At 40.7% G+C, this 72089-nt stretch overlaps 1 protein-coding gene across 2 annotated transcripts; it reads left to right on the top strand.

The window, feature by feature from the left end:
* Nucleotides 1-36564: 36564 nt before the first annotated feature.
* On the top strand, nucleotides 36565-39434 carry LOC145166745 (ferredoxin--NADP reductase, leaf-type isozyme, chloroplastic-like). Of its 2 annotated transcripts, XM_079085775.1 has the most exons (10): nucleotides 36565-36793; nucleotides 36918-37149; nucleotides 37311-37447; nucleotides 37867-37945; nucleotides 38068-38159; nucleotides 38249-38326; nucleotides 38415-38477; nucleotides 38584-38818; nucleotides 38897-39011; nucleotides 39298-39434. In XM_079085775.1, exons 1-9 carry the CDS (start codon nucleotides 36689-36691, stop codon nucleotides 38962-38964), a joined length of 1089 nt encoding a protein of 362 aa, XP_078941901.1. In that variant the 5' UTR covers nucleotides 36565-36688; the 3' UTR covers nucleotides 38965-39011; nucleotides 39298-39434. The 2 variants fall into 2 exon arrangements, with proteins under 2 accessions (XP_078941901.1, XP_078941903.1); XM_079085777.1 differs by lacking the exon at nucleotides 39298-39434 and having other exon boundaries at nucleotides 38897-39205.
* The last annotated feature ends 32655 nt before the right edge of the window (nucleotides 39435-72089 follow it).

Below are 72089 nucleotides of genomic sequence, written 5' to 3'. Positions count from 1 at the left end.
GTCTTCCTCAATGTACCCGTAGGTCGAAGTCACCAATGTCGGCCCACTAGATTATTTATCTTGGTTAGGATGATATTCTGCTAGTTTTAGCTAATTAGTAGATTTTCATGATTATCTGTATTTGTCAATTCTATGTTATGTTTACCTATTACATAAGTTGACATATTGTGTTGGGTTGAGGTTGTATTGCTTTGTGCGGTAGCCAACAAACCCGAATCACTCCAAACATATGATGATGACCTTGTAGGGGTATTCTACACATAGGCTGTGGGCTTGGGAGCAATCCAGATATGAGCTGAGGGCCCGAATGGCATGCCAGACTCATACTGTGGGCTCGGGGGTAATCCATACCTATGTTAAGGACCTTGTAGGGGTATTCCATACATAGGTTGTGGACCCAATATATGTTGTTATATGTATGTGTGTGATTGGTACTTTGGGGGAACTCACTAAGTTTTGGCTTACATTTTTAGTTTATGGTTTCAGGTACTTCAGAGGATCGTGGGAAGGTGAAGGCGTGATCGTGCACAACATCCTGTTTTATGTTACTAGGTCTTGGGAAAACTCTGATTTTGAAATAATGGTTTTGAAACAATGACACTTTTTTGTAAACAATGTTGATTAATGGTTGGTTTTGAAAATTTTAAATTTATTGAGATTTTTAGTTGGAGTGTTAAAAGTTGGTATCTGAGCCTTGGTTTGAGAGAATTGGATGAATATTTTTGTGAATCCAGACTCAAACTAGGGAATTGCAAAAGTTTTTAAACTGATTTTGAAAATTGTTTTCTAATGTAAACAAGGAAGGATGCGGTGTGTGCGATCATCCGGAGAAAGAAAGTATACCCTAAGTTACCCACACCGTTATTTGATATTATGTTTATGTTAGAACAACATGCTAGTTGTAGGATATGGATCTTCAGAAATCGCATGATAGCATTTCCTGATACATGATGCCTTATTTCCTATAGAGTTTTCTTGCTGATTGTTGTATGACTCTTTTGGGTGTTAACTAACTATTAATTAAGTACGTTAAGTCACATGCCGCATGGGCTAAATAATTTTAGGGTAAAGGATTAGGTCCCACTGCGCAACTCTTGTCTGAGTCCAGCCGTTTTAGGGTTGAATCTTTTAATCTAAGATTATTTAAGTTATGTCGCATGTGATTGTATTCATGTAGTAGTTTTCTAGAACCAATGGGGTCGTTTGGAAGTTGATGGTAGGGTGAGATGTGGATCCCAGGATAGCCTAGGGAGTATGTATTTCTCATGATACACTTTTGTTGGAAGTTCCATGGAGGGGTTATATGTAAGAAACCGACCAGTTGCGGAATGTTTAACTATTCTCTAGGGAGTGAGGATAGGATGTATGCATATTCTAGTGTGCGTTGTCAAGGTTGTTGTGATCGTAAATATATGTGGAGCCCAAGATTGTCTCTCCAAAAGAGCCCTTGTGGAGAGGAGGGGGAGTCCAACATATATAGCCACTTATATTACCGTGTCGTATCGATAAGGGATACACTAACACTCCCATCAAAGTCGAAGGCTCGATGAGGATAAATAGGGATGTCCTGAACCACGGGGGTGTGGGACGCTGGCTCTGATACCATGTAAATATACGTGGAGCCCATGATTGTCTCTCCAAAAGATCCCTTGTGGAGAAGAGGGGGACTCCAACATATATATCCACTTATATTATTGTGTCGTACCGATGTGGGATACACTAACAATGATGATCCTTCGGGACAAATACGGGTAGGTGTGGAAGGTAGTATGGGCCCATACTATTGGAAGCACAGGACCCGTACGCGTAGTAGGGAAGTTACAACCCCTAGGGTTTTGTTTTTTAGAATAACTCGTATGGTATGAAATGCGCTTGATCTGATATTATCTGGTTTATTTTCAGTATGGTGTTCACAAGGGGATCTGGATCAGGAGATGGAGCGAGTGGCCATGATAGGCCATGGTTGAATGAGGAGGAGATTAGGGCACTGATTTCTACTAAGATTATGTCTGTCATCTGGGGGAAGATACCGGAGTTGTTCGGGTCTATCATGACCGCCATGATTGAGTACTTTGATGATTGTTACATTGCACTTACTGAGGTTATTGTTGCTGCAGCCACTACGGGCATTGTGGCCACTGGGGTTCATGGAGAGCGAGCCTTCCAGTGCCGAGACTTCGACAATACGAAGCCCCTGATGTTCGATGGGGTCCAGGATCCGATCATTGCCATGAGGTGGTTGTCCAATGTTGAGGAATGTTTCTTTACTTGCTCCTGCCCAGCTGAGCAGAAGGTCAAGTGCGCCCTGAAACTTCTTAGGTTGGGGGCGAAGGATTGGTGGAGATTTGTTACTAGCTCTTATACTCCGAAGCAGAGGCTGCAGTATTATGGGAGAAGTTCTCCGAGATGTTCCGCACGAGACATGTTCCGTTGGTTGAGAGAGAGAGGTTGGAATAGAAGTATCTAGACTTGAGGCAGGGGACTGAGTCGGTGATGGAGATCACCAAGATGTTTACTGAGAGAGCACTATTTTGTCATGAGTTTGCTGCTTCTGAGCAAGCTCAGATGACCTGCTACGTGAGCATGCTCAAGACGGAGATCCTCCAGTTTGTGTCTACTCATCATTATGGTACACTTTTGGAGCTACAGGAGGCTGCTAGGAGGCGGGAGATTGAGCTGGAGCTCTAGGCGAGGGAGCGGAGGCAGGCTTCGAGGCAGATGCAACCTGCAACAAAGCGGTTCAAGGCCGCTGATGTGAGATCTGGAAGTCAGAGGGGCCGCACTTGTGGCAAGTACGACAAGGTTCACTAGGGTTCTTGTCAATTGATTTTTGGGTGCCACAAATATGGCAAAGAGGGGCATTATGCCAAGGACAATCAACAGCAGGTCCCACACCGACCACTAGGATTTGTTATCACTATGAGCAGGTTGGCCATGTGAGGGCCAACTGTCCTTTGCTCACTGCGGGACAAGTGCAGGCTCCAGCACCAGCTACTTGAAGTATCACTGATGGGCGACAAGGTAGGGCAGAGCCTCCGAGGGCTCGAGGTCGTGCTTTTCAGCTCATGACAGAGGAGGCTAGGGCGGCGCCAAACGTCCTTATTGGTATGTTTCTATTTATCATTTTCTCGATTATTTTATGGTATGCTCTTGTTTATGTTTCTAATTGGTACCTTCTTAGTGAATTCTTTTCCTGCTCTTGTGTTATTCGAGTTGGGCACGAGTCAGTTCTTTATGTCTCAGTCTTTTAGTATGGATTTTGATATGACCCTTAGCAAGTTGGAGTGTCCGTTGTGGGTTTCTATCGCCAACGAACATGGGATTTCTGCATCCAAAGCGTATCAGGGTTGTGTCTTGGAGATTTTCGGGGTGCCTTATTCGATTGATTTGATTCCTATCCCCATGGGGTATGTATGCGTGATAGTGGGGATGGATTGGCTGAGCAGGTTTTGTCCTATGATAGACTATGAGGGTCAGTGAATGGTAGTTCAAACCCCATGTGAGGGAGAACTGGTTATCTATGGAGACGGTAGCAAGATTGGGTCAGGGTTTTGTTCGGCAGCTAGGGCTCGACAGTAGATTCAACATGGTTATATGGGTTATTTTGCCTATGTGGTTGATACACGGGTTGGGGAGCAGACATCTGTTTCGGATGTGCCGGTTGTCAGGGAGTTTGTTGATGTGTTTCCAGATGAGTTACCCGGTGTGCCTCCCGAGAGGCAGGTTGAGTTTTGTAACGCCGTAAATTTTCAAACAAAATTTTCATTTAAGATCACATAATTCTCATAACACATTTCACAAAAATCCCATTTATTAAATTTACAAAAAACACAACTCCATAATTATTTAATTAACAATAAAGGATCCTCAAAGCATAACTCTTTCTCTGGTGTGTACAATCAAGTCGGCGCCTTCCCGCGATCCTAAAAAGAACCTGAAACACATATCACATAACACGGTAAGCACGAAGCTTAGTGAGTTCCCTAAAATACCACACATATCTCAGTATCCTCTCATGGCGATACTCAGATAAGACCCTCCGGTCAATGTGTCTCAGTGGGACCCTCCGGTCCCAAAACTTGGGTGGACCCTCCGGTCCTAACTCAGTAAGCTCACCTCCGATCCTAACTCAGTAAGCTCAGAATAATACACAACATAAATCACAAAGACATAATGCAGGATATCACAATACTCAATATAAGCACATAAGACCTTCCGGTCACACAAAGGTTACCGCTCTAGGTAAAGTATAATGAGAAGACTCAGCTCGGATGATGAACAGCTCCTAAAGATGTTGATGTTTCACCGGCCTCTAACACTGGACCTAAATCCACAATTAACCCATTAATATCTAAGTCCAAATCCTCACTCTTTAGGTCTAAAGGTAGTCCGCTAACTAGCCCATCAATAACCTAAGACTCATAGGGCCCATCAAGGCCCAATAAATAATGGGCTCTCCCAAGGCCCAACTCTTAAGTCCAAGTGACAAGCCCAACTCAAGGCCCAAGGCAATATAGTATTTCTCTGTTCACAGTCTCTAGTACACTAGCCCAAAGATTCAGACTCAACCCTTAAGGCCCATTATAAGATTTAGCCCAAAAGCCCACTGTAAGGTTACGCGGGGCGTACCTCCCTTGGTACGCTCAGCGTACACATGCATGCATGTATCTGATCGGGGACCCCAACCCAGTACGCGGCGCATACTGGAATTACGTTGGGCGTACGCCGAATTTTTCTTTGTCCATTCTCTTCGTCTTAACCCATTAAGACCTTAGCTCATTTCTCAGATCTAGACTCCCTAATAGCTCTTACTCCATAAAGTCAGTGACTTTAAGCCTTTGCATGGCTGATATGGTCATAAACACACAAAACACACTCTCTCTCATCTCAAAAAGCTCATTTCTCTTGCATTCCTTGATTCCAACGACCAAGGCTTGATTTTTATGACACTACACCACTAATTGCACTCAAAAGGGTTGATCATAGTCTCTGGAGCTCAATATCTCATAGAGTCTCAAACTTTTGGGACAAAAACCCTAAAATACTCTACTATAATGCACAAATCAAAAGAGTGAGAAAGGTTGAAGCTTTATACCTCAATATGAAGCTCCCAACACAGATATGCTCAAATCCAAGGGCCTGGACTCTCACTCCTTCTTCTCCAAAGCTTCTTCCTCACTCCAAAAACACATAAAGTCACTCAAAGGCTCTCAAATGCACTCACAAGCTCTATGAACGAAGGTTTAGGGTTTTGGAGGGTTTGTTGACTGAGAATGGTGGCCATGAATAAGGCCATCTCATTCTTTATAAAGGGGCACCCCCCCCCCTTATTTAGGGTTTCCTTCTGTGCCTAGTACACCTAGCGTACCCTCTGGTACGCCCATCGTACTAGGTGGCTCCGCTTAAAAGTCACGCACATGAGTACGCTAAGCGTACACACATGTACGTGCAGCGTACTCCGCTGCCACCTTTTTCAATTAAAGGACTTATCTTGCCAAATCTTCAAACTGTCATAGCTCCCTTGTTATAAGTTTGTTTCCCATGAACCTCATATGGACGGAAAGGTAACGAGAAACCCTACGCTTCAACTCGTCGAAGCCCCGATACTTCCTCATGCCCGGTTTGTAGCCCACGAATCCCTAAATCACGGACGATCCAGAACAGGATGTTACAATTCTCCCCCACTTGAATTTGATTTCTCCCTCGAAATCGATCCTTATCAACACATCGATCGAACCCAATAAAAACTCACAATCCCGAAAATGAACAGACCCTCCTGCCGCTGCGGTACTCATTCCATCTCTTCAGAACTTGAAAACGCTAGTGGTCTGTCTCCCTTCCGGACCACCCTCGCAAGATATCATCATGTTACTCGCTCTTCGAATAACAAACTCTAGGAACACTCTACCGATTATGTTTCTCTAATCGACCCCGGTCGTAACTCAAAAGGAACGGAAAGGTCACATCCCACCAAGGACCCACCGCCTGAGCAGCTATCAGAACTCTTCTGATGGAATGATCCTCAACTCCCATAATCATAAGCCCCAGTTCCACTCAAAAGTTCCTTCCGACACTAAACACCAGGTCAACTCCCGACCCAACAGTTGGACCTCCAAGGCTACTCATTTCTCGTCCAACCAGTCATTCTTTATAACTCCCTTTCACACTAGCTATATCAGCCCTTCATGTGACACGCGAAATCACGAAGTTCGCCTTACCTCAAGCGAACACTACAATCCCCTCCTGAAGTCGCCTCACTTCCGACCTCTGTCGTCTACTACTTAGTAGTTTTGTGTGTCTCGTGATCCTTCCCAAACCAACGAGCTAGCTCACTCAAGTCTAAAACATCAGACGGAAACACATCTCTCTCTCAGAATGAGATCCACCCGAAATCTCAAACTGCTCGTCCTCCACACAGATAGAACCAAACTCACCCACTAGAGTCTGGTCCGACACAGAATTGGAACCACTCGTCCCAATCTAGCACTCAACTCATGACCCATGTTCCACGGTTATACACATGCATTACACCTCGATCCATCCGATTCGTGACAGTCCCTCTCTAACTCAAAACACAACGGGTTCCGACCACTACCGAGACCCCAATCTCGCCCCTTGATTCGTGACAGTCCCTCTCTAACTCAAAACACAACGGGTTCCGACCACTACCGAGACCCCAATCTCGCCCCTTGGTTCGGCCCCCAGACCCTCACAGACTCCTCATGTAAGGCTATCCAGGCCTAAGATCCCATCTGCTTCACACCCTGACTAGTAAGGTTGCGGCTCCCCGCAGTTATACAACACTCTCTCTCACTGACTAACATGTGCTACCGCTCCCCGCAGTCCTATGGCACTCCCTCATTGCCTCGCGAATGCTACGCCCCCCCCCCCCCCCCCCCCCGCAGTCTTGTGATATTCTCTCTTTCTCTCTCGCTAGCTTACGAATGTTTTGGCTCCCTGCAGTCTCACAATACTCTCTCTGACTCGCGTATGCTATGGCTCTCCGCAGTCACTCGATACTCTCTCCCTGACTCACGTATGCTACGGCTCTCCGCGGTCACACGATACCCTTTCTATGACTCACGTATGCTACGACTCTCCGCAGTCACACGATACCTTTTCTCTGACTCACGTATGCTACGGCTCTTTGTAGCCACACAATACTCTCTCCCACCGACTCATGGATGCTACGGCTCCCCGTAGTCTTACAACACTCTCTCACTCACTGACTCGCCGTGGACTCACTCCATGGTCTTCCCTAATAATCCCAAGTGATTACCCCCACTCGGATCCAATCGCTCTCTTATCACCTCATCGTCTCATCATCAAGTCATCACTACACTGAGTTCACTAACTCATGCTCCACAACCCAACATAGATAGGTGCACACACCCACCCAACTTATGCACCACCACTCCTGATGTAAATTCTCTTAGGCAAGGCACTTTTCTCAACATAGGTACACCCTTAGACAGTCTCGCTCTGGCGACAATTAACTGATGGGTTCCCACTGGAATAATAGTCACTCGGTATTCCACTTACCATCTCACAACTCGAGTCTCAACATGACCAAAAATTAGGACATCATACTTGAATACCTTGGTACACCATCACAGCATCTCACGATGTCTTGCCTCAACCATTGATCTTCCACTCACGCAACTCGTAACCTCGAAATACTCCAATCTCACAAATTGAAACACAAAGGAATCGTCAATGACTGAAAACACGTTGACGAAAATCCGAAGCTCCATCCCCTACTGATCACAACTCATACGAAACTACTCATACCGACTCTGAAATTTGTTTCCAAATCAACTGCTGACCCTCCTGGAGTATAGATCATAATCTATACTTAAACCCGCAAATCTCAGCTATTGCACCCTGACCTCAGCGACCCAACTGCCTTGAACTCGACAATTGCAAACCCAAAAAATCCCTGGCCACAGTAAATTCTCTGACCAACGGCCACCTGCCGTCGATTCACTCCATCCTTTCTTAAGCACATACACATACAACATATCGCTTGTATCTGACCTTGTCCAACCATAACCCAAATCTTCGTGTGTCCGCACCGCAAATCTCCATAACTAGTGCTCTAACCTCCCTTGAACAGATCGCTGATCCACTCAATGGAACACCCAGCTCTCCCCCACTCATGGTTCGAACCTATAACCAATTGGCATACCATCAGTCTACTCCATAGGTTGTTCCACCAGATACATCATTCTTGACTCTTGGAATCGTACAACGTAACACTCGATGATCTTTCCGATGGAAACTAAACAACTCCAAATATCCTGTAACTCAGACAAAAATCTCAGAATCCTCCCGACGTGACTGCTTTTAGTCATCTCGAAGCCTCAGACCGACACACCGTCGGATACCCTAACTGTTCCGAATTAGTCCTGACTCTCAATCTGAAAATACTGCACTATCACGCACCTCGTCTCTGATTCCTCGACCAGCCTCCCATCGCAGGAATCATCATAAAAGCAAGAGACCTCACTCTCACATAGACAACGAGGGCCACCGCCCCAGTATACTCCTCTTGATCACTTGAAACTGCTGGTAAAAGTATGCCTGACTCGACTAAGGCATCTCCTTGTCCTCATCTCAGTCTCCACTAATAGCTCTCTCGTGGTATAAGAAATACCTCGCAGCAAACATACTGCCCAAATACTCTGGTGAAAAGGTTGCAACCCTATGCTACTCCACGAGGTTTACCTCCAAACTCTGAAACCGGAAGCTCGTTATCTCTTTGCTTCTCCCAGGAAACGGGGACAACGCAACTCTTGTCACAGAAGGTGACGTCTAATGTAACATACACGTTCAGTTATCGTGTTTTGTTTAAAAATGAATATTATTAAATAATATATGATTTTGAGTGTTAAGTTCTAACAAGATAGTTTTATGAGATTAAAGTAAAACTATGTTTAGAATCATTCGGAAAGTATTGCAAGTCTTATGCAATTCCAATAAAAACTCAATTATCAAAATTAACGAAAATATAAAGTCGGAAATAAATAAGAATAATGTTATTTAAAGTTGTAGATTATCTCGTTAGAAACATTCAGGCGAAAACCTCATCGAAATCCGAGTTATAACGAAGAAGTTATGACTCCTTAAAGATTCGCGACAGAACCGGCACAACGTCAAATGACGTAAAAAGTGAGTTTTCAATAAACTACTTTTTAGCTTTAGTGATCTAAATGAAAGTCGTAGTATTTGTTAAACCGAAAATTTTCATAAAAAGAACGTCCAAATCTGACTTCAGATGAGGAACTTATGATTTTTCTAAGAATCGGCATAGCAGTACACAACCCAAAACTCGAAATAAAGATCGAGTGATTTTTAGCCGACACAACCTAAACGAGAATCGAAAATCTCATCAATAGTAGTACAACGGTAAAAATACAGACGAAATCGGATGTCAGATGAAGAAGTTATGAATTTTTAACGGAGTTTTCCTGTCCCGGCCCGTTAAAAATATAACATTAAAAATAAAGTCAAAATTAGCCGACGGAGTCTAAACGAAAGTTGTAGAGCATAATTTCACCTACACGTACATATAATGAACGTAAAAAAAGGAGCTCGTATGCAGAAGATACGAATTTTTGAAGTTTTGGGCACAAACTTCGAGGCTGGTATGAAGGAGTACGCCCAGCGTACTCGTGTAAGAGACCCGGAGTCCGTCACCCTCCCTATTCCTTGGCATGTGTGCCACGTGTTGTAGCCTTCACGCGTCTGATCTCATCCACTTCGTACGCCCAACGTACGAAGTTACTCCCAACGTAGTAGACCGCCAAGTAGTACGCCCAGCGTACCAAGGAGTTACGCCCATCGTAATGCGAACCCTCGGACACTATAAATAGGGTGCGAGGCTGCCCGAATTTTGGTTACCATTTTGATTCTCTCTCACACCCTAAACTCTCCCAAATTGCCCTAACACCCCCTAAAGCCTAGGAAACATCCCCGAAACCCGAAGCAAGCCCCGACGCTCCGAAAGCCCGAGAAAATAATCTTTTCAAGTTGAAACTCTGCCCACGCAAGGCCCGGTTTTCAACTAAAATGCCCGGTTTCATCAAATAAAGTCGTTTTTAGAGGCGAAGTGCTGCCCAAATTAATACTTTAACCCACGGTTATTTCACGGTGAGTTCAATATAGGGACAGTTGTATGTTATGTGTTATATGTGCAATGTGCTTTCCCGTGTTATTATGATAATGAGCTATACCTTTGACCTCGAAGTGAATGACTAAGCATCACTTGGGTATTGGTATGTAGCCTTTAACCATGAAGTGAATGATTAAGCATCACTTTGGCATTGGCAGAAGGCTAGGCAGGGCTGAAAGCCTATAATTTGCTAGCCAAAATGTTAATTTAGAAATCGTGTCTTTTCTATGCCACATGGGAAAAAGTCTTATTGATGTATATCAAGTATTGAAATTGTTATGTCTCATTGATTACAAATCTTTGAATCAGATTATTCGTTGATATGAAAAGCATGTCATATAATATTCATTTGCCTTTCTTGTTCTTTTTCCCTCTTTGCTTCTGTCATATTGATATGTATATGGCATAATGTTATATTGTAACTGTTATTGAACTCACTAAGCGTCACCAGCTTATCCCTCTTGGTGTTTAATTATTGTAGGTGATAAGCATCCAATATAGCTTTGTACTGGTAGAAGATGTAGAATAGGTAATATTATAGATTTTGTATTTAGTGTATAAATTCCTGGGAAATTATGTAATATATAAAACTTTGTAAAAATCTTAATAGTCGGTTTGTATCCAGTCTTTTTTAATAAGACATATATGTAAAATATGTTTATGAATATGCATGTAGCATGTTTTTGGAGTAATAATATTGTAAAGTTTAGAAAGAGGTTCTTTCAATCATGGTATCAGAGCAGTAGTTTAAGTCAACTAAATACCACAGATTGGTATTTAGACTTAAACCGTCGGAAGTTCAATATATGAACGGATTCAATGTAAGTATATGGATACAAACCATAGGAAAGGCTTAAGTAAAGTATTAGGTAATAATAAATCCTAATATTCTAAAATATTATGTTACTCCAAATTTTCAGAACAATGGCTGAACAGGTGGGTAGCCATACACCAGAAGTAGGTATAGATCCTAAACCTGATGAAGTAAATACTCCAGTATCCCCTCGTGAGGAGCGACTCTTGGGTAAACTTACTGGTATTATTCGGCAGACTCTCGAAGATCACAAAAGAATGGTGATAAAGGCAAAGAGAAAGCCATCAGAGAATCTTCAAAAGGGGAGGCGAAATGTCCCTCATTTAAAACTTTTAAGAGTAGTGGTGCTATGGAGTTTTCAGGTTCCCTTAATCCCATTATTGCTCTTACCTGGATCCAGAACACCGAAAAAGTATTCAGTATCTCTCATGTGATAAATGAAGACAAGGTCAATTATGCCTCCGCAATGTTCACCGGAGAAGCCTTGGTCTGGTGGGAAGCAACATTTAAAGCTCTTAAAGAGTATGATCAGGAGAATTTATCTTGGGGAATGTTCAAAACTCGCTTACTAGAAAACTATTGTCCTCTAGATATGAGGAGAAGATTGGAGAAAGAGTTCCTTGAACTTAAGAAAGGAGGAATGACCATGAACGAATATGAAACTCAATTCAATCAAAAAGCACAGTTTACTACAAAGTATATTCCAACTGAAGATGATAAAATCCAGTTATTCATGGAGGGATTACGATATGAAATCCACGATTTCATGAGCAATCGGGATGTTCTATCGTTTGATAAAGCTGTTGAGTATGCCCGAAAGCACGAGCATGACTTAGAGATACGTGGGGCTACTCTTTCTGTTACGAAGCATCCACGTGTTGATCGAACTGTTCATGTTTCCTCTACTCCACCAGCTCAATCTATTCGAACTGATCCCGGTAAACAAGTTTAATCTCATAATACCTCTCGTGGCCGCGGTAGGTCACAATCTTTTTCTCTTCAATCGCCATCGTGTCGAAATTGTGGAAAGAATCATCCGGGCGAATGCAGATTAGAAAAAGGATCAGTGATATGTTTTGGATGTGGAGAAATAGGCCACATGAAGTCTGTTTGCCCGATGAAGAATGTTACATGTTTTTCTTGTGGTATTACTGGCCACAGTAAGCGCTTTTTTCCTACTCTTACTAGTCAGGTGGCAGGGAGTCAAGCTTTTGTTCAACAACCGACGAGGAGTCAAGTTTCCGTTCAACAACCAAAGAGTACTCCAACTAAAAAGGAGGAGGTTCCAAAAGCTAAAGGTTGTGCATTCCAAATTACCACGGCGGAGGCACGTGAAGACCCGACTGTTGTGACTGGTACATTTCTCGTCAACTCTAGACCTGCTCACATCTTATTTGATTATGGTGCCTCAGATTCTTTTGTGTCTGATGAATTTACACGTTCTTTTCAAATTGCTTGCTATGCACTCACTCAACCGTTTCATGTAGACACAGCAGGAAGTATATCATTACTTGCTGATAAAGTCAATAAAGATTGTGTCATAGAAATCGAAGGTTATAATTTTCTTGCTAACCTGATCCCTATCTCCTTGCCCAACTATGATATTATTCTCGGCATGGATTGGTTGTCAAAGAACCGTACATAACTCTTGTGCTATGAGAAGATAGTACGCATTCCGATTGAAGGGGAGGATCCGATTTTTGTTTACGGTGAACAAAGAATTAAAATCTTAACAATAATCTCTTTCTTAAAAGCTCGTAAGTTTATATCAAAAGGGTGTTCTACCTATCTGGCCTATACAGTTGATATCTCAAAAGAGGGGAAGAAAGCTATAAATGATGTTCCCGTTGTTAATGAATATCCTGATGTTTTCCCTGATGATTTTCCTGGACTTCCTCCGCATAGGCAAGTAGAATTCCGAATTGATCTTATACCTAGTGTTGCTCCAATTGCAAAGTCTCCTTATCGTCTTGCGCCAGCTGAGATGAAGGAAATGATGATCCAACTACGGGAATTACTGGACAAAGGCTTTATTCGGCCGAGTACCTCTCCTTGGGGTGCTCTAGTATTGTGTGTCAAGAAGAAAGACGGTTCGATGCGAATGTGTATTGATTACCGTGAGCTAAATAAGGTAACTATCAAGAACAAGTACCCACTACCTCGCATTGACGATTTATTTGATCAACTTCAGGGTGTTAGCTATTTCTCAAAGATTGATTTGAGATCTGGCTATCATCAGTTGAAAGTACACGAGCAGGATGTTCCGAAGACTGCTTTTCGTACTCGTTATCGGCATTTTGAATTCCTTGTCAATCCATTCGGTTTAACAAATGCTCCTGTCGTATTCATGGATATGATGAATCGGGTATGCTGTCCAATGCTCGATAAATCTGTCATCATATTCATTGATGATATTCTAATCTATTCCAAGTCTGAATCTGATCATGCCATTCATATTCGTGAAATATTAGAACTTCTTCAAAAGGAGAAACTATATGCTAAATTCTCGAAATGTGAATTTTGGCTTCACCAAGTTTAATTTCTCGGCCATGTGATTTCTGGTGACGGTATATCCGTAGATCCTATCAAAATTGAAGCCATTCAGAATTGGGAAGCGCCCCGTAATGCTTCTGAAATCCGCAGTTTCTTGGGTCTCGCGGGGTATTACCGGAGATTCATTAAAGACTTTTCACGCATAGTTGTACCTCTTACAAGTCTTACACGAAAGGAAGTAAAGTTCGAATGAGGTGAAGCCCAAGAAGCTTTCTCAACTCTAAAAGATCTTCTGACTCATGCTCCGATCTTATCACTTCCAGAAGGAGATAATGATTTTTATGTGTATAGCGACGCTTCAAGATTGGGACTAGGTTGTGTGTTGATGCATCGTGGTAAAGTTATAGCCTATGCTTCAAGACAACTAAAAGAATATGAAAAGAATTATCCCACCCATGACCTCGAACTCGCTGCAGTAATATTTGCCCTAAAACTCTGGAGACATTATCTTTTTGGTACAAAATGTCAATTGTTTACCGACCACAAAAGTCTCAAGTATATATTCAGTCAGCAAAATTTGAATATTAGACAACAACGAGCCATGGAGCTGATCAAAGACTATGACTGTGAAATCCTGTATCATCCTGGAAGGGCCAATGTAGTTGCCGACGCACTTAGCAGGAAGGTTTATCGTAATAGTGTGTGTTATGTTATTACTCACACTACAGTAAAGTTCACTATTCTTGATGAACTAGAGAAACGACAAGTAGAGGCCTTAAAGCCAGAAAATGTGAAGAAAGAAGGGATGGTACATTATGCTGATATTTTGCTTGATGATCCACGTGGACTGAAAATATTTAAGAATCGGCTATGGATTCCAAAGATTGGCGGATAAAGACAGAAGATTTTAGATGAAGCCCATAAGTCTAAGCTGTCAATACATCCTGGTACAAGTAAAATGTACTATGATGTACGGGATGATTACTGATGGCCTGGATTAAAGAGATACATTGGAAGATATGTACAGGAATGCTTAGTATGCTTACAAGTCAAAGCGGAACACCAAAAGCCATACGGGATCCCAGAAGGTATTAATGTCCCTATGTGGAAATGGGAGGAGTTGTCCATGGATTTTATTACCAAATTGCCGAAGACTACAAGACAAAATGATAGCATTTGGGTAATTGTCGACCGACTGACTAAGAGTGCACATTTTCTTGCCATGCGTGAAACAGCTCCAATGGAGAAATATGCACAAGTATACTTGGATGAAATTGTTGCGAGACGTGGCATGCCACTAAAGATTATTTCCGATCGTGATACTCGCTTTACTTCTCATTTCTGGGCGAGTATGCAACGTGAATTAGGATCTCGGATCGCTCTCAGCACAGCTTATCATCCCCAGACAGATGGTCAGACGGAGAGAACAATCCAAACAGTAGAAGATATGCTTCAAGCATGCGTCTTGGAATTCGGTGGTAACTGGGATAAGTATTTACCTCTTGTTGAATTTTCATATAATAATAGTTACCACGCTTCAATCAAAATTCCACCATATGAAGCACTATATCGACGTAAATGCTGTACTCCATTATGTTGGCGTGATATATGACAGAAAATCCTTGGATGCCCTGAAATGATTCAAGACACCACTGACAAGATTCAAATAGTACGAGAAAGAATGAAAGCGGCCCAGGATCGACAGAAGTCCTATGCAGAAAAGAGGAGACGACCCATAGAATTTCAGGTGGGTGATTTCGTAATGTTGAAGGTATCCCCATGGAAAGGCATTATGCGATTTGGAAAGAAAGGAAAACTAAGTCCTAGATTTGTTGGTCCTTTTAAAATCATCCAGAGAATTGGTAAAGAAGCGTATCGTTTGGAATTGCCTATAGATTTGGCAGGTATTCTAGATGTGTGTCATGTGAGTTCTCTGCGTAAATGTTTAAGCATATACGATGAAACGGTCCCGTTATCCGAGGTGAAACTGGATAATAAGTTAACATATGTAGAAGAGCCTGAAGAGATCGTAAACGAAAGAACGACTAATCTACGTAATAAAGAAGTGGATTTGGTGCTTGTCAAGTGGAAACACCATCGAGGCCCAAATTATACTTGGGAAAATAAGGATGAGATAAGAGCGAAATATCCCCATTTGTGTAAACCGTTGTAATTTCGGGGACGAAATCCTCAAAAGGAGGAGGTATTTGTAACATACACGTTCAGTTCTCGTGTTTTGTTTAAAAATGAATATTATTAAATAATATATGATTTTAAGTGTTGAGTTCTAACAAGATAGTTTTATGATATTGAAGTAAAACTATGTTTAGAATCATTCAGAAAGTATTGGAAGTCTTATGAGATTCCAATCAAAAGTCAATTATCAAAATTAACGAAAATATAAAGTTGGAAATAAATAAGAATAATGTTATTGAAAGTTGTAGATTATCTCGTTAGAAACATTCAGGCGAAAACCTCATCGAAATCCGAGTTATAACGAAGAAGTTATGACTCCTTAAAGATTCGCGACAGAACCGGCACAACGTCAAATGACGTAAAAAGTGAGTTTTTAATAAACTACTTTTTAGCTTTAGTGATCTAAATGAAAGTCGTATTATTCGTTAAACCGAAAATTTTCATAAAAAGAACGTCCAAATCTGACTTCATATGAGGAACTTATGATTTTTCTAAGAATCGGCATAGCAGTACACAACCCGAAACTCGAAATAAAGATCGAGTGATTTTTAGCCGACACAACCTAAACGAGAATCGAAGATCTCATCAATAGTAGTACAACGGTAAAAAGACAGACGAAATCGGATGTCAGATGAAGAAGTTATGAATTTTTAACGGAGTTTTCCTGTCCCGGCCCGTTAAAAATATAACATTAAAAATAAAGTCAAAATTAGCCGACGGAGTCTAAACGAAAGTTGTAGAGCATAATTTCACCTACGTGTGCATATAAAGAATGTAAAAAACGGAGCTTGTATGCAGAAGATAGGAATTTTTGAAGTTTTGGGCACAAACTTCGAGGCTGGTTTGAAGGAGTACGCCCAACGTACTCGTGTAAGAGACTCGGAGTCCGCCACCCTCCCTATTCCTTCGCATGAGTGCCACGTGTCGTAGCCTTGACGAGTCTGTTCTCATCCACTTCGTACGCCCAACGTACGAAGTTACGCCCAGTGTAGTAGACCGCCAAGCAGTACACCCAGCGTACCAAGGAGTTACGCCCAGTGTAATGCGAACCCTCGGACACTTTAAATAAGGTGCGAGGCTGCCTGAATTTTGGTTACCATTTTGATTCTCTCTCACCCCTACACTCTCCCAAATTTCCCTAACACCCCCCGAAGCCTAGGAAACATCCCCGACACCCGAAGCAAGCCCCGACGCTCCGAAAGCCCGAGAAAATAATCTTTTCAAGTTGAAAATCTGCCCACGCAAGGCCCGATTTTCAACTAAAATGCCCGGTTTCATCAAAGAAAGTCGTTTTTAGAGGCGAAGTGCGGCCCAAATTAATACTTTAACCCACGGTTATTTCACGGTGAGTTCAATATAGGGACAATTGTATGTTATGTGTTATATGTGCAATCTGCTTTCCCGTGTTATTATGATAATGAGCTATACCTTTGACCTCGAAGTGAATGACTAAGCATCACTTGGGTATTGGTATATAGCCTTTGACCACGAAGTGAATGATTAAGCATCACTTTAGAATTGGCAGAAGGCTAGGCAGGGCTGAAAGCCTATAATTTTCTAGCCAAAATGTTAATTGAAAAATCGTGTCTTTTCTATGCCACATGGGCAAAAGTGTTACTGATGTATATCAAGTATTGAAATTGTTATGTCTCATTGATTACAAATCTTTGAATCAGATTATTCGTTGATATGAAAAGCATGTCATATAATATTCATTTGCCTTTCCTGTTCTTTGTCCCTCTTTGCTTCTGTCATATTGATATGTATATGGCATATTGTTATATTGTAACTGTTATTGCACTCACTAAGCGTCACCCGCTTATCCCTCTCAGTGTTTAATTATTGCTGGTGATAAGCATCCAGTATAGTTTTGTACTGGTAGAAGATGTAGAATAGATAATATTATAACTTTTGTATTTAGTGTATAAATTCCTGGGAACTTATGTAATATATAAAACTTTGTAAAAATCTTAATAGTCGGTTTGTATCTAGTCTTTTGTAATAAGACCATATATGTAAAATATGTTTATGAATATGCATGTAGCATGTTTTTGGAGTAATAATATTGTAAAGTTTAGAAAGGGGTTCTTTCATCTTATCTATCGGCCGATTGCTCAACTCAGATCGCGATCCTCCAACATCTCTACTCATCCCTGAGTCTTGCGACTCCAACTGGGATCTAACCAATAAAATCTCTCGGAAACTAGCTCGATTTTCCTCTCAAGGTATGCTCCATTGAAGCTCGTTCCACATGGCCCTCTGGCCCCACACTCTATCATATTTGCTCTCAGTCTACCCAATCACAACGGGATAACTGGTAAAGTCAGAAGTACTATCCGCTACGAATCATGGTGCTCGAACCATGTTATCTCTTCTCAATCTGCTGCGAATCACGGTACTTGAACCGTGTTATCTCTTCTCAATCTGCTGCAAATCATGGTACTCGAACCATATTCTCTCTTCTCAATCTGCTGCGAATCATGGTACTCAAACCATGTTATCTCTTCTCAATCTGCTGCGAATCATGGTACTCGGACCATGTTCTCTCTTCTCAATCTGCTACTTAGAACCTCTGGAATTTTCCCTGTTTCGAATATGGGTCCTCTGCTTTCAGTAGTACGGGCCCATACTACCTGCCACATCTACCCATACTTTCCACACGGATCGTCCCAGATTTCCCAAGTAGCTGCTCAACCTTCTCAATCACCAATCTCGTTACACATGTTCACCCCCCCCCCCCAACGAATACCCCCATCCACCAGTGTACTCATCTAACTCAAGTCACTCCCTAGGCTCTTCCTAGGTTCTCACACTCCTCTGCCATCAGCTGCTGAAGAACTCCTTATGATTCCAGTCATCTACCTCCTGAATATCGTCACATTCACTTAGTAGATGTCTCCCATCATCAAAAGTTCCACAAAGCACAAAGCAAGCAGCATTCGGGTATCGAATCACTTTAGCATACAACTCCACTTGCTATATACGCAACTTTGAGAGGCATTACCGTACTCATGCATTCCTACCTCTCGTGGGTATCTCATTACTCTCTCAGTAAACTCCTCAAATCCACATCTAGGTATCTTTACTAGATTATCACTCAACTCAGAACTCTCTCTAGGTGATTCCTGCTAAATACTCTTACTCAGCTCATATTCAAAAGCACATCACAGATAGCAGCAACTACTAGGCTAAGGCATCACAAAACAGGCCACTCTAGTCCTAAAATATGAAATACCTAGCCTACCCTCTAGTATGCATAATATCTCATAAATATCTCATAACACAAAAGTAAGGGTATTTTGGGAAATCACCGTTCGGGCTCTGGCTGATTGTACACAAGGCTCCAACTCATTTTCTCTTAGACTCTTTCTTATTTTAGAAAAATTTATCTCTTTTGAAAATTTTTCTCCAATCCTCAGTTTGAGTCCAAACACACCAGGAGGTGCATCCGAATCCCTCAAACCAAGGCTCTGATACCAACTTGTAAACCATAAATTTTCAAAAACAAAATTCATTTAAGATCACATAATTCTCATAACACATTTCACAAAAATCCCATTTATTTAATTTACGAAAAACACAACTCCATAATTATTTAATTAACAATCCAGGATCCTCAAAGCATAACTCTTTCTCTGGTGTGTACAATCAAGCCGGCGCCTTCCCGCGATCCTAAAAAGAACCCGAAACACATATCACATAACAAGGGAACCACGAAGCTTAGTGAGTTCCCCAAAATACCACACAGATAAGACCCTCCGGTCAATGTGTCTCAGTGGGACCCTCCGATCCCAAAACTCGGTGGACCCTCCGGTCCTAACTCAGTAAGCTCAGAATAATACACAGCATAAATCACAAAGACAAAATGCAGGATATCACAATACTCAATATAAGCACATAAGACCTTCCAGTCACACAAAGGTTACCACTCTAGGTAAAGTATAGTGAGAAGACTCACCTCGGATGATGAACAGCTCCTAAAGATGCTGCTGCTGCACCGGCCTCTAACACTGGACCTAAATCCACAATTATCCCATTAATATCTAAGTCCAAATCCTCACTCTTTAGGTCTAAAGGTAGTCCACTAACTAGCCCCTCAATAACCTAAGACTCATTGGGCCCATCAAGGCCCAATAATGAATGGGCTCTCCCGAGGCCCAACTCTCAAGTCCAAGCGACAAGCCCAACTCAAGACCCAAGGCAATATAGTATTTCTCTGTTCACAGTCACTAGTACACTAGCCCAAAGATTCAGGCCCAACCCTTAAGGCCCATTATAAGATTTAGCCCAAAATGTGACATCCCCAAATTCACGACCAGAAAAGACCGATTTAATTTATGCTTTTAAAATAATTTCAGAGTAATCCCTTGATTAAAAGAGTTGCGGAATTTGTTCCCAAAACAAAATATGATAAAATAAAATTTATCAAATCATTTCTTAAAGAAATGTATTTTCATATATAACAAAACTCGGGATGTCATGTTCCGATAAAGACCAAAAGCATAAATGGCACATTATAAGCCTTACAACAGTTATATACAACTACAGGCCTATAAACAAAATAACTTGATGATTCATCCAGCTTATGCTCTCGCGCCACAATCTCTAATACAAATAAAACTGAGTGGGTCAGGCTTGGGAGCCTGGTGAGCATATAGGGTTTTCAACCCACAATAAATAATTATATTTAATTTCACCAACCAACAATAACCCAATTACCCATTCCCGTTATCCTCACTTTACGTCCCTAAAACAACAACTATCACAAGGGACCTAGTCTAGGATTTTTCATCGGGATGGACATTACTGCAAAGGGGTTTCCTCAACAATAGATGTCCTAAAGGAAACCATGGAGGGGATAGAGTACACCAGTGAACACATCGTTCACAACACCTACAGGTTATGAACCTGACAGCGTTCCACTGGACAGTCTAGAAAGAGTCTGTGGTCATCATCCATACTCCGCTAGATGACTAGATCAACAACAACATTGCGGCCTCTCATCATTTTATTTCATCACACATCAACTATCTACCCATGGAAAGTGTTATGAATTCCATTCAGTTCTTCGGGTAATTCAAGCTTGTAAGCTTGGTTCCCAATCTTTTGAATAACTTTAAACGGTCCAATAAACCTTGGACTTAACTTTCCCCTTTTTCCAAACCTTATAAGTCCCTTCCACGGTGAGACTTTAAGCAAAGCCGAATCTCCAACTTCAAAAGTCATCGGTCTTCGCTTGTTGTCAACATAGCTCTTTTGACGATCCTGAGCTGCTAACATTCTCTCCCTAATTATTTTCAACTTTTCAGCAGTTTGATGGACTATCTCAGGTCCCATAAACTGCTTTTCCCCAGCCTCAAGCCAACAAGACAGCGTACGACATTTTTGTCTGTACAAAGCTTGATAAGGTGCCATCTTTATGCTCGGGTGGAAACTATTATTGTTGGAAAATTCTACAAAAGGTAAATGTTCATCCCAGTTACCTTGGGATTCCAGGGTTCATGCTCTCAGCATATCTTCAAGCGTTTGTATCGTTCGTTCGCTCTGCCCATCAGTCTGTGGATGGTAAGCTATACTCAAACACAACTTGGTACCCAATTCCTCTTGTAGACTTCTCCAAAACCTGGAGGTGAAACGACTGTCATGATCTGACACAATCGTTAAGGGAACACCGTGAAGCCTCACAATCTCCTTCATGTAAGAATTTGCAAGCTTATCCATAGACCATTTCTCATTGGCTGCTATGAAGTGCGCACTCCTAGTGAAGTGATCAACGACTACCCAAATCATGTCGTGACCATTCTTTGTTCTGGGAAGCTTAGTGACAAAATCCATGGAAATGTCTTCCCACTTACCCATTCGTATAGGTAAAGGTTCAAAACTCCCATATGGTTTCTGATGTTGTGCCTTAACTCTCGCACATGTCACACACTCGGCCACATACTTTGCGATATCAAGCTTCATCGTCGGCCACCAGTAGTAGGGTTTTAGGTCCCTATACATTTTAGTGCTGCCAGGATGAATTGAGTACATGGTTTTGTGAGCTTCTTCCATCAGAAGATCTCTTACTCCTCCTGACTTAGGTATCCAAATCCGATCTTGGAATACCTTCAGTCCTTGACTGTTTATACCGAACACTAACGTTTTGCCCAAACGTTCCTCCTTTCGGTCATTCTTTTCTGAAGCTTCTTCTTGAGCTTTCTTTATACTCTCCACAATTGTCGAGAAAACTTCTATTCTCAACGCTCTTGGCCTTTTTCTTTCAAGATTGACTTTTCGACTGAGAGCATCAGCGACAACATTTGCTTTACCGGGGTGGTAAAGTATCTCATAGTCGTAGTCCTTGAGTAACTCCAGCCAGCGTCGTTGCCTCATATTTAATTCCTTCTGATTAAAGAGATGTTGGAGACTCTTATGATTAGTGAAAAGTTTGCACCTCGTGCCATAGAGGTAATATCTCCGTATCTTTAGAGAAAATACTACCGCTGCCAACTCCAAATCATGAGTGGGGTAGCTCTTTTCATGCTCTTTCAGCTGTCGAGACGCATATGCTATCACCTTTTCTCTTTGGGTCAAAACAAAACCCAAACCAACCCCAGACGCATCGCTATAGACATCGAAGTCTTCAACTCCATCGGGTAGAGAAAGAATCGGTGCTTCACATAGCTTCTTCTTTAGCAACTCGAATGCTTCTTTGTTCTTATCACTCCAAGCATAAGTAGCTCCTTTGTGAGTCAAAGTTGTTAATGGAGTAGCGATCGAAGAAAAGCCTTGGATAAACCTTCGGTAATATCCAGCTAATCCCAAAAAGCTTCGGATCTTCGTGGTACTTTTCGGTTGTTCCCACTTCATCACAGCTTCAATCTTTGCTGGATCAACCATTATCCCCTCTTGGTTGACCACGTGACCCAAGAATTGGACTTCTCGAATCCAAAAAACACATTTGGAGAGCTTAGCATACAACTTCTCCTTCTTCAAGACTTCCAACACTTCTCGCAAGTGTCTGCCATGCTCTTCTTGGCTTTTTGAGTAAATCAGAATGTCATCTATGAACACTATCACATATTTATCAAGGAACAGATTACAAAACATGTTCATTAAATCCATGAATGCTGATGGGGCATTGGTTAGTCCACACGACATAACCAAGAACTCGTAGTGTCCATATCATGTTCTGAATGCAGTCTTCTCGATATCCTGCTCTCTCACCTTCAACTGATGATATCCTGACCTAAGATCGATCTTCGACAAATAGCTTGAACCTTGTAGCTGATCGAACAGGTCATCAATCCTTGGCAATGGATATCTATTCTTTATCGTTGCCTTATTCAGCTCTCTGTAATCAATGCACATCCTTATACTCTCGTCCTTTTTCTTTACGAATAACACCGGAGCTCCCCAGGGTGATGAACTAGGTCTAATGAAACCTTTGTCCAATAACTCCTGAAGTTGCATCATCAGCTCCTTCATCTCCGTTGGCGCTAGTCGGTAAGGTGCTTTTGCTATTGGCGTCGTTCCTGGTAACAAGTCAATATGTAATTCTACTTGTCGATCAGGCGGTAATCCAGGAAGATCCTCGGGAAATACTTTCGGAATGCTCTGCATCTCCTTTTTCTCCTTCTTTGCATCAATCACGAATGCCAAATACGATGTACATCCTTTGGCCAAACACTTTCTGGCTTTCATTAGAGAAATAATCCCAGAATTTACTATGTGTTTGTCCCCATACACCATAAATGACTCTTTCCCTGGCGGGTTTACTTTTACAATCTTCTTCTTGCACAGTATTTCGGCATCATTGGCGCTAAGCCAATCCATTCCCATCACGATGTCGAAACCATTTAACTCAATAGGAAATAATTCCTCGTGGAACTTATTCCCTTTCAAATCAATTAAGACACTTTTCATACGATGGCTAACAGGTATAAACTTGCCACTAGCAACTTCGACTAATAAAGCATTATCTAGTCTATCAACAGGCAAAGCTAGTTTTCTACCAAATTCATGTGAAATAAAGGAGTAGTTGGCTCCTGAGTCAAACAAAATTTGGGCAGACAATTCGTTTACGAGAAAGGTACCTAAAGCAACATCAGCTTCTTCTTTAGCAGCTTCCAGTGTCATCTAAAAGGATCTCGCCTTCGGCTTTGGTGGAATGTTGGGTTTTGCTGCCTCCTTCTTTTTCGGACAATCCCTCGAGATGTGCCCCTCCTCACCACACCCATAGCATACTTTCTTGGTAAGGGTGCATCCGTTGGCATAGTCCCCTGGCTTTCCACATTTGAAGCATGTGGCTTCCCCATCACATTTCCCATGATGCTTATTCTTGCATTTGTCGCACCATTTCGCTTCGCCTCCTCTACCTCCTCTCGAACCGGATTTCGAGAATTTATTTTTCTTGTTGGACCCTGAAGGTCCATCGAACTTCCTCTTCTCACTCACCTCTGACCTCTCCAGACCCTTTTCCCTGATCTGAGTCTTAACATTCTTAGCAGCCCAGATGGCGGCTTTCAATGTGGTTGGTTGCTTAACCATTGGACCAAAGTCGGCTGGTAATCCACGGGCAAACTTGTTGACCTTTGAGAGTTCTGTTGGAACTAGGTATGGGATAAGCTTCATCTTTTCTGTGAAACTTGCAGCGTATTCAGTAACGCTCATTTTTCCCTTCTTCAAATTCTGAAACTCATTATTGATTTCCAGAAGGTCCTGCTCTGAGCAGTATTGTTGTTTCAGTTGTTCCACAAAGTCTTCCCAAGACATCTTGCTAGCTTCTCCCTTGGCCATCGAGTCGGCTAATAGCTTCCACCAACTCAACACTCCAGATTTTAACAAAGGGATCGCAAGAGCGGTCTTCTGCCTGTTGTTGCATTCGCAACTTTCAAACATGGTCTCCATTTCGGAGATCCAGTTTATAACTTCTACCGGCGTCGGGCTTCCGGATAGACACGGTGGTTTGGATTCCATGAAATCTTTGTACTTGCATCCACGTCCGTCGTTTCCTCCATCCTGGTTGTTTTGTCTAACAATCGGTGGGATGGATTGACCAATAACCCCACTGAAGTTTCCTCCATCCGACTGCCCTTCATTCAATTCGGGCTGGTCAGTTGATATTGTAAGTTCTTCACGATTATGCTAAAGCAGACGTCTAGTTTCTTCCATCTGACAATCCAACATCGTCTAAATCATCAATTGTACAGCAGCCATTGTCATTGGCTCAGGTGCTGCTGCTACAACAGGTATTTGCTTAATTACAGGTGGTTGATTCTTGTTTTCGTTCACGTTTCCAACTCTGCTTCTTGTTCTTTCCTTTGTTGATCTGTACACCGAATAAGGTGAATTTAGATCCTCATTCACGATAGATATTTAAATCGTCCATAACACTCCGAAACATTTACATGCTAGTTCTAATACCGTAGTCCTACGCTTAGAATTCTAAACACATAAGGTTTCCAGATCCGGGTGGCAAAAAACCGTAGATCTGAACAAATAATATCATATATGGCAAACATATAACATTTAGCACATAAAAGCATATTTATGCATCTTTCCTAAAATATACTAGTGCTCGTGTCTAAAATATAACAGACACTTATCCCACAATCTTCACTTAGCATTCCAAGTTTAAGTCTAGAAATCCTACAAATTCCTAGTTTGCTTAAACTAATGCTCTGATACCAACTATGACATCCGCAAATTCACGACCGGAAAAGACCGATTTAATTTATGCTTTTAAAATAATTTCAGAGTAATCCCTTGATTAAAAGAGTTGCGGAATTTGTTCCTAAAACAACATATGATAAAATAAAATTTATCAAAGCATTTCTTAAAGAAATGTATTTTCATATATAACAAAACTCGGGATGTCATCTTCCGATACAGACCAAAAGCATAAACGGCACATTATAAGCCTTACAACAGTTATATACAACCACAGGCCTATAAACAAAATAACTTGATGATTCATCCAACTTATGCTCTCGCGCCACTACCTGTAATACAAATAAAACTGAGTGGGTCAGGCTTGGGAGCCTGGTGAGCATATAGGGTTTTCAACCCACAATAAATAATTATATTTAATTTCACCAACCAACAATAACCCGATTACCCATTCCCGTTATCCTCACTTTACGTCCCTAAAACAACAACTATCACAAGGGACCTAGTCTAGGATTTTTCATCGGGATGGACATTACTGCAAAGGGGTTTCCTCAACAATAGATGTCCTAAAGGAAACCATTAGGGGGATAGAGTACATCGGTGAACACATCGTTCACAACACCTACAGGTTATGAACCTGTCAGCGTTCCACTGGACAGTCTAGAAAGAGTTTGTGGTCGTCATCCATACTCTGCGAGATGACTAGATCAACAACAACATCGAGGCCTCTCATCATTTTATTTCAACACACATCAACTATCTACCCATGTTATACCCAACATTTTTGTAGATAACATATATATATATATATATATATATATATATATATATATGTATATATATATACATATATATATATACATACTTATACAACTTTAAAACATGTATAATGTATCCATTCAATACTCATTCCAGATAACATATAATATATAAACACATAGAACGTATTTTATAGAGAATAATTCATATCTATGTGTTAGAAGAAAGCAACTACACACTCACTTGATAAGACGATTATCGGACAGCACTACGGCTGTTCAAGTAGTATTCTTCGATGAACTGGGATATCTTCACACACCGGGCTTCTCGCGGGCAGAGCTTCGGCTCGAAAACTCCTTTCTTCTCGGGATCTTCGGTGCTTCGGGACCGGCTTCGGGTGTCGGAATGATATCGGGGCTTCGGGGGTTCTTCAAGAGGGCTAGAGAGGGTGTAGAGAGTGAGAGAGTAAGCGAATTAGCAACCATGGCCGGCTGCCCTTCGGTTTCTATGTATAGGGTCGAATTTTTGGATTTACGTCGTGAACAACAAGTTCACGTTGTGACTTCAGTCGTCATCAGGTGCGTCATCGCAACTTGGGTCTGTCAGGCTCTAGGAGACGTCATCCCTGAGTTCACGTCGTGAATCCTATGTTCACGTCATGAGCTCTGACACAATGTCGGGGTTCGTGCCCCGAACTTCAGAAATTCATATCTTTCGCATACGAGCTCCATTTTCGACATTCTTTATATACACGAGTAGGTGAGATTATGCTCTACAACTCTGGTTTAGACTCCGTCGGCTAATTTTGAATTAATTTTTATTATATTATTTTTAGTAGGCCGGGACAGGAAAACTCCGTTAGAAATTCATAACTCCTTCATCTGAAGTCCGTTTTCATTTGTCTTTTTACCGTTGGACTACTATCGACGAGATCTTCGGTCCTCGTTTAGATTGTTTCGGCTAAAAATCACTCGATCTCATATTCGAACTTTGGGCTGCATGCCTCTAAGTCAAAACTTCGAAAAATCATAACTTCGTCATACGAAGTCAGATTTAGACGTTCTTTTTATGCACGCTCTCGGTTTAACGTATTCTACAACTTTCGTTTAGATCACTAAGGCTAAATATCGCTCTATCGTAAATTCACTATTTACATCACACAGTGTCGTACCAGTTCTGTCGCGAAACTTCAACATGTCATAACTTCTTCGTTATAACTCGGATTTCGGCATTCTTTATATTTCCGGAATCCTCGTCACGACCACTACGACTTCCTTCATAGATATCGGGCTTATCTAATATTTTATTATTACGCTTATTCTTGTTCTTAATTCATTTAAGTTACACAATTAAGCATAAAACACATAATACTCAAAATAATACATTTTTATTATTTCACAACGGTTTACAAAGGTTAACCTAGACTATTACATCATCATTAGTGCCTAGCCTAGAGACACGGGCGTTACACAAAAGCCCACAGTGAGGTTACGCGGGGCGTACCTCCCTTGGTACGCTCAACGTACATACGCATGCATGTATCTGATCGGGGACCCCAACCCAGTACGTGGGGCGTACTGGAATTACGCTGGTCGTACGCCCAGTTTTTCATAGTCCATTCTCTTGGTCTTAACCCGTTAAGAACTTAGCTCATTTCTCAAATCTGGACTCCCTAATAGCTCTTACTCCATAAAGTCAGTGACTTTAAGCCTTTGCATGGCTGATATGGGCATAAACACACAAAACACACACTCTCTCATCTCAAAAAGCTCATTTCTCTTGCATGGCTTGATTCCAACGACCAAGGCTTGATTTTTATGACACCACACCACTAATTGCACTCAAAAGGGTTGATCATAGTCTCTAGAGCTCAATATCTCATAAACTCTCAAACTTTTGGGACAAAAACCCTAAAATACTCTACTATAATGCACAAATCAAAAGAGTGAGAAAGCTTGAAGCTTTATACCTCAATATGAAGCTCCCAACACAGATATGCTCACATCCAAGGGCCTGGGCTCACACTCCTTCTTCTCCAAAGCTTCTTCTTCACTCCACGAACACACAAAGTCACTCAAAGGCTCTCAAATGCACTCACAAGCTCTATGAACGAAGGTTTAGGGTTTTGGAGGGTTTGTTGACTGAGAATGGTGGCCAGGAATGAGGCCATCTCATTCTTTATATAGGGGCACCCCCCCTTATTTAGGGTTTCCTTATGTGCCTAGTACGCCCAGCGTACTAGGTGGCTTCGCTTAAAAGTCACGCACATGAGTATGCTAAGCGTATACATACGTACGCCCAGCATACTCCGCTGCCACCTTTTTCAATTAAAGCACTTATCTTGCCAAATCTTCAAACTGTCATAGCTCCCTTGTTATAAGTCTGTTTCCCATGAACCTCATATCCATGGAAAGGTAACGAGAAGCCCTACGGACGATCCAGAACAGGATGTTACAAGTTCAGGATTGACCTAGTGCCAGGTGCGAATCCGATTGCCAAGGTGTCGTACCGTTTGGCACTGCTTGAGATGCAGGAGTTGTCCTCTTAGCTTTAGGAGCTGTTAGGAAAGCAGTTCATCTGACCGACCAGTTTTCTATGGGGAACATCGATATTGTTCGTCAAGAAGAAGGATGGTTCACACCGGATGTGCATTCATTGCCGGGAGTTGAACAAGTTGACAGTGAAGAACCGTTATCTCCTTCCACAGATTGACGGCCTATTTGATCAGTTGCAGGGTGCATCTTGGTTCTCCAAGATCGATCTCAGGTCGGGGTACCATCAGGTGAGGGTTAGAGAGGAGGACGTGGAGAAGATTTCATTTCGGACTTGTTATGGTTATTATGAGTTCGTGGATATGCCATTTGGGCTCACCAATGCGCCTGTGGTGTTTATAGATTTGATGAATCAGGTGTTGGATTAGTGTCTAAGTCCATAACTATATTTGGTATGTACTTGACCCGATTATGAGCATGGTCCTTTTGGGTTGCCTTCACCGGAGCAACTTGACTGGATGATTAGTGGAGAAAGAGGATATTATGGTTTATTAATATATTATAAGAATAATATATTAAAAGAGAAATCATATTGATTAATTAATATTGATCAATAATAAATTAAGAAATTATTTTTTGATCAAAAGATATTAATTAAACTTAGGGGACTGGAATTGCAATTATAAGATAATTGGATTTTGGGTTGTGGATCATATGGATAAAGGGGTGGACGAAATTATTGTGGAAGCCCACCTTGAAATCGTCCAAGGCCTTATTCCAGAAGGTTCTAATTGGACTGCTTAAGGCCTAAGCTATCCAATTAGGGTTTTGACTGAAACCCTAGCAGCTCCACTATATAAGGACCCCTAGGGCTTCATAAATCGTCACCCAGAAACCCTAAGAATTCATAGAGCCAATTTTGAGCCTCTCATCCCCTCTCTCCAAGATCATTCAACTTGATTTGGTGTTTGTGATCCATTAGAGGCATCACATTTGAGGTGCTAGGTTCACATAAGCTAAAGATCTTCAAGCAACAATTAAGGTAACATTCTTATTGATTATTTATGTTATTTTTCAAGTTTTGTTGTATGCTAGATTAGGGTTTGTAAGCTTTGGATAATTTTCACGTACAATAGAGAAACCTAGATCCAAGGCTTTAGGGTTTTGCATGTGCACCATAGGATTGATGATTTGCTCAAAACCCATCATCGGTTATGCAGGCCGATGCTCGATCGATCACTTATTGTTTTTATTGATGAAATCTTGGTGTATTTCAAGACCAGAGAGCATCATGAGGATCACCTTCGAGAACTTTTAGGAGTTTTGAGGCGAAAATGGTTGTATGCCAAGTTCTCGAAGTGTGAGTTTTGGTTACGAAAGGTCCACTTCCTAGGGCATCTCGTTAACCAAAACGAGATTTTAGTTGATCCAACCAAGATTGAGGTTGTAATGTAGTAGGAGGTTCTGAAGTCCCCCTCGGAGATCAGGAATTTCTTGGGTTTAGCAGGATACTATCAGAGATTTATACGGGACTTCTCCAAGATTGTTGTACCCCTCACTCGTCTGACGAGGAAGGGCGTGGATTTCCGATGATACCCCGACCTCAGATCAATGATATCCCGACCTCAGATCAATCTTGGAGAACCAAAATTGTCAAGTATTGACCTGGTGTGGTCGGGTATGGGTTCCGGTTTCTGGTGGGATCAGACAGACATTTTTAGCAGAGGCACATAAGTCTCGCTTTTCGATACACCCGGGAGCCACCAAGATGTATCGGGATTTGAGAATAAGTTATTGGTGGCCTTGTCTGAAGAGGGACGTAGCTTGGTACGTTGAGAGGTGCTTGACTTGTTGGATGGTCAAGGCCGAGCACCAGAGGCCACATGGCAAGCTGCGGCCTTTGGAGGTTGCCATGTGGAAGTGGGAATAGATCACCATGGATTTTATCACCAAGCTAACGAAGACTACCAAGGGTTTTGATGCTATCTGGGTCATTGTGGATCGATTGACCCGAGAAGTTGACCGATGTGTATATTCGTGAGATTGTTGCTCGTCATGGGATTCTAGTTTCCATTATATCAGATCGTGATGTTCGGTTGACTTCACAATTCTGCCAGATGTTCCACAAGGAACTGGGTACAAGACTACATTTCAGCACTACTTGTCATCCGTAGACCGATGGCCAGAGTGAGCGGGCCATCCATATACTTGACTCTTCATCCTCCACTTGTCATTTCGTCCATCTAGAACCTTAGTCCTCCTTAGGAGTGTTCTTGAGCTTTTATAGGTACTTTTGGTGATTAAGAAGGAAGGAGATGAAGCGAGGACCACCTTGGAAGAATGAGACACCTTAGATCCGGAATCTCATCACCATTTAGCATTATTTTAAGGTAAAAAGCTTTGAACTTGATGATGATTTATTTAAGATCTTGTTAGCCTTGAAGTTGTGAACATTTTGGCCCCATTAGCTTGGCATTATGAGTATGGGTTACTCTATGTCATTTGAGTCGTCCTTTTAGACATTTCAGAGTGTTGTGATGCATAAAAATATGATCTTGAGCGTTGTATGTAACCCATGCATGTGTTAGATGGTCTTATTGGGTTAAGAACTTAGGGTTTTGGACATTAAGCACTTTATAGCCATGCAAAGTCATAAAGTTGGAAACTTTATGACTTCGGACCTCATTTTGGGCTTGGAATCGAGTTTTAGATGTAAGGACTTAATGGCATAATCTCTTAATGGAGTTTTGGGAGTGGGTTGCATATGTTGGGCGTACCTGGTGATATGTTGCACGTACGCGGTCAGCGCCTTGTTTTTGGTCAACATCAGAGTACGTTGGGCGTACTCTCTTGGTACGAAGGGCGTACTCCGATGGGAAGGGATTTTGACTTTTGGACCTTGAATGTTGACTTTGACTTTGACCAGGGTTGACCAAGTTTGACTTAAGGGTATTTTAGGAAAAATGTTACTAATTTTGAATGGGAAATGTATTGATATTTAGGAGACGGGTTGAGCCGATTGTTGGAGCCGAAATTTATTCAGACCACATTCAGATTGAGAGGTGAGTCTTCCTCACACTACCCGTGGGTCGAAGGCACCACTGTCGGCCAACTAGATTATTTATCCTGGTTAAGATGGTGTTATGCTAGTTTGTAGCTAATTAGTAGATCTTCATGAGTATCTATATTTGTTGGTTTTGTGTTATGTTTACCTGTTACATATGTCGACATATTGTGTTGGGTTGAGGTTGTATTGCTTTGTGTGGTAGCCAACAAACCCGGAGGAATCTAGACGTTTGCATGATGAGGACCTTGTAGGGGTATTCCAGACATAGGCTGTGGGCTCGAGAGCAATCCATATATGAGATGAGGGCCCGAATAGCATGCCAGACTCATATTGTGGGCTCGGGGGTAATCCAGACCTATGTTGAGGACCTTGTAGGGGTAATCCAGACATAGGTTGTAGACCCAATATATGTTGTTATATATATATATATATATATATATATATATATATATATATATATATATATGTGTGTGTGTGTGTGTGTGTGTGTGTGTGTGTGATTGGTATTTTGTTGGAACTCACAAAACTTTAGGTTACAGTTTTAGTTTATGGTTCCAGGTACTTCAGAGGATCGTGGGAAGGCAATGCGTGATCGTGCACAACATCTTGTTATATGTCACTGGGTCTGGGGAAAACTCTGATTTTGAAATAATGTGTAAGATCCCAAAATTCAAGACCAAAAATTTCATTTTTAATTAAGTTATTATAAAACCAATAGTATAAAGACATCCGTAATAACATCACATGTCAAGACAAAAGTGTCAATAATCAAAACATGTTATCATAAAATAATATCAGAGTGTAATCCCAAAGATCTCATGTGCGGAAAACATAGTGTGATGCGTTGCGATCAAACCGGCTCCTTCCCTTTGAAAACGAGTACCTAAAACCAAAACTGTAAACCGTAAGCACGAAGCTTAGTGAGTTCCCCCACCATACCACATACCATACAAATCACATACTGTCAGGAATACCGGGGTACCCGACCTACCCCATGTCAGGCATATATGGGTGCCCGACCTACCCTGCTGAGCATACCGGGGTGCTCAACCTACCCCTGTTAGGCATACCGGGGTGCCCAACCTACCCCTTCGGTCCTGTCGACTGGTAACCGGGGACTATTTCACCCCTACTACTACCACATAATATCATATCAAATGTATCATAATCTGTCTAGCATAGTTGGGTACTAAACTACCCCTTCGGCCCTATCGACCGGTAACCGAGGACTATTCCCCCTACTACCACTATCACATAACATCATATCATGTCAACACATAAAGCTTATCAGGTAGTAGCAAACCTAGATAATTATCACAAGGAAAATCATCTATCAACTAACTCCTACTAGTGGGCCGACATTGTGGCCTTAGACCCACTTCTATTGGAAGGTAACTCACCTCACACTAATGAAGTCCCGTAGACGAAGACTCTAGGTGCTGGATGACAGATTCCCAATCTGTCAACATCAAAATAACACCCATTTAATAATTGGGTTCCAACACATAACCATAAGTACATACTTGGGGTAAATACTACTTTAACGCTAACTTAGCTTTATTCAAGCCCAAGGCCCAATCCAAAGGCCCAAAAGTCAACTATGAGTCAAATCCCAACATATGGCCCAATTTTCCAAATTGGGCCCAAACCTTTACATGGTCTTATTCTAAGGCCCAACCATTTAGTCCGGTCCAAACATTTGGCATTTCTAATAGCCCAATATCGCATAATCATAAAGCCCCAATTATGGCTCATCTATGGCCTAATTTTCCAAATTGGGACCAAACCCTCATATGGGCCTTACCCTAAAGCCCATTCATATATTCTTAGTCCATAAAGTTGTTCTTGAATGACCCATTATTAGCCCAATCACCAAAGCCCAATGGAAAGGCCCAACTCAAGGCCCAAGTGAAATTAGGGTTTCATATAAAATGACAATTAGGGTTAAGTGTTTCTCACTGAGCCCATTATGGACTTAATCCATTAACTCCATCAATCTACTAGATAAGTCATATGGTGTGATTGGGTGTAATTCACAATTTCATTCCAATGGCCCAAATGTGGGTCCCGATAAGTCCAAGGCCCATATATCCAAAATTAGGGTTTTCTAAACCCTAATTAGGGTTTTGCACCCATCACAACCCAATTAGGCTCAAAAACTAAGTCCTTAGGCCCATTAGAGTTTCATAAGGTCCATTAGGGTTTTTCCTAAGTCGGGCACCACCCACTACCACCTCGGGTAGTGGTGGTCAACGGCGGCTCACGGTGGTGGTTACGAGTTTCTTTTATTATTCTAGCATCGGTTACAATATTACAAAGCAAAAACCCAAATAACACACACACACACATACTAATACAAACACACACACACACAGCCACCCTAGTGGTGGTCGGCGGTAGCACATGGTGGCAGCCACCACCTCACGGTGGTGGTGACGGGTTTTCCGGCCAAAAATCATGCATACAAGATTATACTCACAAAACCCATACAAACACACTCACACACACACACACACACACACACCACCCCCCACAGTGGTTGGTGGCGGCAGAGGGAGTAATCATGGGCGGCAGCCACCATGGTTGGCTGCCATGGTGGTTGATCGCATCTTCTGGCCATCTAAACACATTCTTACACGCGACATGGGTTGGGACTAACACCCGCACGATGGAACTCACACACCCACGGAGCAGCAACCTCACCGTCGGAGGGAGGCGGCAGCTGGAGAACCCACAAATCGTGAAACAGAAGAAACAACGGTGGCTGGAGGCGGTAATAGCGGTGACCATCGGCAGCAGAACGAAAAGGAAGAAGAAAAAGAATGGCGGCAGCGAACGGCGGCCACAGTTGCGCCTACAGCCGGCGGCAGCAACACGAACGACGACATTCCCGATTGTAACGACGCCTCAACGGTGGTTTTCGGCTTTGACGACGATGGCGGCGACTGGAAGATCACGGGCGAAGGTGGCAACAACAACGACTACCGGCAGCAAAGCAACAGTAGGGCGGTGGTCTTTGACGGCCGGAGAACGGAAGTAAATGGGTGGTGGTGCGGCGGCTGGAAGAGGGAGGCATAAGGGTGGCGGCTGGTGAGGGACTCCTAGGGTTAGGGTTTGGGTCATGAGGGTAACAGTTATATACTCCCGTCCCATATCAACCTTTTCCATAATGTCAGATTCAGTCCCTCCTTCCCCCATTTCTTTCAAAATGAGTCCATATTTTACCTTTTTAACCCCAGCCATCTAAAATCCCTTCAAATTAAGTCCAATATTTTATCAAACGCCCCTTAGCTTTCGAGATTATTTGCAAAGCCAATCCATAAATTACCCTTTTAGCCCCCAACTTCTAAATTATGCCAGTTAACTCCTCGAAACCAACACCTTGCTATATAATTATTGATTTTATGGCTATTATTCGTTCATTAATTTGTTTATTTATTTATTTAATAGATGGGGTGTTACATAATGCTTTTGAAACAATGACACTTTTTTTAAACAATGTTGATTAATGGTTGGTTTTGAAAAAAATTAAATTTATTGTGATTTTTAGTTGGAGTGTTAAACGCAAAATCATCCATTCCCTAACTCAATCGCTAGTGAGTCTCACTCCACCTCCACAATTACAACCTTCTCACATGGCTTCAATCATTAGCGACTTCACTCTGCCTCCGCCTACCAAGTACCAACATCACTGATTCACAAGTTTCAATCATTGATCTCGGTCTACCTTCTGTTATCGGATTTCTTGGAACAATTGTCTCCGTACAAGCATCAATCATCGTGTTGAATCAAACCAAAAACAAACCTAAAACTCTCCAAATTCATGGTAGTGGCAGAAAGAGTGAAATTCGGTGACCTTCAAGATATGATCAAAACTAAAATATGATGAATTGATCCCAATTCAATACTATTTACATGTCACATTTTTATTCGAAAATAACATTAAAGATTAGAAAACCTTATTCAAGATTACTTAAATATGACATCTTTGATTTAAACCAGTGAAGAAGAAACTAGAGGGTTACCAATAATATGTTTTGTTTTGATGGAAACTTCAATCTCTTTTATACAAGTATAACTCTAGGTCTTACTTCCAATTAGTGAAAACTCCAATCTTTTTAACTTCCGTTCTTTTACTTTATTTTGAAAATTTCCTCATATTTTTCAGGATTAACCACTAAAAAGATTATGAAGAAATTAAGGGAAACATGTCGGAAGTAAGATGAGAAGTGCGTGTAAGTGGTGGAATTGAATACTAAATAGTTTGAAATCTATGAGCAAACTGGAGAAGAGACTCGATGAATAGTAAAGAAAGGAGTGGGGGTGGGGTAGTGGGTTGGGGTGGGTGTTCTTTATGTATTTATTATTATTATTATTATTTTTTTATAAATTGCATTTAAACATAAATAAAGGTAAATTAAATAAAAAGGATAAAAGGATCTCTGTACATGGACCATGACCAACTATGTAAGTTTTAGAAACCATAAGGATTATATTCTTAAAAATAAATAAAATTAACATGGACTGAATTCGTAACATTTGATAAACCACAATGAAGAATTTATGTATTTTTGTCTACATTTAATGTGTATAAATGTAGGACGTATAAAGCAAAATAAATGATAACCAACAAATTTTGTTAAAGTTACAAATTAAAAAATGAAATATGTATCAATATGAAACGTATATAACAAAATATCTAATCAATAATCCATACAACTTTTCATCCTAAGATACATAAAAAAAAAAAAAAAGATGATATTTTCCTATAGAATCTGTTTTGTTCTTTATCATTTGAGAAAAATAATCTTGTTTATTAAGAATTCAAAAGGGAAATCACGTTTGTGGCCACAGAAACTCACAAGTGTACAAAGACAACACAAATTTCTTATCCTCACATCTGCCATTGCCATTGGCTTTCTAATTTCCTCCATCCAATTCACAAATATCCATTCCCTTCAACATCGCATTTCTTCTTCACTCATAGTATATCTTCCCTTTCTCTTATCCCTCCTCACTCTTCATTTTGTTCGATCATCATGGCTTCTGCAGTAAGTGCTATAGTCTCCCTCCCATCTTCTAAATCCGCTGCGATTTCAACAAGAACATCCCTCATCACTCAAGAACGAGTCTCCTTCACAAAGGTATCTTAATTTCACTCTCTTCTTCTACATTTCATGTGGGTTTTGCATATCATGGGTTCTTGCATGCAAAGTTCTAGTTTTTATACTTTCTCTGAAATGGGTTTGTGTCTTTCTTCATGTTTAGGTGCCATATTACAAAAATGTGTCATCAAATGTTAAGTCGCTATCAATTAGAGCTCAAGTTACAACAGAAGCTCCTGCTAAAGTAGAGAAAATTTCAAAGAAACAAGAAGAAGGTGTAGTTACAAATAAATATCGCCCAAAGGAACCTTACGTTGGTAGGTGTCTTCTCAACACCAAGATCACCGGCGACGATGCCCCTGGTGAAACTTGGCACATGGTCTTCACCACCGAAGGTATGATCGATCCAAATTTGATATGGGTATTCATCAACCCTTCTTGATCAATACAAAAAGATTATCTTTTAGTAGTTAAAGATTCAAACTTTATACAAGATGTTCTTATTCTTATATTCTTGGAGTGAAATCAAGATTGGTTTATTGTTCGATTTGATTAGGTGAGATCCCATATAAAGAAGGACAATCCATTGGTGTAATTCCCGATGGAATTGACCCAAAGAATGGAAAGCCACACAAATTGAGATTGTATTCCATTGCGAGTAGTGCTCTTGGTGACTTTGGAGACTCCAAAACTGTAAGCATATCTACAAAATTCCATTCTTTTTGAAACCAATTTTAAGCATATTGGTGCATCAAGATCATCTCTCATATTTACCTTTTCAAATCAAACAATAAAAGTTTCAAACACATATTTTTCCAATTTAGTAACATGTCAAAACGGTTAATTTGGAAATTACCGGTGAAACTCCATATAACAAAAAGGTCAAAATGGTTAATATGGAAAAAATTCAGAAACTTTTATTCTTTGATTGGAAAAATGAAAGTATTCGAGGTTAAACCACAAAACTTCCGAAAATATAATGATTGTTTTTGTAATTTGTGGTATTTTGTAGTGTAAACACGTAAGAAAAAGAAAATTACGATAGTTCATATGTATTCAAATAAAGACTCATGTGCGCATGTATATCAATCTTGTGAACATATTTTGTGTAGGTTTCATTGTGTGTAAAAAGACTAGTCTACACCAATGACGCAGGAGAAGAAGTTAAAGGAGTTTGCTCTAACTTCTTATGTGAGAATAAATCTTTAACTTTTTGTTACTAAACTTTATTCTATCTTTTTTCTTTTCTCCCTTTTATAGTATGAATCTTTTTATTTTCTAACATGAACAATATTTGTTTAAAAACAAATCAGGCGACTTGAAGCCTGGAGCAGAGGTGCAAATAACAGGTCCAGTTGGAAAAGAAATGCTTATGCCAAAAGATCCTAATGCAACTGTTATAATGGTAGTTTTTGTTTTTCCACTCAATAAAACTTTTCACACTCATTATTCTATTAAAAAAATGTAACATTTAATGATATGTTTCGAATGCAGCTTGCAACAGGAACTGGTATTGCTCCATTTCGATCATTTATGTGGAAAATGTTCTTTGAGAAACACGAAGACTATAAAGTAAAAACTTATCACCTCTCATCTCATTGACTAGTAATTATAATTAATTTGACAAAATAAAGTTTTAAACTTGATTTTATAATTGCAGTTTAATGGATTGGCATGGCTCTTTTTGGGAGTTCCCACAAGTAGTTCGTTGTTATATAAAGAGGTAAAAACTTGTCATCATTCATTCATGTTTCAAAAAGAAGATTAAAAAATCGGATGATTGAAAAAAACGACTCCAAACTTGATCATGTGTTTCTAAAATCTTTCAGGAATTTGAGAAAATGAAGGAGATGAAACCAGATAACTTAAGAGTTGACTTTGCTGTGAGTAGAGAGCAAACTAATGAGAAAGGTGAAAAGATGTACATTCAAACAAGAATGGCTCAATATGATAGAGAACTATGGGAATTACTCAAGAAAGACAACACCTTTGTGTATATGTGTGGGCTTAAGGGTATGGAGAAGGGTATTGATGACATTATGGGTACATTGGCTGCTGAAGATGGTAAATTACCGAAATACCCTCATTCAATATGTGTTCTTTGTTTCTTGTAATTCATTTTTTTTGTTTGTTTTTTGGTAGGGATTGATTGGGTAACATACAAGAAGCAGTTGAAAAAGGAAGGACAATGGAATGTGGAAGTGTATTAAGTGGTTTTGTTCTTTTTGTACAAATACAGCCCTCTCTTTGTAGATAGGTAACCTTCTGTTTTTGTAATATTCATATTTGACGACTTCTATTTTTTTTTATATTTTTCTTTTAATTTCATAATAAACCAAATCTATATTGTCAAGGGATTCCCACCCAAATTTTAGTTTATATTTTTTAGGGCATGGGTTATGAAAGTATAATGCAAGTATGGGAATAAGATTCTTCTTATTGGTGTTTCAATTTTATGACTTCATATGATATGTTGCAAATGACAAAAGAATAAAAATAAAATGAGACATATGATATTGGTTTATATGGTTTCCTTCGTCTAGCTTTGGATGCTTATTTCGAGTGCCCAGAAAGCAAGAAGTACAGAAGGATATGGAAGTAATCATGGCATTATGTGAGAGCACTTGACTTCACCAACGAAAAAAGTGTACTAATGATAACAAATGGTTCTTCATTTGCCACAATTTATATGTTATGGTGCATGTGTTTTTAATTCCATTTGTATCCAAGGTCATTCTCTTACATTATATTCAAGATAGGGTCACTGGTTCGAGCCTTCTCTTCCACTTTGAGCCTTCATGTTGTTCTATAGACTTTTGATGGTTATTATGGATATGTGTGACCGGTATCAAGGATGGTAGTTGTCATAGACTTGAAAAAAACATCAAGGGTTAAACTTAAGTTTTGAAACAACTAGTAAAGTTGATTTTTATGGTCTCTAGTTACAAACAATATGTTTGGAAATTATACGGTTAAAGCACTTCTTCTAGAGTGCTTATCGTTACGGTTACAATTACAAAGGAGAGCAACCCCATTAAATATTAACTAGATCGCAAAAATCTAGATTTATAGATTTACATATGTCGAGTGTCGATTAAAAACATTCATATTATTCTAATTAACAAAAATCATGTTTTCTTTTCTCAACATCCCCGCGTGAATAGAAATAGGTTGAAATGCATAGAAGTTTTAATGAATTATCATCGGTTGAATCTAGCATAAAATATATAGGTATTATCTTTTGTTATTTTTTTTAAAGCATATCGACTCTCTAAGGTATCAGTACATGTGATGTCTTTAAACTAATGTAACGTCCTAAATTTCAAACCAAAAATTTCATTTCTAGAATTAGTTTAAACATCCAAAACTCATCCTTTAAATACATATCACAACAACCATTTGTTTCAAAATCAAAATCATAATGTTAAATCATAAAAACCATTGGAAGTCTCAAATAGTATCATAACATCGATGCGAGTGTACAGTCACGCAACACCCTTCCTTTTCACACACCTGAACAACCTGGAAACGTTTAACTTTAAAACACAAGCTCAAAAATTGATGAGTTCCACAATATACCATACATTCCATCAAACATACAATTGTTACGGTCTAACCACAGTCTCACACGTACGATTGTTATAGTACAACTATAGTCTTACATCTCATTACTCTTAACTAACCATAGTCTCACATATCAGTGTTATAGTCTAACTATAGTCTCACATACAAATATTATGATATAACCAGTCTCATAGATGTCACAAAGACAACCTATCAATCAAAGACATCTGATGTCACACATAATATAGTTACAAAACTCACTTGAGTCTAGCAAACAAAATTACAAGCGGCCTCCGTAAATGAAACGACTAGATTATTAATTTATTATCCCTATGATTTTCGGTTGATTAAACGATACATTTGATTAAAAACTTATTGTATCTGATCAGATGATATTATTACAGTATCTCCAGATGTGTGCAAAGTAAGTGAATGTGAATTCTAATTTCAAGAAACCAACAAAGCATAAAGCATATAATGTAAGCTTATGAATTCTATTGTTTCAAAAACTCCCTAAAACTTATTAACTTAAATAATTGGAAACTATAAATATAAAAAAGAGTAATTTGTAGAAATGGCCCCTATGGTATTTTAGTTGATTATTTAATCTGTAAAATGTTCAATCTGTTAATTAAAAAAATGATCAATAAATAACCAAATCTGCTTGCTACGTACAAATTAGAATAGCATCCTACTTTGGCAAAATTGTCAAAATGTGATTTTAATAGATTTTTTAATTAGGATGCTATTTTGATTGATTTTTTAATTAGTTGGATCTTTAAAAATAGCATCATGCTTTCAAAATTCTACCAAAATAGCATGTTGAATGAAAGCATGATGTTATTTTGACATATTTTGCTACTTGACAAAATAAACCTATAGCTTAATCTTCAAAATTTGTCATTTTATTCCATTCTTCTAATTTTAAGAAATTAACAAAGTATATCAAGTAAGTTAGCATGTTTTGACAAAGTAGGATGTTACTTTGACATATTTTTGCTACAAAGTAAACCATCATTGTAATACTAATGCATGTACATTACAAATAACTTTGTAGTGTTATAATACTTCTTTGTGCATGGTGGATTTCCCAAACGAAGAAGGCCGCTTTCAAGAAGTATATCGGTCCTTTTTTATATACTTAGGGTCCATAAATTGGTAAGTTCTCTTATTTCAAAATCTTAGTACTGCCAGATTACATATATTTTTATCTATATGACATATCCACCGCTAAGAAAAATAACTTCACCGGAAAATATGGTCCTAATTTAATGAATGTTTTTGTTAATTTGGGAACTTTGTAGGAAGTATGACAAAAAACAACATAATATTATAAAAGTGTGAAGAAAAAATAGCAGCAAATTTTTATAGATTAATCTTTATCGATAGGAAAAAACAACAAAATGGAAAAACAGAAGTACCATATTCCATTGTATTTCTATATCGATAAACATGTCTTATCAAGTTTTTAACTTTTGTTTTTCAATATGCCTTGTTGTTATGCTTTAATATCTCATGTAATCGTTACAAAATAATTCAGCACAAATTAATATTAACTTAAAATTGTTGTTGTGATTTACAATGAAACATCAAAAAGTAGCCTAGGCTGAACAAAACATTATTTATTGTACCAAGCACACCACTCTTAACCGTCGCGAGGGAAACCTCTAGTTAAAATTAAATCATCTAAATCACCTCTATCTATGGGTTGGATATGAATAAATTAAATTAAAAATTTTTATTTATTGTTTTTTAAAATATCTATTTTGTTAAGGAATTTGATATAGTCATATTTTAGAATCATATTATCATATTGACGTTTATTTGTGGATTGTATACGAATAAAATGAAATATTATTTTTGATTTTACATTATTTTTAAATGTTGTCATGGCTAATTAATTTAAAAATAATTTGGTTTTACATTTTTAATTTATAATTATTATTTCTAATAAGAACCATTGTTGTTTTCATGGTATTGTAACTTACTATTTAATTTTATGTTTTCTTAAATATTAGTTTTAGTTATATATATATATATATATATATATATATATATATATATATATATATATATATATATATATATATATATATATATATATATATATATAAAACCTGAAAAAAATAATATCAGTTTTGGTTTATTCGATTCGAGTTTATTTGATTCAGTTTTCGATTAAACCAGATAACATTGCATTTAATAATATACTAAGTTTGTACCTAAATTCTATTTATCCGTTTAAATTGTTTCATATATATATATATATATATATATATATATATATATATATATATATAGTAACATTCCAAATTTGAAGACCAAAAATTTTGTTTTTAATTAAGTAATTTATAAAACAATTTACTGAAAACATCATCTGTTACACCCCCAAACCAGAACGGCGGAAACGTTCGAGGGTGGATGACTTCATGTAGTATCGTAACAGTTGAATACATAGTAAAGAAAGTAAAACAACCATCATATATATAATTTAAAAGTTAGATTGTTGAATGATACTTGTTTCAAAACAAATTACAATATGATGACAAAAATGAGTTTTAAACTGACGCCTTAGCGTCACTTCTCCAAAAGCTGAAGTTTACCTGTATTACTGAATCCCTGAGAAATACAAGTAGATTTGAAAGAGTAGATCAGCATTTAAGCTGGTGAGTTCATAAGTATTTAATGTTAATGTTTGTGTAAATCTGAATGAATTGTTTGTAAATGTTTGAAAACTCCTAGAAAATCCCATATTTCCTACTAGTATAAAAGTAGTCTTCTACCAAGACCCGACTGATTTGAATGTTTGCTTCTAGAAATCCAATGTTTTTCCATGTATGTGTGGTAGTTTAAAAGTTCCAAAACTGAAATGCAAAAGTGTTTTTCATGCCTAGAATAGTAGATTTATGTATGTATAAAATCACTAAGGCATTTGATAACCCCGTAAATCAAAGTGTTTTTAATACTCCATGTGAGTTTTATAACCGTGCTATTGACCCACACTGCCCGTAACAACGTTCTTCAGGCGTTGGAATGTTATGACGATTGTCACCCTAGACTTGTCAGTCTAACTGTAGCTAACAGTTTAGGTGCGGGATTGTCAATCCCGTATAGATCTATACACAAGAATCACGCTCTCCCTACAAGAGATTATGGTATATAATACAGGACTTTAACTACATACTTGAAAGTACGTGAAGTTGAATGTCTCACAAAACTTAGTATCAAATAGATTTACGTATGAAAAGTCCATTTGCTCTTGTATATGAAAGTATTACCTTGATATAGTATTTATAGTATGTAAAATCTCATGAATATCTAGTAAACTATACCTATTATAGTTTTTCCAAAAGTGTGATTCGTTTGTATGATAAACCCTAGTGTAGTGTTGACTTTGTATGTAAAGTATAACATTTGTAATAACATTGTTGAATATTTATACTCAAAATATAAATAAAGTGTTTGATATTTACATAACAACATGTTTCATTCCAAAAAGACAAGTGTTATCGTGATATGTTGTATGAGAACGTTTTCGTACGATAGTTATAAATCACATATGATTGATTTCATAACCAAAAAGCATAGCAAAAGATTGATGTTTTTCACACGAGGATAATCGTGTGTTTACTTGTATTCCCCCCCTTTAGAGTGTATAAAAGCATTTAAAAAGCATTTGAAAACGTAGTTATAGGGGTATGAACTCACTTGATAGAGTGAAGATGGTGAGATGAAAACCGACCAGAACTTCGACAGGAGAAAGCGGGTTTTCTCGGGATTCTCGGGAATTCTCGAGAGTGTAAGACCTTCCTTCGGAACTTGGATGAGAAGACCGGGGCTTCGGGATGGATTCGGGGGTTAAATCGCAGAGCTTCGGCACGAGAAAGAAGGGAATTGAGCAATGAAACCCGGAACCCCTTGAGCTCTATTTATAGCCCAATTTTTGGGTCCCACGTCGTGGCCATAAGGTTGCCATGTCATGGAGGCGGTCCTATCCTCTTCCATGGACGAGACGTCTGCTGCCAAGCCTGAAAACCCATCAGTCACTGTGCCACGTCGTGGCCTACTGTGCCACGTAGCGGCCAGCCTGACAGCCTCAGATTTTGTGCCTCAAACTTGTAAAATCCGTAACTTCCGCGTACGAGCTCCGTTTTCGACGTTCTATATATGCACGCGTAGGTGAGAATACGCTCTACAACTCTCATTTAGATTTCATTGGCTAATTTTGATTTATTTTTAATTAATTATTTTTAACAGGCCGGGACACGAAAACTCCGTCCTAAATCCATAACTTCTTCATCGGACGCCCGTTTTCGTCAGACTTTTTACCGTTGCGCTACTGTTGTTGAGATCTTCGATTTTCATTTAGATTGTTTCGGCCAAAAATCCCTCGATCTTTATTTCGAGTTTTTAGCTGTCTACTGCTATATCCGAAACTTCGAAAAATCATAACTTCCTCATACGAAGTCAGATTTGGGCGTTCTTTTTATGTATGTTCACGGTTTAATGATATCTACGACTTTCATTTAGATACTTAAGGTTAAAAAGTATTTTATTAAAACTTCGCGTTTTACGTTTAATCGTATTGACGGTTCTGTTGTGAATCTTAGGTTGATCATAACTTCTTCGTTATAACTCGGATTTTAGTGTTCTTTATATTTATGAAAACCTTGACATGATAACTATCATTTTAGGCAACCCAATAGAGACTTTTGAACATTTTATTTTTGACGTTAATTTCATTATATTAAAAGAGATTACAATTCTTGACTTTTTAGGTTATTACATTGATTCGAAATATCGGGTTGTCACATCATCAATATCATATCAAACACATAAACCCATAAGTCAAATGTCATAAAACATGTCATGGAATAATAATTTCAGAGTACAATCCCAAGAACATCACGGTGCGGAAAATATAGTGTGATGCGCTGCTACCGAGCCGGCTCCTTTCCCTTCGAAGAGGAAGTACCTGAAACCAAAACTGAAATCGTAAGCACAAAGCTTAGTGAGTTCCCCCATCATACCACATACCATAAACACATAATGCCTATCCCTCGGTATCTTTCAACCGGTATCCTACTTGCATAACTGGAAGATGGGCTTCCCTTCGGTATCTTTCAACCGGTAACCGGGAGCTGATCTCCCCTTCGGTATCTTTCAGCCGGTAACGGAAAGCTAACCTCCCCTTCGGTATCTTTCAACCGGTAACCGGGGACTGTTTCACCCCCTACCACTACCACATAATAACATAACATGAACATACTGCTAGGCATGCATGGGTTTTGAAGACCCCTTCGGCATCTTTCAACCGGTATCCGGGGACTATTTCACCCCTACTACTACTAACATGTATCACATAGCATCCTAGCACACAAATATAACAGATAATGTCATACAACATAATTATCATAAAGACAATCATCTAACAAACTACTCCTACTAGTGGGCTGGCATTGTGGCCTTAGACCCATTTCTATTGGAAGGTAACTCACATCAATGTCGTGCAGTAACCGAACGGTCCTCGGTGTTGGGATCACCTCTCCTCAGACTCCTACACATAACAGTCTCCTTTAGTTGCCCTTCATATTCATATCCCCTTTAAGGGTCAATCTAGGGTAATGGTCAAAGTCAAAGTCAACGCCCTGGTCAAAGTCAACATCATGGTTGACTTAACTCGCCGAGTTGGTCCATAAACTCGTTGAGTTCCACAATTTAGAGAATCTTAATTTTGTGATCTGTCTCGTCGAGTTATCCTCTAACTCGTCGAGTTTCTCCTTATCATAGAATTAGGACTTTCCATTTGAACTTGTCGAGTCCCTCCTTGGACTCGTCGAGTTCTCCTTCATACAGATCGATACATTTGCTCATTGACTCGCCGAGTTCATGCTTGGACTCGTCGAGTTCTTGACCTTTAAGTCCAAAACACGTCTAACTGGCTGAGTAATCTTCTAGACTCAAAAAGTTTGCTAAGTAACAAAAAAGGTTTGGGGAACCACGACCTGACTCGGCGAGTCCTAAGAACGACTCGTCGAGTCCCCCATTATCCAAAACTATACAGTTGATTTCAGTCGAGCTTAACACATCCAAAACATAGATCTGGCCTCCTAGGTCGATATAACACATAAAGTTTCAAGCTTTACGTTCATGCATGGGCTACTTAGCTTAAAAAGCCCTAAAAAGTGGTTCAAAGGATGCATGGGACTCCCATGGCCATAAAGTTGTCACCTTTATGCCATGGAGTCCCTCAAGGACCCTGGATCTGAAGTTTAAACCCTAAAACATGCTTGCATCCATGAATGGTTCCAAAAATGGCTCCTTAAAGCCCTAAACTACCCCAAAAAGAGATCTACTAGATGACTGGACAAGGTATAAACTTTATACTTCAAATGAGCTAGAAATGGAACACAACCTCTGGATCTAATTGCTTTCTCTTGAACTCCCAAGCTTCTTCTTCCTTCTCAAGCTTCAAAACCACAAAAAACACACAAAAATGGCTCAAGGACACTCAAAATGGGCTAGGTTTTCGAATTAGGGTTTTCTGGACTTAGGGAGGCGATGAGGGACGCCACAATGGGGGTGTTAAGGTGTTTAAATATGGTGCAAACCCTGAAAATTAAGGTTTCACTCTAGCAGGCCTACTCGTCAAGTCGAGGCTCCTCAACTCGTCGAGTAGAGTTCAAGTCTCGCGTCCAGCATATCCAAGTCCTACTCGACGAGTTTGGGGCCTCCAACTCGTCGAGTCCCTTTGTAAAAATGCATAATTCTTATTTAAAATACGTACCAGGATTCGGGCGTTACAAATCTCCCCTACTTATTTTAGACTTCGTCCTTGAAGTCTGCTGCTGCATCCGGAAAAAGCTCGGGGTAGTGCTCCCTCATCTCATCCTCCGGCTCCCAATTCCATTCTGAGCCCTTGCGGTGCTGCCATTGCACCTTCACCAACTCGACCTTCTTGTTCCTCGGATCCTTCGTCTTCCTTTCGAGGATGGCTATTGGTTGCTCAATGTAGTTCAGGCTGTCATCAACCTGAATATCCTCTAGAGGCACCACCGCAGAGTCGTCTACCAGGCACTTCCGTAGCTGGGAGACATTAAAGGTACTATGAATCTGACTAAGCTCAGCTGGCAGATCCAGCCTATACGCCACCTTGCCCACCCGAGCTGCAACCCTAAAAGGACCAATGTATCTGGGGCCCAACTTGTCCCGCTTCCTGAACCGGATGACACCTTTCCAAGATGACACCTCAAAAGAACCCTATCTCCCACCTGAAACTCCAGGTCCGATCGGCGCTTGTCGGCATAGCTCTTCTGTTCAACCTCACCCCAGGTCCTGCACTTTCTCCCGTACAACATCTCAAAGGGAGGACGGTTAATACTCTTGTGGTAGCTATTATTGTAGGAAAACTCTGCCAAGGGAAGGTAGGTATCCCAACTACCACCAAAGTCCAATACGCAGGCTCGCAGCATGTCCTCCAAGGTTTGGATGGTCCGCTCACTCTGACCGTCCGTCTGTGGGTGAAAAGTCGTACTAAAGTGCAGACGAGTACCCAAATCTTCATGGAATTTCTTCCAGAATCTGGAAGTGAATCGCACATCTCGATCAGAAATCACGGAAAATGGCACTCTGTGTCGAGCTACTACCTCTCTGATGTAGATATCGGCCAGCTTCTCGACCGAGATGCTCTCCTGGATCGGTATGAAATGAGCACTCTTTGTCAACCGATCCACGATGACCCAAATCGAATCCACCCCTCGTGCGGTCCTGGGAAGCCTTGTGATGAAATCCATAGTAATATCTTCCCATTTCCACATGGGGATATCTAACGGCTGCATCTTGCCGTGAGGCCTCTGGTGCTTGGCCTTGACGTTCCTGCAGGTCAGGCATCTCTCGACGTACCATGCTACATCCGGCTTCATGCAGGGCCACGAGTAATCAGGACTAAGATCTCTGTACATCTTCGTCGCCCCGGGATGAATAGAAAATATGGATTTGTGCGCCTCCTCCATCAAAACCTGAAGCACACCTCCATGATATGGAACCCACACTCTATGGTGTAGTGTCAACAACCCACGACTATCATAGTCGAAGGAGGAAACCTGGCCCACAATACGCTCACTCTTCCGATGTTCCTCCTTCAAAGCCTCATGCTGGGCCTCTCGGATCTGCTCCAGAAGCGGAGTCACTACTGTCATCTGTAAGCAAATATCTATGATCGGGGTTGCCTTGCGGCTAAGAGCATCAGCCACATCATTGGCCTTCCCCAGGTGGTAGAGGATCTCACAGTCGTAATCGTTCACCACGTCTAGCCACCGACGCTGCCTCATGTTCAAATTCGGCTGATCCATGAGGTACCTCAGACTCTTGTGATCCGTATAAATGGTACAACGGACCCCATAGAGGTAATGTCGCCAAATATTTAGGGCGAAAACAACCGCCCCCAACTCCAGATCATGTGTCTGGTAGTTCGCGTCGTGAGGCTTCAGCTGCCTTGAGGCGTAAGCGATGACGTGCCCTCTCTGGATCAATACTACACCCAAACCCGAAATGGAAGCATCGTAGTATACTACAAAATCCTCTACACCCTCTGGCGGGGCTAATATCGGCGCCTCACATAACCTCTGCCTCATCGTCTCGAAATTTGTCTGCTGCTCAGGCCCCCAACAAAATACAACGGCTTTCTTCGTCAACCGGTTCAAGGGTACTGCTATCTTGGAGAAGTCCTGAATGAACCTCCGGTAATAGCCTGCTAACCCTAGGAAACTCTGAATCTCATATGGAGACTTCGGAACCTCCCATCTCATCATGGCCTCCACTTTGGTCGGGTCGACCAAAATCCCGTTCTAGTTGACAAGGTACCCCAGAAATTGCACCTCGCGCAACCAAAACTCGCACTTGGAGAACTTGGCGTACAAATTCTCCCTCCTCAGGGTATCTAACACCTCCCGCAAGTGCTCCTCATGCTCCTCCCGCATCTTGGAGTAAACCAAGATATCGTCAATGAAAACTATCACAGGCCGATCCAACATCGGTCTGTAGACCCGGTTCACGAGGTCCATGAACGCGGCAGGAGCATTGGTGAGCTCGAAGAGCATCACCACGAACTCATAAAGGGCATAGCGAGTCCGAAAAGCAGTCTTCTGCACATCCTCCTCTATGACTCGCACCTGGTGGTAGCCTGAACGCAAATCTATCTTGGAAAACCAAGATGCCCCCTGTAGCTAGTCGAAGAGATCATCAATCGTCGGGAGTGGGTAACGGTTCTTCATCGTTACCTTGTTTAGCTCCCGGTAATCTATACACATCCGATATGACCTTTCCTTCTTCTTCACAAACAGGATCGGGGCTCCCCAAGGCGAACTGCTCGGCCTGATAAATCCCTCGTCTAAGAGCTCCTGTAGCTGTGTACACAACTCATGTATCTGGGGAGGAACCTACCGATATGGTGCCTTGGCTATCAGAGCCGTACCGAGGACCAGGTCAATCCGGAACTCCACCTGCCTCTCCGGAGGTATCCCAGGTAGCTCCTTAGTAAATACGTTCGGGTACTCTCGCACCACTGGCACATCACTCACGGTTGCCTTACCCGCTTCCCGGGTATCCATAACGTAGGTGATGTACCCTGCGCAACCCTGATGAAGGTAGCGCCTAGCCCTCGCTGCTGAGCACAAAGCTAGTCTCCCCCACTTGGGGTCCTGATACGCACCAGCTATTGCGCACAGTCGATCACCGCCCCATTAGGGGTCAACCAGTCCATGTATATGATAACCTTGTTCCCACGTAATAGAATGAGAACCAAGTCTACGAGGTAACGCTCGTCATATAACCTCAACACGCAGTCTCTGAAAACCTCTGATGCTCGGACAGATCGGTCGTCATCAATCTCAACCTCTAAAGGATAGTCTAACATGCCTGAAGACTCAGAAAACCTCTTGCTAAGTGCAAGAGATACAAACGATCGGGTAGCCCCCGAGTTGAATAACACCTGAACTGGGATGTCGTTCACATGGAACGATCCTAAATATAACACATAAACACAGCACATAAATATCATAACTGACATGAAATAAGAGTTATGGAGAAGAAAACATACCCGTCACCACATCAGGTGCGGCACGCGCCTCCTCGGCGGTCAGCTGGAAGGCTTGGCTCCTCACCACTGGAGCATCTGTCTTGCCCTGTCCGCCATCTGTAATCTGCATGGTCGCTGGAGTTGGCGCCGCTACTGGCGCTGCTGCTGCTGTCAATCTCAGGAAGTTGGCCTTTTTATGGCCCTTCTGATTGCAATGAAAGCAAATCAGGTCTGATGTCTGAAATGTGGGGCTAGGGACAGTACAATCTTTGCCAAAGTGCCCAGTCTTGCCGTACTTATAGCAGCCTGATCCCCCAGTCCCGAAAACTCCCTCATGTGACCTGCTGTATTTCCCACTGCGGCTCCGGCCCTGCTGGCCCTTCGACCTAGAGTCAAATCCCTTGGGTTTCTTCCCTGAAACCCCAATACCTTATTCAGTCTCCGTCTTCCTCTTCCGAATGTGCTCAGTGTCAATCTCCCTCTCCCTCGCCCTCACAATCATGTCATCCAATGTCGGGCATACCGAGTAGCTGACATGTTTCCAAATGTCAGGTCTCAACATGTCGTGATAACGGGTCTTCCACATCTCCTCATCCCCTGCATACTGAGGTACCAATAAGGCCCTATCCATGAACTTGGCGGTAATCTCTGCCACCGACTCAGTTGTCTGCCTCATATCCATAAACTCCCTAGCCAGCTGCTGAAGCTCCACAGCCGACGCAAACTCAGCCCTAAACCTGGTCACAAAGTTAGACCAGGTCATAGCCTCAATGGTTGGGGATCCCAAAGAATAACTAACCGCCTCCCACCAATCTTGAGCTCGGTCTCTCAAACAACATGCCGCACACCGGACCTTCGACCCCTAAGGGTAGAAGCTCGTCAACTGAGCAGACTCCATGTATGCAATCCACCTCCTGGCATCAATGGGGTCCTTCACCTCGTGGAATTCTGGCGCACCACATCCCCTGAAGTCCTTGAAGGAGAATGTTCGTGTCCCTGACTGAGTGGCCGCCATATCACTCCGAAACGCCCTGAGGCGATCCTCCATCAGCTCGATAATCCCTTCCTTGATCGACCCGAAAATCATCGGGGTCGACTCAAGGATGCCTCTCATAATATCAGAAGCAATGAACTCACATAGTCCCTCATCAACTGGCTCGGCACCCGATCCCGAACTGGATCCTGAACCTGATCCTGACCTTGAACCTCCCCCTCCGTGTCGCGTAATCATGACCATTCTAAAACAAAACACATAATCGTCAGGGTCATATATAACCTCTAGAGGTCTCACATACTACAAGTTCCATGGTTCTATCTCAGCCCTCCTTGACTCGAGTACGGATCCTCTGCTTTCAGTAGTACGGGCCCATACTACCTTCCACATCTATCCGTACTTTCCTCAAGGATTGCCTTGACTTCACCAAGTCCCTTCTACTACTACTGCTCACTGCACTAATCTCATCCTAGGCTTACCCTAGGGTAACTCTCCGACCTACTCTCCGCCATCAGTTGCATAAGGAATCCCTACTACCTTTACCTAACTAGCTTGCGAATACTATTACATATCACTAAGACCAGATAATTCTTCGAATGAGAGGTCCTACCCTACAACGGTTGGACTCAATCAAGAGCTGCGAAATAGGGCTAGACCTAACCTTCTGAAATTATTTAGTCCTCGCAATATGTAACTTAACGTATCCGTTTACTAGTTAGCTAAAGATAACTCGAACTCCTAAAAGCACAAAGCAAGCAGCATTCGAGCATTGAGTAACCATACGAAGCATATCCTATTCAGGCCATCATATTACTCACTATCAATTCTAGCATGTAACTCAATAAGCACATATAGCAGGCACATAAGGCATCTTCCTAGATCCTTAGCCCTAATCTAGCATATAGTTCCCATACACATACAATAGGCATATAATACATCTTTCCTAGATCCTTAGCCCTAATCTAGCATGCAGTTCTCATAATCATATCATATGATAACATAACATGTATGGGTATCTTGGGGAAAACTTACTTGAGCTCGGCCGGTTGCACGCATCACACACCTTGTTCTTTCTCAAAACTCCTCATTTTAAATTTTTGAAGAACTATTTTCTTGTAAAAATCTTTCAAACCCTCGATTTGAGTCAAGACACCCCCGAAGGTGTGTCCGAATCCCTCAAACCAAGGCTCTGATACCAACTTGTAACATCCCAAATTTCAAGACCAAAAATTTTGTTTTTAATTAAGTAATTTATAAAACAGTTTATTGAAAACATCATCAATATCATATCAAACCCATAAACCCATAAGTCAAATGTCATAAAACATGTCATGGAAGAAGAATGTCATAGTACAGTCCTAAGAACATCATGGTGCGGAAAATAAGGGTGTGATGCGCTGCTACCGAGCCGGCTCCTTTCCCTTCGAAGAGGAAGTACCTGAAACCAAAACTGAAACCGTAAGCACAAAGCTTAGTGAGTTCCCCAATCATACCACATACCATAAACACATAATGCCTATCCCTCGGTATCTTTCAACGGTATCCTACTAGCATAACTGGAAGATGGGCTTCCCTTCGGTATCTTTCAACCGGTAACCGGGAGCTGACCTCCCCTTCGGTATCTTTCAACCGGTAACCGGAAGCTGACCTCCTATTCGGTATCTTTCAACCTGTAATGGGGGACTGCTTCACCCCTACCACTACCACATAATAACATAACATGAACATACTGCTAGGCATGCATGGGTTCTGATGACCCCTTCGATATCTTTCAACCGGTATCCGGGGACTATTTCACCCCTACTCCTACTAACATGTATCTGTTTCACCCCTACCACTACCACATAATAACATAACATGAACATACTGCTAGGCATGCATGGGTTCTGATGACCCCTTCGATATCTTTCAACCGGTATCCGGGGACTATTTCACCCCTACTCCTACTAACATGTATCGCAGACCATCCTAGCACACAAACATAACTAATAATGGCATACCAGATAATTATCATATAGACAATCATCTAAAAAACTACTCCTACTAGTAGGCCGGCATTGTGGCCTTAGACCCATTTCTACTGGAAGGTAACTAACCTCAATGTCGTGCAGTAACCGAACTGTCCTCGGTGTTGGGATCAACTCTCCTCAAACTCCTACACATAACAGTATCCTTTAGTTACCCTTCATATTCATATCCCCTTTAAGGGTCAATCTAGGGTAATGGTCAATGTCAAAGTCAAAGTCAACGCCTTGGTCAAAGTCAACATCCTGGTTGACTCAACTCACCGAGTTGGTCCATCAACTCGTCGAGTTCCACAATTCAGAGAATCTCAAATTTGCGATATGTTTCGTCGAGTTATCCTCTAACTCGCCGAGTTTATCCTTATGAAAGAATCGGGACTTTCCATTTGAACTCGTTGAGTCCCTCCTTGGACTCGTCGAGTTCTCCTTCATACAGATCAGGACATTTGCTCATTGACTCGCCGAGTTCATCCTTGGACTCGTGGAGTTCTTGACCTTTAAGTCCAAAACACGTCTAACTGGCTGAGTCATCTTCTAGACTCAACAAGTTTGCTAAGTAACAGAAAAGGTTTGGGGAACCACGACCCGACTCGGTGAGTCCTAAGAACGACTCGTCGAGTCCCCTATGATCCAAAACTATACAGTCGATTTCATTCGGGCTTAACACATCAAAACATAGATCTGGCCTCCTTGGGTCGATATAACACGTAAAGTTTCAAGCATTACGTTCATGCATGGGCTACTTAGCTCAAAAAGCCCTAAAAAGTGGTTCAAAGGATGCATGGGACTCCCATGGTCATAAAGTTGGCACCTTTATGCCCTGGAGTCCCTCAAGGACCCTGGATCTGAAGTCTAAACCCTAAAACATGCTTGCATCCATGAATGATTCCAAAAATGGCTCCTTAAAGCCCTAAATTACCCCAAAAAGAGATCTAGTAGATGAATGGACAAAGTATAAACTTTATACCTCAAATGAGCTGGAAATGGAACATAACCTCTAGATCTACTTGCTTTCTCATGAACTCCCAAGCTTCTTCTTCCTTCTCAAGCTTCAAAACCACAAAAACACACAAAAATGGCTCAAGGACACTCAAAATGGGATAGGGTTTCGAATTAGTGTTTTTTGGACTAAGGGAGGCGATGAGGGACACCACAATGGGGGTGTTAAGGTGTTTAAATAGGGCGCAAACCCTGAAAATTAGGGTTTCACTATGGCAGGCCTACTCGTCAAGTCGAGGCTCCTCAACTCGTCGAGTAGACTTCGAGTCCCGCGTCCAACATATCTAATTCCCTCTTGACGAGTTTGTGGCCTCCAACTCGTCGAGTCCCTTTGTAAAAATGCATAATTCTTATTTAAAATACGTACCAGGAACCGGGCGTTATACATATATATATATATATATATATATATATATATATATATATATATATATATATATATATATATATATATATATATATATATATATATATATATATATATATATATATATATATATAACATCCCAATAATACAGGCCACAATTTTCATTTTTTAAATCATTAAATAAACCATAAATATCATCATCATATAAAAAGCATAAATAGTGTATCTCAAAATATCATAACAGCTGTTAAACTATATCAGAGTATAAACATCCCAGGCTAAACAAATGGTGTGTGCACTGCAATCATCCTGAGCTCTTCCCTTTGCTACCGAAAGTACCTGAAACCAAAAATGAAAACTATAAGCACGAAGCTTAGTGAGTCTCCCCAAACTACCACATACTATACACATGATCACATAACTTGGGCCTTGCCCCCTACATTGGGCCCCGACCGTTATCGGACCAAGATCTGGTATACATATGAACATGTCACCCATACATATAACATAATCACATAACATAAACATATCAACATATCGTGGGCCCCGCCCTGCTACATCGGGCCCCGCCCGGCATTGGCCTCATCTGGCATCGGGCCCCGCCCAACATCGGACTGAGATCCGGTATACATATAAACATATCAACAATCCATATAACATAAACACATAACATAAACATAATTTGGGCCTTACCCACTACATCGAGCCCCGCCCGGCATCGTCTTACCCGACATCGAATCGCATCCGGCATCGGGCCCCGCCCGGCATCGAGCACATCTCAGAATACATATGAGCATATCTACTAATATACATAAACATAAGCATAATCATCTAAACACAATCATAAATACATTCCTCGGGCCTCGCCCGACATTGGATCTAAATCCGGAAAGCATACTAACATTCCTCGGGAACCGCCCCGGCATCGGACCGGAGTCCAGAAAGCATACAAATACAAACACATGCAAGAATCACAAAGACATCATGCATACAAACAATCATCGGGTACCGCCCCGGCATCGGGTCGCAACTCGGAAACATATAAACCTACATCGGGCCCCGCCCGACATTGGAGATTAATCCGGAACTAACATATATAATGGGCCGGCCTTGGTGCCTTAGACCCGTTCCTACAGGAGAAGACTCACCTCGCACTGCTGAAGTCCCGCGAATAAATCTATGTCTGCTGGCTGACAGATCCCTAAACTGTCAACATCAAAATAACACCCAATTAACAATTGGGTTCCAATGCAAAACCAAAAGTCCATACTTGGGGTAAAAAGACCATTTACCCCTAACCTAGCTTAGCCAAAACCAAGGCCCAACTCATACTCTAAAGGCCCAAAAATAAAATAATCAACCAAGGCCCAACTATGGCCCAATTTTCCAAGTTGGGCCTAAACCTCTACATGGTCTTACCTTAAAGCCCAGCCATTTATTATGGTCCAAACACTTGTCAATCCAATGGTCCAATACCTCATAATCATCAAGGCCCAGTTATGGCCTAATTTTTCCCAATTAGGCCCAAGCCTGTCCAATGGTCCTTATAATAGTCCATATACTTGTTCTTGGATGGCCCATCAATAGTCCAAACATCTAGGCCCAACTAAAAAGGCCCAGCTCAAACCCAACATAATTAGGGTTTTCACATGAAATGACGATTAGGGTTAAGTGTTCTCACTTAACCAATTAAGGATTTAACCCATTAAGTCCATTATTCCACTAAGCCAACATACAATGGAATCGACATAAGTCATAACTTCAGTCCACTGGTCCAAACGCGGGTCCCAACAATCCAAAACCAACATTTTCTAAAATTAGGGTTTTCTAAACCCTAATTAGGGTTGCTAACCCAAGCATAAGCCAACCAAGTCCAAAATTAAGATTTTAGGTCCATTAGGGTTCCACTAGGCCGGGCACCACCCACTGCCACCTCGGGCAATGGTGGTCGGCGGCGGCTCATGGCGGCAACCACCACCTCATGGCGGTTGGTGGTGATGACGCGGTGCCAGAAACCACTTCACGGTGGTGGTGGTTACTTTTCCGGCCAAAACATTGCTCATACAACATAGTACTACCAATACACACCCAAAATATACAATAAACGCACACACACAGCCACCCTCGTGGTGGCAGGCGGTGGTAGGGAGTGACAGCCACCACCTCACGGTGGTGGTGGTGGATTCTCTTGGTCCCCAGTCGAGCAAACACACACACTCGTAAACACGAGCTGAACACCGAAACACTCCCAACTCAGCTACTTCGGGTGGAAGGTGACGACCGGAAGCACAGAAACGGTGACCCAAGGCCACCGACGACCCCAGTCGGCGTGTACGACGCCAAATAACAGAAAGAATGAAGAAGAAGAGATAGATGGGTGGCTGCGATTCTTACCGAGCGCCTCCTATTCGCTCACGACTCGCATAACGGCAAACACAACGGGTTTTTCTCCGGTTCTCCAGCGGCCCCGACGTTTCCGGCAACAGACATCGCAATGGCGACCTTCAACGATAGTGTAGCGGTCGGCGGTCGGACCTGTGATGCAAGCGGCGGCTGAAGATGCTACAAATGGTGGTGGCGGCTGGTGGTATAATGTCTTAGGGTTAGGGTTCCAATATTCCAACGAGATGGAAGGAAAAGAAAGATACGTGGTTAAACCCGTGTCTCGTTTCAACTTTATCCATCTTTCTGAAATCAGCCCCTCCTCACAAAATCTTTTCATCTTTAATCCAACATTTACCCTTTAGCCTCCATAAATTCATTTCATTTTAGGTCCAAAACTTACCATTCAGCCTCTTAGCCTCTCAAATCTCTTCAAATTTTGTCCCAATAATTTACCAAGCAGTTCCTCCCTTCATAAATATTTACAAACCACTCCGGAGCGTACACTTTTAACCCCCCAACTTCCAAAATTGTATCAATTAACTCCTCGAGACCAACACCTTGCTATATTATTATTGATTTATGGGCTACTATTCATTCATTAATTTGTCTATTTATTTATTTAATAAACGGGATGTTACAATATATATATATAACGTTTCTAAGTTCTTTTTTATTTACACGTTTTTATACATATATTAAATAATAATACGTATAACTACGTTTAACCAAAAATTAATTAAAAATATTTTTAAGGTATAAAAAATATATAAATATGTTTTTTCATATGTATAAATATGTATTTAAAATATATTTATATATGCATTTATTTAATAATATTAATAATAATAAATTTAAAAAATAATTGTAACGTTCCATTTTCACAGTCAATTTCTTTTTCCATTTTTAATTAAGGTATAAAACTATTTTCATAAAAACTCAAATTAAGAAAACTCATTTGTTTAAATGAAATTAATTGAAAAATAGAATATTATAAATGCATAATTACAATGTTGTTGATGAGTGTGTACAATCACACATTCGCCTTTCCACATTTACCAATGGTACATGAAAACATTTAATCCATAACTGTAAGCTAAAGCTTAGTGAGTTCCTCCAAAATACCACACACCAAAATATACGTACAATGCATGCACATACGAGCTTTCAGTCTGCCTGGACCGCTCTCCCGAACCTACATTCTGACTGGACTACCTAGAAAGGCCTACAGTATTGCTGGAACGCTCTCTCACAACATACAGTTGATCCGCACCTGGCCTACAACATACTGTTAGCCCGCTCGGGTATCTTGGACTACCGCATACAACAGGACCGCCTCAACTTACCACCTGATATGTCGATATATAGATCAAACAAACACATAAACACAAGCAACTATGTACATTAGTCTACCTGTGTAACAACCTACTACATTATACAAGGTATCATACAATACTCTACGCTACAATCGACAGATCTCCAAGGAATGCATAGCTATATGTAACCAGAGGTGAGATAGACATTCACCAATGTGATCCCACTATAGAGCCATAACCAATCAATTAATATACAATAAAGTCTAGATCAAGAGTTCTCAGGTTATCTTACGTGACTACATACAACCCCTAAGGAACTCCACTAGACTATTACCGACCTACTGGTACTCCAACCAATATACCATTACTCCTATACCCAAACACACAAGGATATACACTGTAACACATAGTATAGTGAGGAAACTCACCTGAATCGAAGACCCAAGGAAGCACATCAATATCATCACTCTCTGCTCCTATCACTCTCGTGAACCAACTAGCACCAAACAAGGATAAATCCTTAATCAATAACCCATGTTATTTAAGTTTCACCCAAAGTAAAACTAGTCAAAAGTCAGCGGTCAACAAACATCAATGGTTAACCAAGTCAACACTCACCACGATGTAGATACCTCTTGGCCACGTCATGGGCGTGTCAGGAAAAAATAGTCAACATGCAGGACACCACCACGTCGTGGTAAGCCCTTAGCCATGTCATGGTTCCTAGCAGAAGGCCATATTCTTCTTTAAGTACTTAATCCTTAGAGATCTAAACCCAAGACTTCAGATTTGGTCCATTTCAAAAACTTGATGGATAAAGTTTCCAACCTTATCCATTAGGACTCCACCTCAAGGCAAGATCTACAATTCTAAGTCCAATAAGTCCTTAATGTGACCCAAACTTGTACGTGGACACAAGATGACTCGAAACATCGCTCTTTTCTCAATTATCCGGAGCTTAGAGTCCATTAGAGAACCATAGCAAGCTCTGGAATTCCTCAAACTCCAAGATCATCCATGGAAGGGACCAAAACCACCCAAAAATGACCCCAAACTCGAATCTAGATGGAGGAATGTCAAGGTATGAACTTTATACCTTAAATAGTTCTAGAAAATATTAAGGAGATGTTGGATCCAAACTTGCTCCTTGCTTCCTTGCATAAAAATGAATCTTTCTTCCTCAAGCTTTAACAAATTCCAAAGAACAAGCTCATAATCAAGCAAACAAGCTCTCAATCATTCATGGAGGCTAGGGTTTTGTGTTGAAGGGTTAGAGGCTGAAGAAGATGGCCTAATCCTTGAGTTTAAATGCTTAAATATAGAAGAAACCCTAAATATAATGGGCTTAGGATGCAACAGTTGCCACGTCATGTCATCCATCTTGCAACGTTGTGGCGGGCATTAAATGTGTGTTTCTTGAAATTGGCATGTCATGTCGTGGTGCTCCATTGACCACGTTGTGTCATAATGTTTTTCCCAAAAACCTTACCTTTGATCCCTTTAAGTCCTCAACTGATCTATTCTGGAAAACGAGTGTTACAATAATATATTTGTTTGTGTTTTTAATAAAGTAATAATAATAATAATATAAAAATAAGAGTTTTTGCAGAAAAGTCCTAGTATTTAGGGCTAGTTTACGAAATATTCCCAAATTAATTTATTGCTAGTTATAACTGTGAGAAAATGGTTAGAATGCAACATTTTACTGGTTTTTAGGACATTTAAAAAAAATTAGGACTATTTCGTAAACTGGCCCAAAATATTGGTATTTTTCTTGAGATTTTTTTATAGTCACTTAGACTTATAAATTTTAAATAGACAAAATTTCACACATTGTAACATCCCGATGATGAGGTATTTTCAATTTCAACCCTAAGTATGTAAGAATATTGCATTTTGACCCTTGGGCTTGGAAATGATTGCAAGAATGGCCCATAGTGGCATTTTGGTGATTTTGGACAAAGAGGCAGTACGATGGGCGTACGTGTGTACGCTGAGCGTACTGGGACGGACCCTAGTACGTTGGGCGTATACCGCGTACTCGGGGCATACATGAGAAATCATCAAACCCAAATTTTTAGGGTTTGGTCCATATATAAGCATCATTATCTCTCATTTCTCATTTCCTCACCAGCCTCCATCTGAGAAAAGCGACCCCAAGCAAACCCTAAGTGAGTAGAGTGCATATTGAGCTTATCTTTGTTTCCTTGTGGTATTCTTGAAGGAGAAGAAGGTGAGGAGAAGAACTTGGAGCTTGGAAGCAGCTTGGATCTGAGACTATCTCCATGCATGCTCTAGAAGGTCTTAAGGCATTAAGATGTTGAGAATTTGTGTTAAGCACTTAATGGACATGCAAAGTCATAAAGTTGGAAACTTTATGACTCTTGGTGGTATTTTAACATTGGATCTGCATTTGGACGTATTAAGTCGAAGGATTAAGCTCTTAATCGGTTAAGAATAGAATCGTCGCGTACGCTGGGCGTACTAGATGGTACGTTCCACATATGCAGATTTGGCTCCGACGTCTCGGACCGCTTATACGCCCCGTGTACGAGCCCTGAGTCAACTCGGCTGGGTTGACTTGGTTAGGTTGACTCGGTTGACTTGTTGATTTTGACCAGTTTTCACCAAGGGTATTTTGGGAAAATGTTATTAATTTAGAATGGGAAATGTTTTGACATTTAGGATTTGGTTTGAGCCGGTTGTCGGAGTTGGGAGTTATTCAGATTGCATTCAGACTGTGAGGTGAGTTTTCCTCACTGTACTTACGGGTCGAAGGAACCAATGTCGCCCCATTGGATTGATATCCTGGTTTACCGTATGTTGCTATTTTGTAGTGATCTATTAGATCTGTATCCTGGTATATATGATGTTTTTATGTTGTAGTGATCTGTTTGATTCGTATGATTATCTATATTTTCCGGCTTTGTGTTCATGTTTTTTTGTTCCATATGTCGACATGTTGGTTTGGGTTAAGGCGTAACTGCTTTGTGTTGTAGGCCAAGAAACTCGGGGACGACCGGATAGGTTGTTGGCCATATGAGGCGGTCCAATCAGGCTGGCGGCTTGTAGAGCGGTTCGGATAGGCTGTAGGCCCTACGAGGTAGTCCAGTCAGGCCGACTGCTCGTGGAGTGGTCCAGATAGGTTGTAGGCCCTGCGAGGCGGTCCAATCATGATGGCTGCTCCTGTTTGCATGCTTGCTTGTTATGTGGTGTATTGGTACTTTGGGGGAACTCACTAAGATTTGGCTTACAATTTTAGTTTGCGGTTTCAGGTACTTCTGAGGATCGTGGAAAGGCAAAGGGGTGAGCGTACACAGCTTCTAGTTTTATGTCTTCGAGTCTTGAGGAAAACTCTGATTTGAAATAAAGCTTTTGAAATAATGATTTGTTTGTAAACAATTTTAATGCATGGTTGGTTTTAGAATTTTTTAATTTATTGTGATTTTTGGGAGTGTTACATGTTGGTATCAGAGCCTTGGTTTGAGAGAATTGGATGAACATTCGTGAGAATCCAGACTCAAACTAGGGAACTGCAAAAGTTTTTAAACTGGTTTTCAAAATTGTTTTCAAAAATAACCAAGGAAGGATGCGATTTGTACGATCTGTCAGAGCAAGAAAGTATATCCCAAGTTACCCACACGGTTATTTGATACTATGTTTATGGTAGAACATCATGCTAGTGGTAGGCTAGGGATCTTCAGGAATTGCGTGGTATAATTGTCTGATATATGATGCCTGATAGCCTAGGGTATTTCTGTATGCAATTGAGATCATTACTGTAGTTGCTTAGTGTATGCATCATAGTTGTACATAACTAAGATCTTATAGCTTGTGAATGTTTGGTTTGGCCTTATTTCCTGTTCCTTGTTTGGTTGTGGACTTAGGGTAGAATTGGGTATTCAAATGTCTATGGGATCCAGCATTATGTATGATTAGCATACACAAGTGTTGCATGGTTGGTGGAAGTTTTATGGAGGGTTTGTGTGTGAGAAACCAGTCAGTTTAGAAATGTTAGCCTTTCTCTATGAAGAGAGAATATGATGTATGCATATTCTAGTATGTGCTGTTAGGGTGGTTGTAATGATCTTCTGAGACAAATACGGGTAGGTGCGGAAGGTAGTATAGGTCCGTACTACTGGAAGCATAGGACACGTACGTGTAGCAGGGAAGTCACAACCCCCAGAGTTTTGTTATTTGGAATAGCTCCTATGATATGAATTGCGCTTATTCTGATGGTTTCTGGTTTATTTCAGTATGGTGTTTACGAGGGGATCCGGAGCAAGAGCAGGAGCTAGTGGCTAGGTTAGGCCCGGGCTGACTGAGGATCAGGTCAGGGAGACGATTCATGTTGAGGTTGTTTCTACTATCTGGGGATGATACCAAAGTTGTTTGGGTCTATCGAGACCACCATGATGGATTTCTTTGATGATCGATACGCTGCACTTTCAGAGGCTGATGCTGCTGCTGCCACCGCGGTCGTCGCTGCTGCATGGATTGGAGGGGGGAGAGCCTTCCAGTACCAGGACTTCGACAATATGAAGCCCTCGGCGTTTAATAGGTTTCATGATCCGATCATTTCCATGAGGTGGTTGTCTGATGTTGAGGGGTGTTTCTTTACTTGTTCTTTCCCAGCTGACCAGAAGGTCGAGTGCGCATTGAACCTTCTCGGGTCGGGGGCAAAGGATTGGTGGAGGCTGGTTACTAGCTCTTACACTCTAGAGCAGAGGACTGCAGTATCATGGGAGCAGTTCTCTGAGATGTTCCGTTCGAGATATATCCCACTGGTTGAGAGGGAGAGATTGGCCTAGGAGTAACTGGACATGCAACAGAGTACAGATTCGGTGACGGAGATCACCAAGATGTCCACTGAGAGAGCACTGTTTTGCCTTGAGTTTGCTGCTTCTGAGCAAGCTCAGGTGACCCGGTACTTAAGCATGCTCAATATGGGCATCCACCAATTTGTGTCTACTCAGCGCTATGGTACACTTGTCGAGTTGCAGGAGGCCGCTAAGCGACGGGAGATTAAGTTGGAGCTCCATATGAGAGAGCGGAGACAGGCTCCAGTGTAGTCGCAGCTTGCAGCGAAGCGGTTTAGGGCCGCTGATACGAGATCTGGGAGTCAGAGGGGCCGCACTTGTGGCAAGTGCGTTAAGGTTCATGAAGGTTCTTGTCGATCTATTTCTGGGTTCCACAAATGTGGCAAGGATGGGCATTATGCCAAGGAGTGTCGCCAACATGTCCCCGTATCGACCACCACGATCTGTTATCATTGTGAGTACGTTGGCCATATTAAGGTCGATTGTCCTCTTCTCATGGCGAGACAGGTGTAGGCTCCAGCTCCAGCTACTTTGAGGATCACCGATGGGCGACAGGGTAGGGCGGAGCCTCCGAAGGCTCGCGGTCGTGCTTTTCATCTTACGACAGAGGAGGCTAGGGCGGCACCAGACGTCGTTACTGATATGTTTCTATTTGTTATTTTGTCAAATTTATTATGGTATGTTTATGTTTATGTTTCTGATAGGTACCTTCTTAGTGAATTCACTGCCTGCTCTTGTATGATTCGACTCGGGCGGGAGTCGGTCCTTTGTATCTCGATCTTTCAGTAGGGATTTTGATATGCCCCTTAGCGAGTTAGAGTGTGCGTTGCGGGTTTTTATCACCAACGAAAATGGGATTTCTGCATCTAGTGTGTATCAAGGTTGTGTTTTCGAGATCTTCGGGGTGCCTTATTCGATTGATTTGATCCCTATCCCCATGGGGGATGTATGAATTATTGTAGGGGTGGATTAGCTGGGCAGGGTCGGTGCTATGATAGACTGTGAGGGTCAGTGAGTGATAGTTCAAACCCCAAGTGTAGGAGAACTGGTTATCTATGGAGAGGGTACCAGGGTTGGATCAGGGTTTTGTTCAGCGGCCAAGTCTCGACAGTATGTTCAGCATGGGTGTATGGGTTATCTTGCGTATGTGGTTGATACTCGGGTTGGGGAGCAAGTCTCGATTTCAGATGTGCTAGTTGTTAGGGATTTTGTTGATGTGTTTCCGGAGGAGTTACCCGGTGTGCCTCCCAAGGTGCAGGTAGAGTTCAGGATTGATCTAGATCCAGGTAGGGCTCCAATTGCCAAGGCTCCGTGCCGTTTGTCACCACCCGAGATGCAGGAGTTTTCTTCTCATCTTCAGGAGCTGTTAGGCAAGTAGTTCATCAGACCTAGCAGTTCATTGTGGGGAGCACCGATATTGTTCATCAAGAAGAAGGATGGTTCACACCAGATGTGCATTGATTACCGAGATTTAAACAAGTTGACGAGGAAGAACCGTTATCCACTTCCGCAGATTGACGAACCTCTTTGATCAGTTGCAGGGTGCATCTTGGTTCTCCAAGATTGATTTGAGGCCGAGGTATCATTAGGTGAGGGCTAGAGAGGAGGACGTGGAGAAGACAACATTTCAGACTCATTATAGGCATTATGAGTTTGTGGTGATGCCATTTGGGCTCACCAATGCGCCTGCAATGTTTATGGATTTGATGAATCGGGTATGCTGACCAATGCTCGATCGACCAGTCTTCATTTTTATCGATGATATCTTTGAAGGGTCTTGAGCATTCTAACACTCCTAAGGTGTACATGCAACCCTAGAAACCTTGGATCTATGTTTTACTAAGATACATGCAAAATTGATTTTCCAAGGTTCTTATCCTATCTAGTATAGCATGGGGAAGTTTTAAACATAAATGCTAGAAGAAGAACATACCTTTTGTGGTTTGGATTCCTTGAGAACCTTGTGAGCCTAGCACCTCAAGTGTGATGCCTCAAATGTCTCACACAACACCACAACACTTGGAATAACCTTGAGAGAAGTTCACTAACACCTCAAAATCGGATTGCCCTCTATCTTGTACAAGTAGTCGTCGATTTTGCTTGCATAGGGTTCTTTATATAGTTGTGGCACAAGTAGGGTTACACCATGTAAACCCTAATTGAAATGGCTTTCCATATTCCATGATCCATGGGTTTGTAACCTCCATGGATTATCCATGGAGCACCTTATGGGTTTTAACCCAATCCATACAAACCATGGATCATTAGCCCACTATACAAGAATAGATGATTTACACAATCAACCTCATATATTTAATTAGTCTCTTTTTGATCACTTAATTAATTCCAAATTAATTCTTTGATCAATACTAATTAAATAATATTATTAATATATTAGAACTTATAATATATTAATAAACCTTAAGTGTCCTTTCTCTCAATTTGGTCTATCCAAGTATTCCAATGCCATGCAACCCAAATGGACCATGCTAATCGGGTCAAGTACATTCCAGAAATAGTTATGAACTTAGACACCTAATCCAACAGTCTCCCACTTGAATAAGTCTAATAACTATAACTGCAATAATGACTTCAGGAACCGATCAACAATCATAGCTCTTTCAAGGTCTCGTGGAACTGAGATGATGATGATACACCATTTAAGATAAGTGATCATATAATCCTCTGTTCTAGATATCAGCCGGACAAATACATGGAACAATGTCTTACTTATTGTCGAGCAGTTTGTTTCCCGATTTCCGATTTGTTTTACATAGAACTTAATTAAACACATCAACTTAGTTCTGACCGGGCCCGATACATGGGTCAACACAAAATCATCGAGGGGCCCAGATATCGCTTCTAGTCCAAGAAGGAACAGATAAACTTCGACTCATATGCTTGTTCTACTACTTGTTGAATCACACACAAAGGCACGTTTTATAACATCAAGTTACCAATGCGTTTTCGTACAATCAATTTATAACCAACTCATAGGCAACAAGTTATATCTCTAGGTTTGAAGACTTATAGGATACTACCGTCTCGCGATCACTCGAGATAAATTCAATGAAGTGATACCAGCGAGCATGGGTTGAATCCAATACTCAGAACTTATGAGCACTCATGAGTGTTGTAGCAACGTTTTGCTATGTCCAGTACCTTGGACATCTACAAGCCAACTCATGACATCCTTGATTCATATCTACTTCATATCTACTTGAACCTCTGTGTAATCATTTCAAGAAATAATATAAACCCTAGTTTTGTTATCTGATGTATTGAATGACTATGTGAAATCCATGTATGGTGACTTGGATAACTGCGAGACAATACTTGGGACGAGTATGAGTAGGTGTGAATGGTAGTAGAGGCCTATACTACCGGAAGCACATGACTCGTACTTGGATCAAGGAAAGTCACAAGGTTACCAAGAAGCTAGAAATTGATTCCGTTTTTGTTCGAGTATTTCATTACCTTCGTTTCGGTAATGACTAGGAAGATGATTGTTATTCCGACCCTAGAGTTCATATCAAATTGAGTCCGACTAAGATAGGTATGTTACGTGGTTCGGGAAAATTGAGTCCAAGGTTTATTGGACCGTTTAAAGTTCTTCAGAGGATCGGGAATCAAGCTTACAACCTAGAATTGCCGGAAGAAATAGAGGGTATTCATAACACCGTTCATGTGTGTTATTTGAGAAAGTTCACGGGAGATGTGCCCGACATAATTCCAATTTCTGAATTAAGGTTGGATGAAAACAAGAGGTTAATTGAAGAACCTGAGGCAATCATTGACCGTAAGACTAAGAAGTTGCGACGCAAGATGGTCGATTTAGTGCTTGTGCGTTGGAAACATACGAATGGGCCAAATCTCACCTGGGAAACGGAGAGTGACATGATGAGTCGCTACCCGTAGTTATTTGTTGATGTGTGATTCCGGGGACGGAATCATCCTAAGGGGGAGAGAATTGTAACGCCCGTGTTTCTAGGCTAGGCATTAATATTGACATAATAGTCTAGGTTAACCTTTGTAACTCATTTTGAAGAAATGAAAAGGAATTATGTGAATATTATGTGAATTATGTGTTTTATGCTTAATTATTAAGATTTAATTAATTAAGAATAAAAATGAGTGTCGCAAATAAATATTAGATAAAGCTGATATCTATTAAGAAAGTTGTAGTGGTCGTGACAAGGATTCCGGATATATAAAGAATACCGAAATCCGAGTTATAACGAAGAAGTTATGACCTGTCGAAGTTTCGCGACAAAACCGGCACGGTGCCGAATGACGTAAAAAGTGAGTTTTTGATAAACTAATTTTTAGCTTTAGTGATCTAAATGAAAGTCATAGTGTTCGTTAAACCGAGAGTATATATAAAAAGAACGTCCAAATCTGACTTCATATGAGGAAGTTATGATTTTTCTAAGTTTCAGCTTAGCAGTAGACAGCTAAAAACTCGAATTTTAGATAGATTGATTTTAGCCGACACAACCTAAACGAGAATTGAAGGTCTCGTCAATAGTAGTACAACGATAAAAAGACAGACGAAAACGGACGTCAGATGAAGAAGTTATGAATTTTTAACGAATTTCCTGTCCCGGTCTGTTAAAAATAATAATATAAAAATTAAAATCAAAGCTAGCCGACAAATTCTAAACAAAAGTTGTAGAGCGTAATTTTACATACGCGTGCATATAAAGAACGTCAAAAACGGAGCTCGTATGCGAAAGTTATGGATTTTATAAGTTTTTGCAGAAAAATCGAGAAAAAATGCTAAATCCGAGAAAATTCGCATAGTCATGCTTCGGCCACGTCACCTTCGCTCCATGCGCGCCACGTGTCCGAAATTGCTGAGTCATCCGAGGCGTGTCGCAACCCTCGCATTCGAAGCGCTGGTCCAACCGCGGTCTGACGCGTGCCCTTCTTGACGTGTCCGAGCTTAGCAGGCGCGCCACGACCCACCCATCGGACCCTAGACCTCGGTCCAATCAGAAGCAGCCGGCTGGACCCTCGCAAGTGCCTTACCTTCGCATCTGCTGCCGTGTGGAGCTTCCTCAGCCATCGATCTTCGGTCTCACACCCTATAAAAGGGGGGTTGCGAGATCTCCCGGCTAGAATTAGAAACTTGGCATTTTTCACCCCTAAACTCATATTTTCACTATTTCGACTTCCCCCGAAGCCCCAAGATAATTTTCAACACCCAAAACACGCCCCGAAGTGCCCAAAGACCCGGAAAAATTTATCTTTTCGGTTTTGAAGCCCAACCCTCGCAGAGCCCGGTTTCTCAATAAAACTCCCGATTTTATTAGAAACGATTGTTTTAGAAAACGAAGTACTGCCCGATTATCATTAAATCAGGTGAGTGTATAATCACTTTCATCTTACACATAGATATAAAGTATTTTATATAAAATACGTGTTATGTGTATATATGTTGTTTGTTTATTTGAAATGGATGTTGAATGGATGCTTTATACATGTTTAAAATAATTTAAAATGTATATATATTTTATCTTCAAATATGTTGGGTAAAACATGGGTAGATAAAGAATGAGGGATAAAAGTACGGTATAGATGTACGTTAGTAGCTATGAATTTAGTACAATATATATGTACGTTGGTAGCTATGGATTTAGTACGTTGGTAGCTATGGACTTAGTGCCTGTTGTATAAACGTTGGCGACGATGTGACTTTGTGCCTATTTGACATAAATTGCTGAGGGAAAGCAATGTTTTCACCCCGATGTTTGCCTTATTTGACATAAATTGCGGAGGAAAGCAATGTTGTCACCCTATGGGTTGTTTTATTTGACATAAATTGCTGAGGAAAGTAGCGTTGTCACCGTATTGGTTGTCTTGTTTGACATAAATTGCTGAAGAAGGCAGTGTTGTCACCCCGATGGTTGCCTTATTTGATATTAATTGCTGAGGAACCCCCGAAGCAATGTTGTCCCCCTAATGAAAATCCTTATGCTAGGTCCCTTGTGATAGTTATTTTAGGGACGTAAAATGAGGAATACGGGAATGGGTAATTAGGGTTATTTTTGGTTGATGAAACTAATAAATTTATTGTTGATTGATGAACTTAATAAATTTATTATTTATTGTGGGTTGAAAACCCTATATGCTCACCAGGCTCCCAAGCCTGACCCACTCAGCTTTTTATATTACAGGTAGTGGACCCCGAGCATAGTCGGATGATGATGAGAGATTTTTGGATTATAGGCCAGTAGTTGTAAATAACTGTTGTAAGGCTTATAATGTCTTGTTTATGCTTATGATCTGTATCAGAACATGACATCCCGAGGTTTTGATATAAAATGAAAATATATATTTTTAAAGAAAGGTTTTGATAAATTTTTATCATGTTTTGTTTTGGGAACAAACTCCGCAGCATCTTTTAAAAGGATTACTCTGATTTTATTTTAAAAATCATAAACGAAATCGGTCTTTTCTGGCCGAGAAATTAGGGGATGTCACAAAGTGTGCACATTCCCATCCATGCCGATCTTCTTCTTGAAGATCCATTTGCACTCGACCGTCTTACGACCTGGTACATGATCAACCAAGTTCCAAACTTGGTTGTCACACATGGACTGAATCTCGCTGTCCATAGCCTCTTTCCACTTTGCAGACTCCGGGCCTGCCATGACTTCCTTATAGCCGTTAGGTTCGTCCAGACTCACTAGTGTACTATCACTAATGAATGTATCCCCTTTTATAGTAATATGAAAACCATAAAACTGGGGTGGAACACTAACCCTTTCGGAACATCTAAGAGGCAGGGACTCGTCAATCGGTTCAACCGGAGTTTCCTCCTCGGGTTAAGCGCCAGTGTTAGAGGTTCCTTCTGTTGGATTAGTGTCTAAGCCCATAACTATTTTGGTATGTACTTGACCCGATGGTGCATGGTCCTTTTGGGTTGCCTTCACCAAAGCAACTTCATAGGATGAATTATGGAGAGAGAGGATTAATTATGATTTATTAATATATTATGAGAATAATATATTAAAGGAGAAATCATATTGTTTAATTAATATTAATCAATAATTAATTAAGAACTAATTTTGTGGCTAAAAGAGATTAATTAAACTTAGGGGACTAGAACTATCAATTGTGTGATAGTTGAATATTGGGCTAATGGACTTCTTATTAGAGGGGTGGACGAATTCTATGGGGAAACTCATTAGAAATCGTCCAAGGCCTCTAAAGGAGGAGTCCATGGGGTGCTTAGGGCCTAAGCAGCCAAATTAGGGTTTCCTTGTTAGATAACCCTAATAGTCTCACTATTTAAGCACCCCTAGGGCACCAAAAACGTGGCTAAGAGTTTCCTTAGGGTTTCTAGACGTTTTGGAGTGCCTCTCCTCTTCTCCTTCTTCATCCTCTTGCTCTTGGTGTTTGTGAGCCATTAGAGGAGTGATATTTGTGAGTCTAAGCTTTTAGAAGCCAATTATAAGAAGGAATAGATTGTTATTACTACACAACAATCAAAGGTAAGATCTAAACCTTATTCTTATGTTAATATTGATTATCACATGATAGATCTAGGGTTTATGGCTTTGGATGATTATTGCATGTTCATTAGACAAACTAGATCCAAGGCTTTAGGGTTTGCATGTACACCATAGGAATGATGTAGTGCTCATAACCCATCAGTGGTATCAGAGCCTAGGGCTGTTTGTTTATGAATTTGATGCTTATTTGATTTAAAATTGCTTAAAAATCGGATTTTTTTTTGGTTCTGACTGCTTGACTCGCGGAGTCACTTGGTGAACTCGCCGAGTCGGCTGTACTCGACGAGTCCAGGCTTAGACTCGACGAGTCAAAGGGTCTGGCAGCGTTTTTTTGCGATTTTCTTGCTGTTTTGGCTTGGGATACTTACCATAAACGTTTTTAATTAGTAAAATCCGATTTTTATTGATTTTGGGTGAATATCCTTGCCAAAATACCAATTAATCAAATATTTGTTGCCTTATAAGATTATGTTTAATTATTTTAGTTATTTGGTGAATTATCTTGCAAGTAATTGGACTAGGTCAAAATTAGATAACCATAATTAATTGTTAATTGCCTTATTTGAATTGTTGATCTAGAATGTTCTTGATAAAGTTTGGAAAAGTTTCAATTTTCACCCTTTAGGTTTTATAGTTTAAATTTGAACTTTAAAAGTTTTTGTTTTGAAATTTAAATAGTTGAACCCTAATATTTTGAAAGGTTTCAAAACTTGCCCTCAAGTTTTGGAATTTAAATTGTTGATTAAAAGTTTAATTTTTGAAATTTTAAATTTCAAAACCCTAGTTTTGGAAAAGTTCAAATTACACCCTTATGGTTTTATTAAGTTAATTAATAGTATAATTAAAAAAGAGTTAATAAATCCATAATGATATGGTTTATATTTAATTAAATTAAAAGTGTAATTTATAAAATTAAACCACCTAGTATTTTAAAAGTGTAAAATACACCATATACTATATATAACATTAAAAGTCTAATATTATATATGTATAACTTAAACTGCTAGTCTTACCGTTAGTAGGCCTCATTCACGAAGCTGGTCTATAAGGGGTGTTTAAGGAAATTGCCTATAAAATGGCGATTGAATGGGTATCCACTCTTACCCACCGCACTCTTGACTAGTGGAGGGTCGTTAGCCGAACGGGTAGGATAGGGCAAACCCCTCTCCTCATTAAAAGTATAATGAATAAAGTAACTAAATGTTTTACTAAAAATCCCAAATCTTAGTTACTTTAGGAAAAAGTGAAATCGATGCAATTCCATGGAATTACAC

The sequence above is a fragment of the Lactuca virosa genome, chromosome 3 (assembly GCF_052849685.1).
Source record: "Lactuca virosa cultivar CGN04683 chromosome 3, Lactuca_virosa_CGN04683_v6, whole genome shotgun sequence".
Classification (NCBI taxonomy): domain Eukaryota; kingdom Viridiplantae; phylum Streptophyta; class Magnoliopsida; order Asterales; family Asteraceae; genus Lactuca; species Lactuca virosa.
The sequence above is the reverse complement of the archived record's forward strand: the minus strand, read 5'-3'. Positions and strand labels throughout refer to the sequence as shown.

Coding starts and splice junctions, on each gene's coding strand:
- LOC145166745 (XM_079085775.1), top strand. CDS start 36,689: ATGGCTTCTGCAGTAAGTGCTATAGTCTCCCTCCCATCTTCTAAATCC. Junction 36,794..36,917: donor AACGAGTCTCCTTCACAAAG/GTATCTTAATTT, acceptor CTTCATGTTTAG/GTGCCATATTACAAAAATGT. Junction 38,819..38,896: donor TACATTGGCTGCTGAAGATG/GTAAATTACCGA, acceptor GTTTTTTGGTAG/GGATTGATTGGGTAACATAC.